General features: G+C 47.5%; 2 protein-coding genes across 2 annotated transcripts; both read right to left on the bottom strand.

Moving 5' to 3' along the window:
• Positions 1–19,222: 19,222 nt before the first annotated feature.
• Positions 19,223–23,351, bottom strand: INS (insulin). The gene is made up of 3 exons (XM_009480382.2): positions 23,273–23,351; positions 22,373–22,576; positions 19,223–19,359 (listed from the first exon to the last, which is right to left on the bottom strand). Exons 1-3 carry the CDS (start codon positions 23,349–23,351, stop codon positions 19,223–19,225), a joined length of 420 nt encoding a protein of 139 aa, XP_009478657.2.
• Positions 23,352–40,070: 16,719 nt separating this feature from the next.
• On the bottom strand, positions 40,071–57,601 carry TH (tyrosine hydroxylase). The gene is made up of 13 exons (XM_009480384.2): positions 57,512–57,601; positions 52,755–52,958; positions 49,354–49,528; positions 48,405–48,493; positions 48,115–48,182; positions 46,316–46,366; positions 45,281–45,426; positions 44,730–44,865; positions 44,529–44,598; positions 44,129–44,185; positions 43,435–43,530; positions 43,130–43,263; positions 40,071–40,230 (listed from the first exon to the last, which is right to left on the bottom strand). Exons 1-13 carry the CDS (start codon positions 57,599–57,601, stop codon positions 40,071–40,073), a joined length of 1,476 nt encoding a protein of 491 aa, XP_009478659.2.
• Positions 57,602–70,643: the final 13,042 nt, after the last annotated feature.

Below are 70,643 nucleotides of genomic sequence, written 5' to 3'. Positions count from 1 at the left end.
GCAAACAATGGGGGTGAAAAATAGCGATCATAAAAAAGTCTGCTCGGAGGAAGAGGCGACCCAGTAAGAGAGGTGTCTCTCTGGCTGGGGGAAAAACAAGGCAGCAGTTTGGTGAAGCTTCAGCAGCAGCAGCAGCAGCAAAATAAACCCCACAAGTTGCCACTGGACCTATTTGTGTTTGTGCCTTTTGATCTTTTAATTGCTTCTTAGTTATCCTTCAGTGCAAATAAATAGTGCATTGTGTCAAGAAAGAGGAGGGGGGCGGGGAAGGAAGAAAGAGACACAAAAGAGTGAGCTGTCGCCCAGAAGAGAAAAGGAACAGGTTCTTTCCCCCCACCTTTAAAGGAGTGAATATATCTGTATTTGAGGGGGAGAAGGGGGAGAAGGGGATAGGATTAGAAATCAAAGCGAAATTGGAGAGAAGCACATTAAGCCTCGGGCATCCTTACAGTAGGAAGAAAAGAAGGAGGTGATAAAACCCTCTGGGAGTTTATTCGGTGAGTTATGAGAGGATCCACGAGTGTAATATTGTTAAAGGTCAGCTTAAACCTAATTTAAACTAGGGATGTGTGACCTCCGCCCTTCATTTAATACAGTCATAAGGAACATTACACTGCAGATAGCTGGAACAATAGCTGCCTCCACCCCAAACTCCAGCCCCTGGCATTGCCTGCAAGGAGGGCCTGCGAAGGAGAGCAGGAGGAAGACCAGTAAAGCCAAGGCCGTGGCTAACCTGAGGATGGGGAGACAGAAAGAGAGGGAAAGGGGGGCCTCAGGACCACAGCACTGACCACCAAGGGGCTTGCAAAAACACAGCATTCCAGGAAGCATTTTGGTTTGAAAGTGGATGGGGCTGCAGCAAAGCATCACCTGAAACCATTGGAAATGCGATAAAAATAGCCCACCGTGTCTTGCATTTGTCTGACCTCCGTGGTCATCGGCGCAGTTTGGGAAAGAAATCGTGGTCGTGGGTTTCTGTTAAATTCGCAAGGAGCAAGGACAGCATTTGCAAAGCGAAGTCAGTCAAAGGGAGCTGAAACTAAATGTATCTAAAGCAGGAGCTGGAATAAAAGTGACATCTGAAAGGTGCTCTGAAACGACCAGGGGATGCCCGAGACTCGGAGAGAAAACCTCTACTGCTGCAGCAGCTATGGAATCGTCTGGGCAGGCTGCAAAGCCCCCTGACGGCGCTGCCCATCTGAGCTGATCAAAGCAGCTCGTGGGTGGCCACCAACATGTGGCGATGGGCCGGAAAGCTTTCCAGGGAAAGGGGGAAGAACAGGAAAGCTTGGGCCAGCCTGGACCTTGCAGGCAGGGATGTGGGCTTCAGCAAAGGCAGAGGAATGTAAATAGCTGCAGAAATGCAGTGGTCGCCAGCCAGGGTGGATGTTAGCAATGCTGCCAGAGAGCTGGGTCAAGCAGATACCTTCAGGGTAGCGGACATTTAGATGACTTTTCCCTTCCTCTCCACCTATAATCCAGAGAGGGGAGAGGTCACCTAATCCCAGTCCAACCAAGACACCTTGTGTTGCTAGTTTGGCTTATTTCACCATGATACCACAAATGACCATGTGAGCAGAATGGGGATTTGAGGTGCATGGTTCAGGTGCTCTGCCTACAGCATTACAAAGGTACCCCAGTTTGTAAAGCACCTTATATTCTCGTATGTTAAGAGTGAGGACAACCAGGAGAAATCAGACTGTTTTACTGACACGCACAACAGGTCTGGGCACCACAGGTGGAGATGTCCAAGGTGAGAAAAATGGAGGGTGAGGGTGGGCCATGGGTTTGGGTCTCCTGTCATTGAAGACTAGGAGAAAAAGTCATCCCTAGTGAGAACAGAGAGCAATTAGCCGGAGTCCTATACACAGCTGTTTAATGGCAGAGGAATAATCGTACTTGGCCCAGAGCATTTTTCAGTGGCTTTAAGAAAGCGATACCTTTTGTTTTGTACAACCCAGGAGACTGGCAATAACACTGTGTCCTTGCATGCTGCTAAAATATATTGATCCTGGGGCACACAAAACTGTTCGAGCAGGAGAGATTCATTGGTGAAAGGGGATGTGATATATGCAAGGTCCCTCTGTGAAACTGAAGTCAAAGAACTAAGACTGGGAGAAATAATTCACCTGGGGCCCCTGGCCAACAAGGACCAAACAAGAGCAGAGGCTGAGCAGGTCTGCTCAGGGCTCCTGGCACCCCTGGGTGGGGAGAGCATTTTGGGGCCATGCTCCCAGCCCAGAGGGTTTCTGCTGCAGGATTGTTATATGGGCAGGAGAAAAGTGGTATGCCCTTAGGCATCAGCAGAGGACATTTTTTTGACATGTTCAGAGTGAAAGAGGGACTCTTGTAGCAACTCCTGCCCAGGTCTACCAATGCCTTGGAGCACTCGTGGAGCACTCATTGGACTTAGGTGTTCAGGAGGGGTGTTGGCAGATGCATCCTGAGGACCTGGAGGGTGCTGAGCATAGCAAAAATGAAGTCATTCCAAAGTAAGTTATTGCACTGTGCCAGAGAAATTTGTGACAGTGGTAAAAGGCACAAGTGTTTTCACCCCTGTTTATATGGAGGACAAACTATGCATTTTTTGTGGGCTGGACAGACTTGGTATTCCTGTAGCATCTTTTAAAATTCAACATCCCCAGTGATTAGAGAAAAGCTCCAGCCTGAGCAGCCTCACTTGGCTCAAGAGGCTGCAGGAAGGAGGACATGGGGTAGGGAGGTATCATGGTGGCCAAGTGCCAGGTAGGAATTGAAAAAGCATGAATGACGTTCAGCAAGTGAAACTCAAAGGGTCTGCATGTTGGGATGCCACCTGCAGCATGGCCCAAAAGAAGGAGGCCAAAGGGTCCCAGCGTCAGATGATCCTAGAAAAGGAGAGAAGTGTCTCCTTTCTCCTCATCATCTGTGGAATGGCAAACAACTCTTGGTCATCCCTGGTTGCTGAAGTGGACTCCGGCTCAGCTAACGGCTTCCCAGAATGGATTTCCAAGAAGGGTGGAATAGGGTAGATAAGGGGAAATGCCTGCCCTCTCCCCAGCTTCTTTTCATTGCAGAGGGGGCCTGGAAGGCTCCAAGTTTTGTCTGATTATTTGTGTCAAAAATGTGCAACAAATACAATAACAGAGAAGGAAGATGAATCTGTGCCTATATTAACAGCTAAGCACATCACCATTTCCTGTTTTCCTTATTTGTTTTCTTAAAAGCATTTCCATGAAAATAATCACTGGAATGTCTTGGGGAAGAAGAGGTCCAAGCTCCTTTAAGGACCAATAGAAGCTCCAGCAGGTACAATTAGTTCTTCCAAGCACCAGGGGATGAAGTTGGCTCTTTATAGCATTGTGCAAATATGGGTCTGTCTATGGAGCAAGCTCTGAGTCAAAACAGCTTGTGAATGAAATGTGTTGTGGAAGACAGTGGGAAACCCTTTGGACTAGAAGCTTTCTGGGGCAAAGACTGCACCCCATAGCTGTGTTCCTTGCAGGGATGGCCTGACAAGGGTGCTCTGGGAAGGCAGCGCTAGTAGCGGGCATCGTGTCCCCCAGGGAGGAGCTGGGCAGCAGGGAGCTGGGCTGCAGGGATGCCACCTGCCTCCGAGCAGGAGCATGCTGTGCCCTCTAAGGGTGTTGTGTGTCTCACCCCCAGCACGGCACCCTCACACACACCGCTTCGCTCTGCCCTTACTTTGAAAACTCAGGGTTCACCCTTAAAAACGTTTCATCCTGCTCCCAGGAGCATTGTTATGAACTGATCAGTCTGGCTGTGTGTTGCTGGATTCTGAGTGAAAGCAGGCGAACTCTTAAATAAGTTCTTCCTCAAAAAAAGAGACACAGCGGTTGCTGCTGAGGTCCTCTCCGGGAGCTTCAACAGAGCAGCCATCGCTGAGTGGCCAGTGGCAATGCCTGCAATGTGCCATGCTAGAGGTGGATGCAGTCCTAGCACTCATTTTTCCTTGGTGCAGCTTCTTGGAGAGCTTTCCCTTGGCCTCGTCAAGCAGCCAGCTCCCTCAGCAAAGCTGCCCAGGTGAGCAGGGCTGTATTTCCAACCGTCTGCCACATCCTCCAGCATTTGCTACTGATGCAGCTCACGTATTTCAGATATGCCCTTTGGAAATGCATGTTTTGAGCGCCCATTCAATACTCCACAGAAAATCAGACATAAGAACCAGATGGAAATATCACCCTGCAATGGGTTATTTTTCCAAGTTCCCGAGAGAGGTGATGGCACTGAGTGCAGAGGGTGATGCATTTTAGGGAATATACATGGGGCCCTTATTTGCCACAGAGAGGTGGAGTGGTGCAGATACGTCTCTGTCGTATAATTAATGGCTTTGAAAAAAAAAAAAAACCCTGAGCCTGTTGGCTAAGCCCGAATACCTCTGAGGGGTTCAGGAATCCCAGCTATGTATCTTTCAGGCGTTTCTTCCTCTGGTTTTTTTTTGGTTTTTTTTTTTTTTTTTGCATTGCTGCTGTGCTTCAGTGTGGGTCTTTGTTTGCAGCTCTCATTGTCTTCGGGCAGAGGGTTGGGTGGCAGCATGTCCTCCAGGCCAGGGTTTCACCCCTTATCGGGGACCCCCATCTCCACCTCCGATTGCCAGCCCTGGTGGGGGCCACCCCATCACTCCTTCAAGCCCAGGGCTTTTGGGGCAGGATAAATGGGCTCCCAGGCCCAGCCACTGGTGCCCTTGGGTCTGAGCTGAGCAGTGAAGGGCCCCAAAAAGAGGATATGGGCCTGGGGTCCCATGGGCAGGCAGCTGTGGATATGGGGAGAAGGGGCAGCATGGGGGTCATACAGGGCTCTGGCGCCCTGAGTGCAGCCTTCCTTCACCACTGCATCTGCACATCACCTTGGGCAAGTCACTTAATTTCCCTCTGTTTTGTATCCCCATCCATCAGCTCGGGGCAGGAATAAATCTGTCCCCTGTTGCCTCATTCCCTTGGAGGCTGGGGCTTTTGATACCTACAGCTGGCAGTGGGCATATGGGAGTTTGCAATAAGGTCTCCACTGCTTGCACCCTCCCTTCATACCCATTCCTGAAGCAGGTGACACAGGGACACCCTGCACCCACCTGTGCTGCCAGCATCCCCTCCAGACCACGCTGCCCTTGCCACGAGTGATGGACGCCCACAGGGAGGTAGGAGGTGCAGGCAATTTGTTTTCTCGCTTAAACAAAACACTCTCACAATCATAACGAAGGAGGGGAGGCAACAGCACTTGGCAAAGCAACTTACACTAAGTGCACTTCACTAGAAATGTTTATACTCTGCTGCTGAAAAATCCACCAAGCGAGGCGATAGTGTGGCGTGGTGCTGGCAGAGCAGAGGCAGCCGAGGTGGGGATTGTGCCCCGAGCCAGGTCCCAGCCAGGGTGGGCTTGGGGGTGTCACCAGCTCATCCTGGCAGGAGGCTCACAGGGTCTTTCACATGGGGACATTTGGTGGAGGGACAGGGGAAAGTGCACAGGATGGCTTTGGGCTTCCTGTGCATGGCTCTACCTGGGACCATGCACCCTTGAAAGCCTCATCTCTACTGTCTCCTGTTGGCCATCGGGACTGTTTAACCTTCAAGGACAGGTGTATAGATGCGGTTGGCACCTCCAAGTAGTGTCGCAGGGCAAATAGGTATAATGCAATCCTGTGTGATGTGAAGCTTTTTTATGGTGCCGGTTGTGCTCCAGAAAGGCTCTGGTGGGAGAAGCAAGGGTTTTGTAGAGATCCCAGAGCTCCTGGAGCAGGAGACCTCACAGGGTAGGACCCTTGGGACTGCTAAGCTAATTACTAATTACTAGGAAGGTAACCCCCACCAAAAAAAAATTATGTAGCTTTTCAAAACAGCAGGTGGTATGCTTGCATAGCACGTGCAGGCGTGCGTGTGTGTGCACACATGTATTTTTGTGCTGAGGGGGAAGCTAGTGCTTGGCTAAGTAGGTAGAGCCAAATGGCAGGTGATTCAGATGCTACCCCTTATTTCTGGCACCACTTTGGCAGTGCCATTTGAGTCCCTGTCTCTTCGTCAGCTGAAGATAAAAGTCTCCAACAAGGCCCTCCATGAAGCCCCAGTGCAAGCCCCAAAGTCAACAGGCAAAGGGTTAACCAAATTCCCAAGGCAGGTGGGAGCGCGAGTCAGACTGGGTGATATCGCAGACATGTTATTTGAAAAGCTAAGAAATTGTGGAATTCCTCACCTAATCCAACTTCCCCACAGTTTAAAGAAAACTGCAATGCAAGATATCACTACGGCCAAGGGAGACCCCCCACGAACCTTTCCCTGCATAATCCATATGTGGATATACGCACCGTCAGCCACCTCCCGTGGCGCTGGGCTTCTAACCCTCGGTGAGTTTGCTCCTGGTGAAGCTTGTGGGATGCAGCCTCCATGATCAGCCTCGTAATGCCTTGACCCATACAAGCTGAAGGTGGCTCCTCCATCCCTGTGACATTGCTTGTGTGCAATGCATGGCCCTCCCTCACCCTGCAGTGGTCCCTCTGCCTTTATCTGAGCTGAGTGCAAGGACATGCTGCTCACGCCACAGTAGCCAGGGAGTAGTTAAAATATCTGCATGAACAATTGTTCGATGAGAGAACACAAAAATTAGTGGAAATAATGCTCTTGACTTCAGCAGTCCCCAGTTTAGGGCATCCCTAGTTATGAGAGGTGGCTGCGGTGAGCCTTTGTAGCTATGCAAATACCTGGACGTGATTAATGATTAGCAAGTGTAATTACAGAAATGGAAATTGCATCCCTGGTTCAAATCTGCCTGCCACTCCTCCCTTTATTTTTGCAGGTGGGTTTCTTGCTGAGCCACCTCAGTCCACCAGCTAGACCTTCATGCTGAAGATTTTTTTTTTTTTTTTTTTTTTTTGCCTGGAAGTAAGTTGCATAGATTTTTGTTTAGATTTTTTTTGCATTAAAGACAACCATTTCAAATATGTACAGATCACAAGGGTGTTTTTTAGTCAAAACAAGCACAGTAACCACAAGAGGTGCCAGACTGGAACAACCTCTTCTCCACTAACCTAATCCAAAGGGAAAAAAAAAGAAAAAGATGTTTTCCGGAGATAGAATGAATTCCTTTGTCTCTGCATGTGATATAAGGAGAAAGAAAAATCTAGCAATGGCTAACAGGCATCCCCTAAAAGGGACTTTTAGAGGAAAGTTGCTTTCTCTCCAAGAAACCTTAGTGTCAGAGCTGGGGAATGATTTCAGGCCAGACCTGCTGGGTCCCACTCCAGGGCTCCTGTCATCCGAGACGATGAGTGCCTGCAACTGCTGTTTCTTACAGGCTGCTTCGGTATCTCTTTCTGGGTGAACCTCGCTATTTCCAGTGGGTCAGCCCAGGGGCTTCAGGCTCATTTGGGCAGGCTGAGTGCTACCCTCACTCCCTAATTAACCTACATGAGCATCATCTCATATTTGCCCGAGTCACTGGAATATTTCAAGAGCTCCCATCCCAGTCCCTTGTCAAGAGCCAACTCGTACAGGGCGGCAGGTCCTGCCTCAAGCCAGAACCGTCTTGGGGAGGGCAATATTTCTGGGGATGCTTCACTGGTCCCCCGGCATGCAGCAATGCAATCGGGGCACAAAACCCCTCCAGTGGCTGATGCCTGTTTCACGGCCGTTTTCTCCCACCCACCACCGCCCTCGCCGTTCCCGGAGACCCACATGAAAGCAGTAATAGCACTGTCGGGGTATACAAAGTAAAAGATGACTCACTGCAAAGCCTTTGCTCCCACCTTCGGGAGGCAACCAGATAGGGAGCAATCTCCTGGGGAAGGGGGTGGAATTCAAGTCAGACTGATTTTTTTCTGAAAACCTTTCATTTAGTCTAAACAACCGGCTTGGGATGTGGGCACTTGGCTTTTAATTTAAGCGTGCTTTTCTGGGCACGATTCTGCCAGGATAGCAATGGCTGGAGTCAGGTTCTGGTCTTGGGAGAGAAACCAGGCCCAGGTCCCCACAATAAAATGGGAAAACAGCCCTTGAGCTTCAGTAATTGCTTTGGAGGGTCTGCTCTGGCCGAGGGGTAATTCACAGGGAGGCAAGAGCCAGGGAACGGAGCTAGTTTGCAAGCAGGCTGCATGATTTGCGCAAGGCCACCACAGAAGGCTGGAGCAGAGGAAGTAGTTTCTACCATGCGTGGAGGGTTTTGGCCGCGATTCCCACCTTCTGGGCTGCTCTTCTCCCTGCCAGTGGCACGTGGCCTCTGGTTACCAAACGTGCCAGCCCCTGCAACCTACCTCTCTCTGCCCACTGGTTTCCAGCACCAGGACTGATCCTGTGATGCCTTTAAGAGACCATCTGCTGCTAGGGGAGAGAGCACTGCGAGCTCTTAAGCACAGAGGGAGGATGGAGCTCCCTTGCAGGCAGTAGCATCCCTGCATCCCAAACCTGGCTGCCCTGGGCACAGGGAGTCTCACAGCTGTGGGGTGGGAGGTGGAAGATACCCATGCAAGGCTGCAAGAACCACTCGGACCAGACACAACAGGCTGTGGGGTGTGAGCACTTCGCTTGGTTTAACGTGGCCGCGTTCCAGCTGGCTTCGGCGTTCGGCACCTGGCTGGGAAGGCATTGCTGCCACACGTTTACCCAAACAGTGGCTGCTTCCTCACTTGCGTCTCCTCTGGCTTTGCCACAGTGCAGGCTGTGGGGAGCCAGCCTCCTAACCACAGCCTTTTTTTTAATCATACGAGCTGCTCTAGGGCTCTCCGACAGACAACCACTTTCCCCCAAGGCTTCTTCCCAGGGCTCTGCAGCCACCCTGCTGCAGTGTGTGACTTTGTCGGGGAGCGAGAGCAGAGCGTGCAAGCTGGGATCCCAGGCAGAGCAGGGAAGAACAGCTCCGTGATGAAGTCAGGGAACCTGTAGCCCTGGCGCTGCTGCTGCTGCAAGAGGTTTCGTGCAGAACCTTCACCAGAGCATTGAACCTTGCTGTGCCCCAGCGAGTGCCCAAGCAGGGCACATGTGCTAGTGCCCACATCTCTGCAGTGCTGTCCAGATGATATGCACTTTGGCAATCAGAAAAAGTCAGATAAAATGGTTTGCAGTGTGTGTTTTGTTACAGAGGCACAGTGTGGCGGCCAAGGGGGAAGGCATCACCCCAGAGCTTCCACCACCCTGGAAGTCTTCTCTCGCTTCTGCACCGGGCATCAGGTGTTGTCAAAAAGGGAATTTGTATTAGCATGTGTGGAGAATATTGTAGACTAAGACTGATGGAAATTTTAGAGGGCTGCTGATATTTAAAATGGATTTGCTGACAGCTTGGTTGTTCTTGCTGATTTGGATCTAACCATAACAAAAGTCCAAACAAATCACTGCTTGAGCCATTTTGCACTGAACTGAGCCATTTTCCCTATTCCTTCACTGAACCCATCGCAGCTTTTGCCACCCCACCTTTCTGAAGGCCTGCCAGTCCAGGTTTGCTGTGAGCAAGACAGGCTCAGGATTTGAAGGAGTCACCCACATCACAAGAAAGTGCTGGCTCTCCTCTCAGATTTTATTTTGAGTAGCTATAAACTGGAAATACCAGGCTGCCTTGGGTCAAGGCATTGCCACCTAAAATCTGGGACCAGCTAACAGCATACAACATAGTTGATGAGGCAGAGAGTGTTTTCTGCTGCAGAGCTGCATGAGAGTTCTCCTGACCTGGGAGGAAGATTAATTGGAGAGCAAGTGCAGGGAGGAGGGAACAAGGACATTTCTTTTCCTTCTCGGGGATTTATTCTCCTCATTTGATCCTGGCTTTGGGAAGGGAACAGTAACATCAGCAGACTGCCTGGGCTGGTGGCAGGGTTCACTGACATGTCTCGGCTGTGATGGGGTACGGGCTGCAAAAGGGGGTTGTTTTCCAGTGGAGATCTTCACTGCCCATGGCTCTGCCCCCATCCATGTGTTGCTTTGCTCTGCAGAGGAGCCCCTCGCAGCAACAGCATGACTCCCTGGTGGCTCCCACACCCCCTTTTTGTAGGTTGTAAATACTCACTGCTACCCCCACCTTCTCAGGGGATGAAGCAGAAGGAGGTGAACTGGGTCTGAGGCAGCAGTGAGAGCATTAGGTATATGGGAAGCTTCAAACACAAGTTTTGAGTGGAGAAAGGGGGGGTTTCTACATGCCATGGCCAGAGAATTATACCCAGCTGCTCCCAGAGCAAGCACCTGACATTGGGGTGAGCAACAAGGTCCCACTGAATGCACTTCACCTTCCATTGATTCAAGCAAGGAAAATCTTTTGTGTCAACAGCTGAACTGTCCCACTGAGTAGTTGCCTCTTGCCCACCAAACACCGCTCCAGTCCAGACAGGCTTAACTTCACCTTCCAGACATTAAATCTTGTAAGGCATTTGGCCGCTGTTCACCATGAGGACTCTTCTCACACCCACTGTCTCGGCTGTGACCAAGTTTCTCTCAGCCTTTTTTTCGGGTAAGTACAGTGAGCTTCCTTGCTCTCCAGTAGAAAGGCAGGTTTTAGGCAGGTCAGGTCATTCCTGCTGCTCTTTTCTGCTTCTTCCCCCAGCTCCCTTTCATCCCTGATGTATTTAGCAGTGAAAATGTGGCCCATTGTCTTTTATCAGGCTCACAAGGGGTGTTAATCAGCCTGTGGTTGCACTCACCATACACAACATCTTCCTAACACTCAGCACTCCGCTTTCCCTACATAACCTCACTCTGCAAGTGATTTAATGACATATTTATCTCATCCACATCAGAATCCCCTTGCGGGCTTGTCCTAACTCAATCCCAGAGACACCTGACTTAGTTACATTACTCTGTCTAGTTACTGATCTGCGTAGACACAAGTTGCAAAATTGCCCATTGGTGCTTGAAGAGCCTTCTTTTAAAAACCTGGGGGATCTGCACAGTTAGGAGGGGACTGGGCACGAGTCTTTGCTGATGTGCATTAGGGTAGCTAATTATATTTCTATTATTGTATATGAGTGGAGAGGTCCCCCCACCACTGAGGTATTTCATGGAGAATAATTTAGACCCTTTTCCTGAGATAGGAGGCTGTTATAGATACTGCCAGATGTTAAGTCTTTAATTCACTAAAGTAACACAAATTAGCTGTGTGTTGCTCTGTTTGGCCTAAATTCAAATGAAGCTCTGCCTCAAACACCCGAGCTTCCCGCAGGTCCCAGCCCGCCAAGTCCCTCCCGGCTCCGATGCCAACAAGAGGCACAAAGAACTAAGCTGGTGCTGGGATGGAGGTGGAAATTGTTTTGGAAATAAAATGCTATAGGAATGATTCCTTAATAATTGAGTGGCAGCAATGACTTGAGTTGGAATGCAAGAACTGAATTAATGGGGGAATTTCACTTGATGGCTTGGAGCAGGTGCTGCAAAATGACCCAAGTCTAAGAGGCTTGAGCGCGTCCCTCCTTGGGGATCTGACTCACCTGGTACCCGAGGTCTCCAGGGGGGTTCATGGCAGATCCATTCCCCCATCCTGTCACAGTTCAGCATCACCAGGCTGGTGGCTGAGCCCGGGCGAGCCTTTGTTTCAGCGTCCTGTTGCTCCGGCGGGGGTTTAAACCATTTTCCCGGTGCTTCCCAAGCTGTCCTGGTGCGCAGTCGGAGCTCTGTGCGCTCCCTCTGCCGGCTACACTACCATTTTGTAACCCCTCGCTGGGGCCTCATCCCCGCCGGGAAGAGGTGCCGGCCGGGGTAATGGCTATCCCCAACAGCAGGATAGCTGATCGAAGCTGTGTCACGGCCGAGGAGGAAGACCATGATGTCATGAAAGGCCTTGTGAGCCGGCAGAAGTGAGGATTTGAGCACCAGCCCAGTGGTAATGCTGTCTGGGGAGAAGCCACAGCTTTGTTGGAAAAGTTAATATTTATACTCAGGATATATATCTATGCTCTGGTGGTCCCTCAGTGCTAGGGCGAGCCAGAAAAGCCCAGGCTTTTCTTGCACAGCACAGACTCTTTGGGGCAGGAGGTTGTTGCAGACCTAAACCTAGGTCTGCTCAAAAGAGGATTTCTGGCTCAAAAACGCATGCCCATCTGACCCAAAACACTCCATAGGTATGTGATGCATCCAAGGAAATACTGGGCAGGTAAAGTTTCCCCAGAGCTTATGGCAGAGGGGTGTGCTGCAGGGTGACAAGTGAACCAGCAGTGAGGGTGTTCCAGGGTGTGAGAGCTGGGCCCGCGGTCCCAGCTTCAAGAACCTGGAGGTTCAGAAACACAACCAAAACCCTCCTTGGAGAAATACCACCTTTAAACAAAGACAAGAGCAAGAGCAGCAGCAACGCAACTCTTCGTCACTCCAGGTCACTGGCCATGCCAGAGAAGGGTAGCATCACCATCGGGAGCAGTCCGTGGGTCGACTGACAGTTTGCTCACAGTGCTCCAACTATCTCCTTGCTGCCTCAGCTCCGTTGGTCCCATGGTCTTGGTGCAAAGTCTTACTCCAGCATCGCATCTCCAGCGAGTTTTCCTCACACACCTTGCATGGTCTGTATTTATTAATCTTTCTACTCTATTTTGGGGGGTCCCTGGTGCCCATGCCACCTTGCCCTGCCCTAGACGGTGCTGCCAGGCAGTTGCAGGCAGAGCTGCCTGATCCAGCTGTGGGCTGCCCTGCGCTCCATCCCCTGGCAGCAGCTGGGACTGCAGGAGAAGGGAAAGCCGTCGCAGGAATCTGGCTTTGACAGATTCCCAGCATTTTTGTGGTGCCCTATTTTGGTGACAGAGCCACGGATAATTGCTTTGCTCTGAACAGATATGTGAAACCTCAGAATCTTTTCCAGGTTGTGAGGACAGTGAAGCCCAACAGGAGAGGATGAATTCCTCAGGAACAGTTCCAGAAACTAAAGCTGCACACAGGCTAAAGGAAGAAATTGGGATGTAAAAAGCCTTTTTGGAGATGAAGAAGGCACAGTGATGCGAGGTTAGCAAGGCCAAGGCAAATGGCTTGAAAGTTGCTCCCAGTCCATGTTCTTAAATGCGATGCACAGCAAAATGGGGCAGTCAAAGCAATGGCTCCACGGGGTGAAGATTAAGGGAAAGCATCTCGAGAATGACATCGAGGCTCTGTAGTCAAAACCATAAAGGAAAAATGGGCATGACGTCAGTGCAGAGTGCTGCTCAGTGTCCCCACAGTGAAGTCAGCGATCTTGCAGGAGCAAAGGAGCTGCTGGAGGAGCGCTTTCTGAGCAGGGCTTTAGCCTTTGGTGGTCCTTCTACCTTCTTGGCATAAGCCAGGCTGAGCCAGATGTCACCTCCCCACCCCAGCTCCATGAGGCGGAGGGCAACCTCGACCCCTCCCTGCCACCACATCCTCACCGCCGAGAAGCACCTGCGCTTCGGTCAGCCAAAATGCTCATGGGTGCACAGGGAGGCACTTTGGACACCTGCCTTGTAACACCTGCACTGGGACTACGTAACTGAAAAATTACCTGTCTACATTTCATCAGAATTTTGTGGGGTCAGTTTTTTTCCTCGTTTGGGGTTGGAATTCACTATTTCAGGACAAGGTTTCAGCATTTGGAAAAATATGGCCAGGTTTAGCTTGCAGACATTTAAAAAGTGACTGAAAAAGTAATTTCAGAGGCAGGAGAGGAGCACGTTGCGGTTTGCACCCTGGGTGTGCTTTTACTAGTCATGGGTCAGGTTTCGAGCTGTTTTACCATGATTTCCTTCTCACCACTGAAATCAGCAGAAGCCCAGGGACCAAGACAGAATTTATTAGGGATAAGTTTTAAAAATCACCCCAAATGTTCCCATACCAGGTAGAAAAACCTGGAAACTTGGCTGTGCAAGATCTGCCCACAGGCATGTCTGCAGAGCCAAGACCCTGCTGGGTCTCAGTCTCTAAAGTGGAGGAGGTTTCTGATAAATAGAAAAAAGGGTAGAAATTTTTTCCATTGAAACTTCCACAGAATGGTTTATCGTCAGTGTAGGGTGGGTGGTGTCCTTTATAACTGGTTTTCCATTTTCTGATTAGAAAAGAGGAAGCTGAGTTATTTTCCTACAAAAACTTACATTTCAGAAGTTGGCAGTTCTGTAAAACATCCCCACCCCCAAAATCCAGCATTACAAAGCCCAAAGGACAACAGGCTGGAAATCAAAAGCCAAATTTATTTCCGTTACCCATTTTCTTCCAAAATCTGAAAACATTTAGTGGGAAATTTCAGTGTGAGCAACAACGCGCATCCTGGAAATCCTGGCATTTACCAGGCAGAAAAAAAAAATTGCCGTATTTTGGCTGGCTCTTTCAGTAACAGAAAGGAGCTCAGAGGAGCCCAAATGCTTCATCCACCTCCCGCCACCAGTTCTGAAGCTGGCTGGGGATGGAGGGAAAGGATTAAGGCTCAGATCATTTCCTTGTGCACTTCTACGGGCTTGCTTCGCTTCCTGTTATTGTCCCGGATCTGCTCCCGCCTGCTCTGCCCAACAGGACTGGGGGGATGCAAGAGCCAGCCTGGCATTAGGCTTGGAAAAAATCGGCCTCCTTCCTCCCCACTGCACACAGGAATAATTCACCCAGAGACAATGTGCTGGCAATGACTTTCCAGATCAATTTATAGCCTGACCTAAAGCTTTCTTCCTGTCCAGGGTGAAAGGAGAAGGAAGAAGGGCTATTTTTTGTTCAAAATAGGTGTCTTTGGTGAGGTCAGTCTAAATCAGAGGTAATTTGGGGTGTTAACACTGAATCTGCTCAGTGCAGGCTTTCTAACTCAAGTCATCGCTGCAAGTCAGTTATTAAGGAATCATGCTGCAGATAAGGAGAGAAGCTGTAAGCACGTTTAAAATTTCCTAAAAAGCTGATAAGATGGTTAAAAAAAAATAAATCCCAGGGTATACACTGCCTATTTCTTATATAAAGTGAATCTGTGAGTTCCCAGGGTAATAGACAGCATTCTTCTATCTGTGGCTTCCCGGAAAAGGAAATAATACAGTCAGATTAGCTCCGGGAAAGTGGCAACCTTCCCTTCCTCTCCAGATAAGCCAGAGCGGCACAGCCCATCCAGCAACCCAGAGGACAAGGTCTGTCACCCGGCCACTGAGGACCCCACTGCTCGGTGCCCTGCAGCAGCTCCCCTCCATTCCCCTTTCTGTGCACATCGCTTCCCTTTCCTCAAAACGGGAGTGGAGCCCTTTTGGGTAAGGGTTCCTGCACACAGGAAACAGGGGCAACTTTGGTCCTTTCTTTTCTAGGCAGTGTTAACAACTCGTCTGCCCAAAGAATTTGTCTTGCAATCCCCTCTGTGGCTCAGCTTTCAATTCTCTATTCAAGCAGCATGAATGAACCGAAGCCTTTATTTGCATTCTCTTCAAATTGCCCTCCACCGCTAGCATGAGACCTTTGGAAGTTTGTTGCGAGAGTAGCAGAGCCAAGATATTTTAGCCGGGCATGATGCCCCACCGCTACCACAAAAATCACTTCAAAGCAACTGCTGAGTCAGAATAAAGGGGGCTGGATGCATTTGCTTCCCAAAGATCACAATGCAAAACCCGGCAGGAGGAGTAGCGGGGAGGGAGGTCAATGGATGCAGCATTCCCTGTCCCTGAGTCACTTCTCCTGCAGGAATTCATAAGATCTGGCATCTCCCAAGCACATCTAAGAGCAGGGAATGGCCTGGGCAAGGGCACAGGGGATTGAGGGGGGCTTTATAAAGAAATCCCATCCTGGACCACAGTTAAGGACACCTTCGGCTGTTGTCCATCCTCAGGTTTGGGTGGGGTAGGGGTCTAAAGCTGCCGGCCGTGCCGCAGCACAGGGACAGCAAGCCAGCAGCATTACGTTTGCAAGCTGAGGAGCTGTGTGCTGCAGTATGGAAAGTACGTAGAGTTGCCTTCAGGCTTCCTTCCCTGGAGTCCCAGAGAAAAGGGGAAAAAGTACGTTTGTTCTCCTTTGGCCTTCACCTTGCTGCAGCTTTTAAAAAGTGAAGAGCTGGCCCTTTATGTTATTTTAAGTTCTGGAAAGCAAAGTGTATTCATAAGGACTTTTTTTTTTTAGGTTTTCTACAGCTTTTAAATTGATGCAGTATTTTCTCCTGCACCTCCTGGAGAGTGGTGTATCTCACTGTATGCCATACGCCTCCAGGACTGCTCTTGGTTTGGGGAGGAAAGGAGCAACAGCCGCTGCATGTGCTCTGCAGAGAGCTCAGACTGCCTGTGTCCCCAAAGCAGACGTGGGGCCATTCCTCCCTTCCCGACCCTAGGTGGTCACCACTTCCTCTTCTTTCCTTCTCCACCAAGGGACCTGCTGACTCCTTTTCCCAGGAGGCACAAAGGCAGAGGAATGGTGGGGAATGTCCATCACAGCCCCTTTCTGCTCCTCATCCTTCTCTCTTCTGCTCCAGCCCTGGGTAATCATGAGCTGGGCCCCCAGTGTTTCCAGACACCCATCTCACCCAACAACCAAACTTGCCAAGAAAATATTGGACTTCATCTTGACCTGGGTAGGAGAGGACAGTCCTGCCCCATCTTAAGATTTCAAAACAATTCCCACTCTGTGTTTGCTGAAACCTCCTGGAATTTTTCAGCAGAAGGAAATGAGTCTACCCCGGGGTAGCCCAGAGCCTGGCGGTTAGCATGTGGTCTTGGGCAATCAGGCGCAGCGGATGAAATCCCTGCTCTGATGCCTGAAGAGCGGGCACCTGAACCTCCTGCATCCCTTCATCCCTTCAAATCCTGCCTTGCTAAAACCAGTCTGGTCCTGTGGGAAGTGCTGATTTTGATGAACAAACATTTTCCAGCAAAAAATGTGGCATTTGCAATTTCTCAACCAGTCCTAATTGAGAGCATTCAGAAAAAGCAAACAAACAAACAAGGAAACCAAACAATGGCAGAGGGCAGGAAACGAGCCGGGCATCTCTGAAGAGCTGTCCTCGCCCAAGCATTGCTGCCAGGGTAGGAGTGCCAGCAGATAAACAGCTCTGGGGTGGACGCAGGAACTGCCATGCTCTGTTGCAGGCGCTTGACCTTGCTGCAAATGACTGCTCGTCCCTTTAGTGCTGAACACTTGTAGGCTATCTCTGTAATGCAAGATGCAGCTCTGATATTATGAATGAGGGCTCTAAACTGCTCTGATCTGTGCCTGTCCTTGGCATGACCCATGTGCTCCATTGCTAGAGAAGCCAGAGGTAACTCCACAGACTTGGCTATATTCCTCTTCTCCCAGCTGTTTCCATCACCACTATGCAACCCTCGGAGAAGTGCTAGTACTAGTCTGGCAGTCAGGCACTCAAGGCTCCTCCTACACCACCTCTTTCTCTTCTAGTATCCATACTTCTACCCTTTCATGTCAGCAGACCTGTACAATTTTGTCAGGTAGGTACAGACAGAAATCTCAGATTTCCACTAGAAAGTCAGTCTTGTCTCAGAAGAGCCTCTCTGCTCACTTGCTTTCCATGGACTCCTGATACTGAGTGCAGGATGTCAGTCCTAGGTGATTCAGGACAAGTCCAGGTGACTCCAACAAGTCTTGGGGTTTCAGCTGTGGAGAGGAGCACTTCTCTTGGATGTGCTTGCCCTCCAGACCATGCAAGTGGACCCAACCCTCTGCCTTTGGGACCAGGGTGGCACCTCCTTGGGGCAGATGGATGTATGGGATTGCTGGAACTCCGTTGTGTGCCTCAATATGACAGTGGCTTTTACCGTGAGCAATAGCTCTGCTATTTTTACTGCAGTAACACCAATGCTGATCTCATGGGACACCAGGAAAGGTAGGAGAATTGTTTCTAGACAGTACCCTTTAGAAATCACTGGAGCTATGTGCTGTGAGGTTTGGTGGGAGCCAAGTAGCTCAGAAACAGCAAACGTCTTGCCATGCTTTCATAACCACAAGATTTTGGCCCAAGGTTGCCTGTCACAGTTGCAAGCTCTGCTGCTAGGAATATTCAGCAGGGCCCAGAGGAAGGGGTGATGGAGAGGGATGGAAGGGTGGTCAGGGGGAACATCAATGGCAGAGCAGCACTAGTGTAGGGGCTTCAGGAGGGGGCCCCTGTCACAGGCTCTTGGATGCATCAAAGGAGCCTGTATGTGGGGTCACCATGGGGAATTGCTGGTGCTTTCTGATTTCCTGTTTTATGGCTGTGTCTTCTTCTCAGCAGCTCTTCTGGCTGCTCTTCCAGCCCTTCAGTTTGCAGTGGTTTTGCCAGTTTTATGCTCATGATAGGAACAGGAGCAACGCATCCTGGCAGGGATGAGATGGCAGCTTCCATCTGCGCAGCTCTGATGGAGGCAGTTGGATCTGGTTTGGGAAAAGAGGCTGTTAAAACCACAGCCTCATCTCAGACCAGTTTCAAAATCTGCCACCAGCAAAATGCAGCCCCTGCCACTGCTGCCGCCTCTGCCAGGCTGCCCACATCCCACGGGGACCTCCTGCATGGCTTCCACTACACTGGCACGGGAGTCCCTCAGCAGAGACGTGACCCTTCCCCACACCCTCTCCCACCCCAGCCAGCTGGCATTGCTGTGGCAGCTTTTCTTCCCAGAAAGTGGCAATTTTGGGGCCAGATACTTGAAAGAGGTTTGCAGCAACCCTGAAATGCCCAGCTCTTGGCCAATACACTCAAAACTCCTTTTGGATTAAATCCGCTTTCTGCACATGATTTGTCAAATACTTGTGAACGACAAGCACGTCCCACAGCAGGGACTCTGCCTGGGCCTCCCACAAGCAGAAGGGGGAACTGGACACACTTTCTAAATTGGTCATGGCGGTCGTCCACGATTTTTCTGGGTACAATTAATAGGTGACTTAATTTTTTGCTTAATCTGAACTGTTTCCATTACACAGCTGAGGAAGTTTGGTCTCCCAGCTGCCTCGCTATATTTGGGCTGTGAACTGCAGGAAGTTGATCAGCATGACATTGCCACAGATATTCCCCTGTAACATTTCCCTAGAAAGAGAAATCTCGTTCAAACCTCTCTGCCCTCTCTTCCTCACCACCTGGGCACTGGAGGTACCGGCTGCTCTTCATACCCACTCCAGTGCTGTGTAACCCTCCTCTCTCCCTCCCAGGGAGTTCATTTGGACAGAAGAAGGATAATGTGACATGACAGGTGGCTCCAGGACCTTTTAAAACTGCCTTACCTGAGCACAAATGATGACACCCTGAAGTAGACATCAGTGCCCCCTCCCCAAGACATGGACGCATGAACCAGCACAGTCCTTTGAATAGATCCACAACTTTTATTCAATTGCTTTGAAGGTGCAGTAGCATAAGTGCATGTTTCTGCCTGTGGCCCATGAGCTCCCCACCACTGGCCTCGCTGCTAGTTGCAGTAGTTTTCCAGCTGGTAGAGGGAGCACGTGTTGTGGCAGCATTGCTCAACGATCCCTCGCTTCACTTTCTCAAACTCCTCCTGCTGGAAGGGCAGATCTCCTACCTCACCATGCAAGGGACTGCTCACTGTCAGGAAAGAAAAAGATAAACCACGGGATGTCACACAGTATCAGCCCTGGCTGTTGGGCCCCGTGGGGACCCCCTTTGCAGACACCAGATTTTAAAGCCAGAGCCGTCTGGAAAAGAGTAGGAAGTTGCAAAGGTTTCCCCAGGTTGATGCTGCTTGTAGCACCTTCAGGCTCTGTTTCCTCTCCAAGAATAATCCTATGGTGCTTACAAGGAGCCAAGCTGAGTGGATATCAGCAGTGTGAGGGACAAGGTAAAACAGGGGCTTCATTGAGGCAGGCATGTGGAGAAGAAGAGAAAACCTGCACCCTCCCTGGGGTGAGCAGCTAGTAAATAAGATGATAAAATGGGCTGGCCTGCTCCAGAGAGATGAGTTGCTTGGGACTGCAGCCCCCCTCAGGCAGTTACCCACTCTTCTGGGAGCCTGGGCAAACAACTAGGATGTCCACGGAATTGCAACGATGGTCCACTCCTGGGGCAGGATGCATTTCCCGGCTGGTCCTGAACAGCCTGCTCCTGTTGGCTGCCTGGATGTAGCCTTGAGCTGATGGCAAAAGTGTTCGTGTGTGTCTGTGTTCACAGCTGGGGACAAGTTTTTAGAAGGAATGGTGGATTGGTGTATGTGGATGCACACAAAACTCAACAGAATGTCTCGTTTGTTAGTAGGAACTTGAAAACTTGGGGACAGAACTGTTCAGGTTTTAGATGCCCAATGAGAATACAGAAAATGGCAAATAAATCAGTGATTTTTCCTGTAGGAAGAAAAGAGGCCCTAGCAACAAAAAGAAAATGCCTGGAAAGCGAGAATGAGATGAGGTTTCTAGGGCAATATGAAAGTACAGCACAAGATGCAAAATCCCCAAGCCCCCAAAGCGTGATGCAATGAACGAGGCACAAGACTAACAAGAAATCATTATGCTAGTGCTAGGAGGAAAATTTAGGAAAAGTTTAGTCCAACATTAAGTAGAAGAGGAAATAGCTAGTCAATGTTTTGTTATTTATTTGTCTTCATCCTTCAAGCCAGCTGTGAGCAGACTGTAAACACAACCAGCTTGTGTGACAGAGGTGGTGGCTCAGGCAAAAATCCTGGATCAAGAGGTAGAAAGTCCTCAGATACTTTCAAACTGGTTGGCCCTGATTATATTCTCAATACGGTATTTAGGAAATTGGCTAACAAAACTTCCAACCCATTTGTGGTGGTCTTCAGAAACAAATCATCAAAGAAGGGAGCAACTAACAGCCCAGCTAGCCATTCAAAACAAATCATGGCAAACCCTCTGCTATGACATTACCTTGCTTCACCTTCCAAAGACCTCTAAGATTATTTTACAGGATGGTGGCATATGCAGGAGAAGGAATAGGATACAAATGAAACCCGTGTGTGATGGGAAGAGAAATGGTGGGCAAGGCATATCATAGTCAGGGGAGGTTAAGTAATGGTCCATCTTGAAACAAGAGGGTTGAAATGACTGGGATTTGGAAGGGGTCTCTTCTGTATCTATCTATTCAAAGTCTCCATTAGTAGCTTGGAAGACAGAAGAGAGAGTGTACTTGCTGGATTCATAGAGGAGCTACAGCTGAGAGGAACTGCAGGTACCCATCTCCAGGAGAGACATCATCCTTGCATTACAGCTGGACCATTACAGGCCCTGGATCCATTTAGATACAAACACCATGCTGAAGAGCAGTTCTCTGGACTGCCTCATCCCACCTGCACTGCCATGCAGACACAAAGTGCTGTACCAGGGACAGTGACCCAGCACCAAGGGTGTGCGGGCAGGGCTGTCATCTCCTCCTGCCTCCCAACCAACCCTTGCACTCGTCAGTAGTCCAGAAGTCCTAAGGAGGTGAACCAAAGCAGCACCACCAACATTTCACCACCATGAAATAAGAGATGACATAAAGCTGTGGGGGCTGCAAGCCTCTTGAAAGGCAAGATTAGTACTAAAAATTACCTTTGAAACTATAGAAATACTGAAAAGACGGATGTTGTTCAGTAAGAAATGGGAAAGATGCTAAAGGCAGGAAGACTGTGTTGCACATCCAGGATGAGGGTTTGACTGTGGTAGCAGTCCCTCAAGGACTGATGATCCACCCGCAGGGGAGCCAAGGCATTGAAGAGAGACAGTGATCATTACCAATTGACAGTGCAGTGCTGCTTTGAAAAAGGCAAGCCACCTGCTTAGGCAGGAACATGGTGTGAAAAATATGCAATATCATTCTTCCAGTTTGTTGACTCTACTTGGCACTGACAAGGCCTCAGCTGAGGTCCTGTGCACCTCTCCAGGCATCACCAGTCAGGAAGTACGTGGACCAAATGCAGAGCAATTTGCATGGACAGACATCTAGAAAATATGGCCTAAGAAGGTAGTGGGGACTGTAGAGGGGACTTAGCTGAGAGCAGGTTAAAACTAGACATGGGAACAGTCTTCAAATATTTTGAAAAGCAGACATAAAGAAGAAAGGAATGTACTCTTCTCCATGTCCACTATGGAGAAGACAAGAAATCATTTACAGCAAGGGACATTCAGGTTAGATATTGGGAAGAAACACTCAAGAAGAAGGTCAGTTAAGCATGGGAATGGGCAGTTTCAGAAGGCAGAAGAAGCTTCCTCATTGGAGGTTTTTCTGAACATACTAGACAAGCATGGGTCAGGAATATGATGGGGAAAACTGATCCTGTCTTGGGGCAGAAGGATGCTTCCGGAGTTCCTTCCACCTTTATTTTCCACAAACTCTCCCAGGCTGGTGTAATGGCCACACAAAGAAATAGACAAGTTTGAGCTTTCAGCCACAATTCCTTTTGCTTCATAAATCCTCTTTCCCTGCCTGCCCTCCCATCTGCCTTTTTAACCTGAAAAACTTTTCATTGGCAATGTGATGCTGTTGGTATGTTAAAGGTATTCCTGGCATTCCCCATCAAGGACATTCCTGGTATCACCGTCAAAGATAGGCATTTGTTGCCTTTTGCATCACATAGCGTACGACTGCATTCAAGGTCAGCCTGACTTACCTAGAGGCTGCTCAATGTCTCGTCGGGCTTTGGGGGAGTAGAAGAAACCCCGCTCTCCACACACCAGGTAGAGAGCTTCCACCAAGTGGGAGCCGCAGAGGTGCTGGGTGGCAGCCGCATGGCTGGTCCCAGGGCCAGAAAGAGCGAGAAGGGCCAGGAGAGGCAGCGATTGGATCCAGAGAGCCATGGTGAGCAGGGTGAGACCTAGGGTTAAGAGGCAGAGGAGACACAGGGAGGTCTAGGAGGGAGAAATAGGTTGTCATCAAATATCATAGAATCATAGAATCTTTTAGGTTGGAAAAGACCTTTAAGATCATCCAGTCCAACCATTAACCTACACTACCAAATCCACACTAAACCAATCAAGGGTAGACTAGACTAAACCATGTCCCGAAGTGCCACATCTACCCGTTTTTCGAACACTCTTATGTCCTTCAGCAGCTTTGGTATGAAAATGAGACTAAAGTAGCAGATGGACCTTCTAAAGAGGCCCTAGCTTGAGAGGAAAGGAGAGCTTTCTGCATCAGTCACGGTAAATGACTAACGATTATAATCAGAAGTCCATCTCCATCCACATGCTCACATTAGTCCTGGCCTCCCTGCTGTCTTCCCCCAAAAGGCCAAACCAGACTGGAGGAGCCAGCCCACTGAGCTCTGTAGCATACGTGCCCAGGAGAGCTGAGATCAGCAGACACCGTCAGAGGAAAAACCCTCTCTTCCAAGTCAGAAGGGTCTGTTCTTTATGGTGATGGCCCAAAAACAACACAATGTGCTCAAAGACCCAAGGAGACCTCATTTTCTTGGACTAGCAAGCCAGCACTTGTCACCACCAGCTACATCAACCTAAGAAAACAGCTCTGCAAAACAGGTAGAAGCTAAAAGGCCAGCAATCACACTTACCCAAAGAAGTGGTAGCAAAGGATGGAAAGCAGTTTGCTCCGAGAGATGAAGACTGTTTGGTTGGTAGTAATATCCCCATTCTCTCTTTCCCATATTTATATGCTTTACATTAGCCCAAGTGACACAAGAGCTGGCACAAGCCCCACCTCCTCGATGACACTCTAGCCAAAATTTTTGCTGCTTGTGCACATTAATTTCCCTCTACGTAGCATCAACAGGTCTTTATGCAAGTTAAGATAGAAGCAACAGTTTGCAGTTTCCATCTCATTTCATCCGACCTGTTTTTGCTTTCCTGAAGTTCTGTCCTGAGCCATCAGCGACCCTTTTAGCAGGAGATAATGGTGCTATTACAGCTGCAATGATTACTAATGACACTAATGCTGGCAATAGGCATTGCTGGCATTGAGGTGGCTCAACAGCTGTTTCTAAAATGTAAAATTAAAGGCAAACATGTTAATCTGTTTGATTAATATCACCTTGGAAAGTATGCAGTGATGGGACCAAGTTGTCGGTGAGACCATGCTACTGTCAGGTGTTAGAGGAAGGAAAACACATTATTACGCTGAGGCTATCTGCCGCCCTGCTCACTGTCCATGCGGTGCACAGCAAGAGACACGCGTCCATGGCTTGGGCGGGGGGAGGAATAACATCTGCATTTTGCAGGAGACGTTGAGTGGTCATTTTAGCTCAGCACAGGGCCAGAGTTAGAGCACTTGAAATTTTGTATGTGAAAAAATAAGTCTTTCTCCTTTCTCCCAGGCAGATCCCCTCCTTCATCTGCCAGGTGTCCCTTCAAATTCCTGTTTGGAATTAAACAGAGCAGAAACTCAGTCTCTGCCATTTGCATGTGAGAGCTCTGAGCACCTCAGCTCTTCTCTCTGGGGTTCTGCCCAAAATTGTGTCTTTGACACCAAGAAATATTTCTGGTAAATCACAGTGAAAATGAGGACATAGCTGATTATCTCCATTCTAGCTGGTAGGTTCGCTTTTAATAGGACATGATGGGCCAAGGGTGGTCCACTGGCTTTCATGGGTCTGATTTTGGCAACAGATCTAGCTCTCTCTCTCTTTCACAACATTACCCCATTTTTTTGATATCTGTGCTCAACTTTTCTGCCACCAATAGCATGCTTTAAGTATACTTTAAATAGACTTTTTTTTTTTTTCTCCCTGCCTGAAAAGGCCCATTTTAAATGCCGGGGATGAGATGATCTTCAAAATTCCCATTGCTCTAAATTTTGAGACTCCAAGTGCTCAGCACCACTGAAAAGGAGACATTTTCATCTGTTTGAACTCTGCTGCTTGTTTAACTTAGAATAAGCCTGATTCTCCATACACAGTATAAATCAGAATGAAGTTCACCAAAATCAGCAGAATGCCTTGAGACTCAAACAGACCCTTGATTTCTTGAGTAGCCAAAGCAATTCCACCCATCAGCATCTAGGAGGTAGGAATTCTCATATGCCCCTGTCATGGCTTTAAGTGTGAAGTATCATATGTTTGCTAAATCACTGTGATTGCAAAAAGGCTAGTGAGAAGTGCTAAATCTCTGATCAGCGTACAGGGAGAGGACTTATTTGCTCAAATGGATGCGAGACATGGTTATCAGTTACATCCCCTGCCATGTAGGTCTTTTGTCCTCCTGCTAATAAATCCAAGTTGTGATGCTCAGCTACAGTTAGGGGCATCTCTGCACAATGTGTAACACTCTCTCTGTCTCCCTTCCCCTCAAAAAAGATATCGGATGTACTTGAATGACCTAGTGGTAAACCCATGAAAAGGGTCTCAGGTTTCAGCAAGATATGAGTACAGAGAATTCACTTACTCAGACCTTTCTACTGTGAGAAGATGGGAAACCAGCAGCTACACAGGATAAAACCTGGCATTTTACCCCATTTGAAGTAGGTTGTCAAAGCCAGGAGCAGAAGCCTTGTGCGACTCATGCTTCCCCCAGAGCAGGGAGCCCCCACCTGGCATCTCACACAAAGGGGACAACTTGCAGAGCAGAATTACCCCACAGATCCCCTTAGCAGTCATTTTCCTGCTGTCACCACACTGCATGAGGTCCAATGGACCTCAGTCCAGTAGTCACCTTAGAAAGGCTCCGGAGCAGGGTGTTGCCAAGGTTAACCACATGCTGAGATTTGCCATCTAGTGTTTTCCTTCTTGCACTTTTGAACATTGTCTGAGCTCACCTGAACACATGTTTTATTGGCAGTGGGACTTATTAAGGAGTCTTCTCCCTTCTGGGGAGCTTCCCTGCTGGGCTTCCTCCTTCCCTGGGGCTTACCCCACTGATGTAGCAAAAAAGGCTATTTATTTTGTGTTGGAAGTGCCATGTGATTAGTCTGTTACTTCTCTTACTCTTGGCTAACGAAATCCTGGAGGTAGCTTTGAAAAGCTCATGGCATTTCTGCAGCATGCCCCAGCAGGGGAAGGGCTGACTGTACCCAAGCATTCAGGAATCCCTCTTGGCTCGCTGTAGTTTGGGTGCAGAAATAAGCCAGAAGATTTATTGGAAGGAAAAAAGATATCATGCTGGCTCAAAGTTCAGCACAGGCCAATATTTTTGCAAAAGTTTCCTACTATGATTTTTTTTTCCCCTTCCAAAATATGATCACTTTGATTATTTATTGGAAACCATATTTTCTTACCATAAATGGTCCTTTGGAATATGAAAAATGCTAGCAGTGATATAAACGGATAAAAAATGGATATAAACTGCAGAAAGTTTTGTCTTAGAGGGAAAACTCCCATGTCAGCAGTGACTGAGAGAGAGGGCCAACAGGGGAGCTCATTTCTCAATGGAAAAGCTTTTTCTACAGAAAAATCTCAGCTCACTCCTTCCAGGCTGGGCTTCCCCATGATTTTCATGTGATTAGGCAGCGATGGGCCAAATGCTCATCCATTGTTTCAGCTACGCATGCCTCCTGTAACCCCCCCAGATCCTCAGCTCCACATTGGGCTCACTTGGCCAAAGGGTGGGAACAACTGGGTGGGAATGGGCTGCTCCTGACTCCTGCCCTTTGTGCTAAACCACCCCTGGATATGACTTGAAGCCACCTCCCTCACTCACATCTCCCCCCAACCCCAAGCAGTTGCATCAGTGGGAACGAGGTTTAGGCAATCCCTGGTGTCATGTAATCAAGTTTTACAGTCCGTTGCCAGCACAATAAAATCTTTACTACTGTAGATGTCTAGCATTTTCGAACCCTGTCCTGAAAAAATAACAAGCCCACTACGGGGGAACTAGTTAACAATTACAAGTTTGTGCAAGTTTTACTGACAGCAAAGGTCAGGTCTGGAGGTGAGCGAGTTCTCGGGGAGCACCCGGGGACCCCACAACACCACCTGCATCCTTGCCGCTGCTCTCACACTCGGCAGCCACTGCTGAGACTGCGCTGCCCATCCCTGGGTGTGTGCTGCCCCAAAAGCGGAGCAGAGAGCAATGCAGTGGCAACTGCGTGCCTCCTTTTCCCTGGAGGGAGAATTCAGTGGCTTGTGAAACAAATAGCCCCGGAGGAGGCGCTGCCTGCCAATGCACCCCTGTGCTGTGCCAGCAGCCTGCTGAGACACGGCCCCGAGGCACCTGGAGGGGTCTGCACCCGCAAGAGCAGCTTTTAGGGGTGGCCAGCCCCGGGAAGGTGCCCCAGTATGGCCACTGGTAGCTGAGGATGTGTAGTTGGGGCAATGCATTCAAGCACATGGGTGTTTGAGCTACAGAGGTGTAGCTTTTCACTCGGTGCAGGGAAGTGGGGACCTGCTGGGACCCAGCAGTTGCCCCCTCCAGGCTTTGCTCTGTTCCCCCTGTGGGGTGCAGCATCAGCTGGTGATGTGGCATGGAGCGGGGAAGCCGGCATCCTCGATGCTCCTTGTCTCCGCGTGGTTTCCAGCAGCTGTGCTCCCATTGGCATGTCCAAGCATGCATGGCGTGGCAGTGTGTGACCGCCTTACCAGCAGCAGTGGCATGAGACAAAGGGTGGGAAGGCGAATCTGGCACCAAGGAGGGTGCTTAATCATGGGAATGCTTGCAACCAAATCCTGCAATGCCTGCAGAGATACGTGGCCGGTGGGGCAGCCGCCATGTGCTCAGTGGGGAGAGGAGGCTGCTATAGAAAAGGGTGAGGCTCTGCAGCTTATCTGGAGCCACACAATGAGAGATGCCCTTGCTTCAAAAGGGGCATTGTGCAAGTGGAGGAGGGGGCCACTCACTGGGATACAAGTAATCTCAGCTGCTTCTACAAACTAATCCAGGCAGCCGCCAAGGTGCAGGGCATGTGAGCCATCCCCATCACCCCACCAGCCGCCGGGCCCAAGGGAGACGCTCCTGCCAGACTGCAGATTTCACAATTTTCCAGGCTTTTCCAGGCCAGGGACATTATCTTGCTGCTTAGAGCACAAAGGGTTGATTCATAAAACAGAAGGAGTAACCCAAAGCCCAGTGTAACCAACCAGGTCTTCCCATCGGTTTCTGTCACCTTTGGGTTAGCTGCTAACAGTGGAGAGGGTCATGAGTACATCTGCACCTCTGGAGATGCAGCTCACTGGTAGAAGATGGGCTCAAGCTGCACCAGGGGAGGTTTAGACTGGAAATTAGGAAAAATTTCTTTACGGAAAGGGTGGTCAAGCATTGGAACAGGCTGCCCAGAGAGGTGGTGGAGTCACCATCCCTGGAAGTGTTCAAAAAACGGGTAGATGTGGCACTTCGGGATATGGTTTAGTCTAGTCTGCCCTTGATTGGTTTAGGTGGGCTTGGTAGTGTAGGTTAATGGTTGGACTGGATGATCTTAAAGGTCTTTTCCAACCTAGACGATTCTATGATTCTATGAAGATGCTCCAGGGAGCAACCCCAAAGAGCCAGTAGCTTTCACTAGAGCATGAGGGAGTTACCAGGTGTGCTGTGGCTCTAAGAAGGGCCTCCTGCAACCCTCTGGCCACCCCTCCTGAGCATATCGCACTTCTCAGCAGGGAAATGCTGACCTTTAGCCAGCCCAGCTTACCTGGGACCATGGCACCTGCAAATTAGTTTGGCTGCACCTCACTCAAGCACCCCTTGCCTCTGCAGGCTCAAGCTTCTATATAAGTACAGCTACCCAAACAAAATAGACAAAATTTAATGATCTCAAGAGTAAAGGTCCCAAAATCCTTCCCATCCACCTTGGGAAGAGCATAGGCAAGGTTATAAATATAGATGGAAAAACCAGGTATGCTCCTTTAACCCCATTAAAATATTACTGGCCACATTTTTTTTGAGAAGGTAGAGGAGAAAAATAGCACCTAAGAGCTACTAATAGTTCCTAGACACAGCTATTAGCAGACACAGCAGAACAAATTAGTTTGTTTATCAATGAGGAGAAGATGAAATCTGTGGCTATTAATGGCCCAAAAGTAATCCTTGGCATAGATAGAGAAACATTAGAAGATAGGATGACACCCTGCTAGAGGACAAGTAACGAACAGCAAAAGTAACAAATAACTTTCATAGAGTGGAGAAGCACTGGAAAAGTAGCCTGATCAGCACCAATCCAAAAGTACACATTTTCAGCACTGGTATCACATCTGTCCTTCTTCATGTCACGCAAGTCCACGAGAACAACCGAAGAGGATCTTGACCTGGTCCTCAGGAAACAACCATGAGAGGGGCCATTGAGTCCATCAGGGAGTCTTCTCCAATGTCCACAATTGTAGGCAGTAAAGTCTCATGGTGCCATCGCCATGGCTTCCACAGCAGGTGGCATCACAGGCACCACTTGGAAAGCAAAGGTGCGGATGACCTGGAGAAGCCTTTCATAAAATAGAGAAGAAAACCTGGTCCTTGGCCATGATGCTGGAAAGCACGGGCAGGCCACCAGAGAGCAGCAGACATAGCAGAAAGTGATGGGTGCTATAACCAGCCAAGGCAGCAAGGGCATAAGGACAGAAATGCAAAAAAATGAAGGAATGGTTTCTGCTGGCTCAGGCTGGATTTGCCTCCTGCTCTAAAGTGGTCTCATGGATTGAAAATAAATAAACATGTCATATACTTCTGTATTTTCTGCCACTTCTCATCTTTGCAGCTGTGGGTGTACCATGGATATCTGCCATGATTTCCCCAATGACAAAATTGGGGGCTGCAAGTGATACTGTAAGAGGACATTGAGGAACAACATACTCATTCTTGCACTGCACTCTTTGCTGAGTTTAAATATGAAGATTTGAGACTCTGTTTTCTAGAATAAACTTTACTTTAAAAGCCCTTGTTTTGCTGTTATGGTGCTCTTGGAGATTTTGGTTAACGCTGTCCTGATGCCACTGCCCTGAGGCCACACTTTTCTTCACAAGATGTGACTTGCCATCTGAAGGTGCCGCTCACTTTTTTGCCTTCACGGGGTGCTCCAAGCTTTAGCACTTCAGATGCCTCCAACTGGGTTAGGACCTGAGACAGGAGCTGTGATTTCTTCCTCCTTCCCCCCCAACTCCGCAGCATCACCCACATGGGAATTGGTGTTTTGCTGACCAGCACAGCTCTGCGCCAAAGGAACTTTCCTAACACGGCATCTGCCAGTGAAGAAACACAACCCACCATTGCTCTTCCGAGCAGCAGATGCTCCCAGGCTTCCATCTCCCTGGCTTTATCACCAGCTACACTGGTTATTCCTCACTCCTGGGATGCTTCATCAGGGCCAGGAGGTGCCAAGGACTTGCAGAAGGGTTGACCCCCTCCCCACTCGTGGTTGACCAGACCCTGCTGTAGAGTGCTCTGATCTCCCCTGGCAGGGCATGGGGACACCCAGGTCTGATATCATTAATTATCGCTGGATAAGTGGATAATTTTGAGCACTTAAAGCTACTTTAAGGATTTGGATGCACACCAGTAACCGGTCCATAGGCTTGCCTACAGGTTCCTAGACAAGGAGGTGTAAATCCTACTGATAAGGCTTGTTAGTGTTAGGGGGCTGGGGAGGGGAAGGCGGGGGGGCTTTTGGAGCCAGGCACAGGGATCTCCGGGGACTAGGAGGGGTGAGCCCACTGCTGCAGCCCCTTCCTCCTGCCAGGGAGCCCCTGGCCGGGGGGAAGCACTGGGGTGCTGCGGGCAGTCGGGGTCAGGCTGATTTACAGCAGCGGAGGAACCGGGGCTGTTAATTCAAAGTTGCCGCTTATCGGTGTTTAGAAAGCAAGCTCTGATCTGCTGGTTAGCGATTTGGCCTTTGCTGTAAATAGAGGGGCCCCATGCTTTGCTCGGACATTTTTGTCCTTATTATCTTGTCTCGGCCTCCGAGGGAGGTGGGAGAGTTATTTAAGGCTGACCTTAGTGGAAGGAAAATGAACAACTCCCTTACCCCACCCTGTTTTTCTCTCCACCGTCCTGGGTAACAACTGTTGCATTGAACTATCTGTGTGAGATACTTAATCCTCTACCATCCCTGCAAATATTTTGTAGATCAATTTACCCTGCTGTGTCCAGAGAAAATAATCGCAAAGAGAGTGAGTGGAACTAATGTCAGGAGTAAATAAATGGATTTTGCATCATTACCCCTCCAGGAAAATCAATGAGGATGGGCCATGACCCCATCAGGTGCTAGAGCTCACCACCGAGCCTGTCTGATCTTGCATCACTGTGCTTCAGGTCTAATTCAAACCTGTGTTTCAGATGAGTTTCAAAACCAGTTCCTTCATCCCAAGCTAAACCTCTGAACATCACATACAGAAACACATGATAGTGGCTGGTTGGAGCTGGAAGGAGTATTTCGGAGTTGGGGTCTGCGTACTGGGCATTTAGATCAGGAACCAAACCATCTACAGTTCTGGGGGAGAGGATTCGGGGGATGCACAAGGAGTCTCAGTGCGTCCCATCCTTGCTGGGATGTATGCGGCTTTGGGAGGCTTGCAGTACAGAAGTCAACATGTGCACATGCTCCAGCTGCTCCTGGGTGATACACACCACATACAAGACGGTCAAAGTGAATTCATTAACAAAGACTTGAAGAAACCCTTGTTCATTTGAATCACAGCACTAGCAAGTCTGAAAAACATCTAATCTCCAGATACTCATTTTATTGACCTGCCACCACCAACAGTACCAGCTGCACAATAAGAATGGTGCAAAGCTATGTTAGGACCTCTGAGGCACAGTCACATGGGGTTTTAAGTCCCTTACCTAATCTTTGCAAACCTCTCTCTTCTGTTAAAAAAAAAAAAAAAATTTTTTTAAAAATCCCCTGATCAGTTTTCAAGGCATTTCAGATACTTTCTGCTTTCAGCTGTGCCAGAAAAACGTCAAAAGATCATCTTTCCCCTAGAAAACCTAGTGTTTTCCCAAACAATGTAATGAACAAGTGTAACAAAACTGAAAATAAATTCTTTGCAGTGGAAAGTGCAGTACCTTTTCTGGTCCCCAGGGAAAGAAATAGGTCTGATTCGAGCTAGATTAGCAGTACGAATGACAGCTCAGGTCAGCCACAGCCTTATCCGAATCAATTCCTGTCTTGGGGTGGGGGGCAGTGCGTGTGTGTGCACATACCTGCGGCTATAGGATTCGTAAATAATTGAGTTCTTCTGATCCATACCACCACAGCACAAGAAGAAAGATTTGGTCCTGAGGGGGCTGACAGAGGTTCAAGCCCCAGATCTGCCACTTAGACGCTTCTTCCCAAAGCTGTTTAGGCATGTAATTACTTTTCAGGCTCTGCGCCTGGTCTGAGTCACTCTGATTCTCTGTCTCCTTTTATCTGTCAGCCTTTTACAGGGACAAGAGTACCCCTCTACCTCCCAAGCGTGTAATGAAGATGAATTCATTACAGCTGTAACACTTTAACGAGCACTATGAAGATACAGGGTATCCTTACAAGTCCTAAATTAGGAAACTCCCTTTCAGACGGTGCTGGGGTGCCTGGATGCATGGTCCAGACCTGTGCTGGCAATACATTAATCCACCTCTGTCTGTGATTCTGGAAGGGATTTAACCAAAGAAAGAGTCTGGCTTTCATGTAAAAGCCAAGCTTGCAGCAGTGACTGGAGTTAGTTTCCTTAAACGTAAGGATAACTCTAGAGTAGGAAACACTTATGTGGCCTTGGGCATCTCTTCTGGTCTCTGGGGGTGCATTCCAGTTCCTGGGCATCCTGTATCCCATCCACCAATCCCACATGGATGCAGCAGATGTCTTAGGTCATCTAAAATAGCCTCTATGCTTAAGCAAGCAGGATCCACCCCTAATTACTCTTAGAATGGAGTTCAACACATTTAGGATTAGGGTTGCATAGCCTGGTTACATGCAAGCCAGACTACTTTACCAGGCACAGTGCATACGCCAGCGTTCCTACATGGCCAGCATTACTGGAACTGAACAGAAATAGTGACAAATGCTGGGAGAGAAAGCACGTAGCGAAGGCAAGCCCCCTGGTGTGTTACTATTTAAGAGAGACCTCCCAGTTGCTGTTCCATGCATAATTGTGCAATTGGTAATATCCTGGCAAAGAAAGGCTTAGATCAGCTCATCTGCAAACAAGGGACCATTTTCCACCTCCAAGTTAACATTTTGCATGAGCGCCAGTTGCTGATCTCCTGCCGCAACGCGCCCCAGGTTGGATTTTGTGTACTGCCTTCAGGCAAGACGGCCAACTTGAATCTGGATAGCAGAAGGATGCAAGAGCCAAACTCAGGATGCTAGACCAGAAATATATTTTTTTTATTCTTAATATCATGTCAGCAGCAGCACGATTCCAAAATGAAAAATAATTCTGTTTTGTATTTCTTTACACAGAGAGACAGACAGATCCACCCACAGCAGCAGCAGCGACAACAGCAAGAGACTGCTCAGCGAGGTACTGGGACACGCAGATACCAGAGGGTACGGTGGGGCCTGGCTCAGAGGAATGCTTTTCTCCTTTCTTCCTCCCTTGCCAGCCCATACTCCGTCTACCGGAGGGTTTAACCTGGGCTGACCCATCACCTTGGCTTTCTCCAGGTCACTTTTATAGAGCTTGCAGCCATGTTTGGTGAGGTCTGGAGAAATGGCATGAGGGCTCCCATGACCCACCCAAAGGACATGAGCTCGTGATTAGCTCTAAGCAGCCACATAATCCTACAAATCTGCTCCACTGTCAGGAAAAGGGAATTTATAACATCCTTTGGTGGAGGGTGTGACTGAGTAGATCCTCAAAGTCTTTTCCTCTGAGCGATCTTGTTCAAGGCAACTCTACAAATCTGACCAGCCTTGTGCACAATACTTAAGGAATACCATAAGATGAAATTGAAAGCATAGGAAAAATCTAAAAAGACTCAGGAAAAAGCCTGAAAACAGAAATACTGGAGGGCTACAGGAAATCCCAACAATATCAGAGATTGCAGCAGGGGCTGTGGGCGCCTCTCCAGCCCACAGGAAGCCGATGGGTGATAGAGACCAAATGTTCCACGATATGGAGAGCAGATGAAGGGAGACTCGAGGATATGCTGCCTCTATTAGTGGGACTGGTATGGGAAGCAGCAATAATCCATGATGACTGAGCCAAGGCAACACCAGAATATCAGCTGCTTCAATGGGAAAATTGTGTTTTAAAAGAATCTATCAAGTGACTTGAAATAAGTTTGTCTTTAGAAAAGGAATACCATCTAGTGGCCCAAAAAGGCAATAAGGAGGTGCAATGGCAATTAGAGAATCAGATGAATTTAGAAAAAGAGAAGGAAAAACTGCAGAAGTAAGGAGAGGGATTAACATATATAGTGCAGTGATTCACCCTGGAGCAAGGGAGAGCTCAAAAGGGACCTGATCATAATAAATGCAAAGCTAAAATTAGACACTTAAAAAGCAGATTGGGATGCAAAAATTAAAAATAACTGCTGTAGCTGCAGGAAGTGGTGGAGAGAACTGGATTGGGAGCCATCAGAGGAAGACGATTTCAAGGATGATATGGGCAAATGGGAAAAGAAAGAGAAGTTGAGAATAGCAGCATATCCCACAAAGACTTCAAGTGCCATCCTGGGGCAGACAGGTACAGCAGATCAAACTGTTGTAGCTGTTACGATGAAAAAAAAGTGACCCCAGGGCACGTAGCTGCAGATTTGAAGCCACTGAAAGAAAGCACGACAGTAGAGTGGAGTGTAGGACTTAGAGAAACTGCTTCAAATTTTGAATTAAATGGGAGTTAAGCTGTAAGTTGATTAGAGCGTGTGTTCCACCAGCTTTTATTCATTGCATGTTGGGCACCTCCTTAATGAGCATTTAATCATGCCATCATGGGCATTTAATCAAATTGCCCAGCAGAATGGTAAGACAAGGATGGAATTGGCAGCACTAACATCAGTCTATAAGCTTGGGGAAGATGGAGAGTCTTTAATGAACTGATGGGGAGCTGCTGAAATGTCAGCAGGACATGACACCATGTACCAACCACCCACTCCCAACAGAGCACAGGTATTTCCATTGCCCCTGGCAGCCCCAAAGCTGAGACAGGCTCCTTGGACAGCGGATGAATTAGGAGAGCTAGTGGCACAAACACACCCCCACAATTCACAGCAAACTCCCATATGGCAAAACACAGGGGAAGAAGCAATTTACAGAGTTGCTTTCACATTAAGAGACAAACAATATACTTTTACTTGCATCCCACAGAGCCGAGCACCTGCCCTGCTGCACACGCTTGCATTAGGAAAGCATTTGAATGACGGTATCTGGGGAACAAAGAAAAGAAATTGTCTTATGTGGATGGTATTCGGGGGACCACAGCTACAGGAGAAGAGGTACAAGAAAGAAGTAGCTGAGTTTTAAAATTAATAGACCAAATGGGATTTAAAGTCAATTTGAGTACGGCACAATTAATGCAACCCAGGTTAACCGCTTGGGAATTGGAACTGGTGAAACAAGAAGATGGATAGATGCTAGAAAGGTTAAGCTTTCTATGAAATAAAGACTCCCACTAATCAGTCCCAACCCTGAAGAGTTGCTGGGAGGATTTAATTTGTATGGCAGCATATCTATAACTGCGCTAGTATCTTATGGCAGCATATCCATCTTTGCTAGTACCAGCAGAGCATTATGGAAACAACAGAAAAAGAATCAGGAAGGGAGCTGGAGCAAAGAGCAAGACGATGCTTTATCTAACATGAAAGAAGCTGCTTGAGAAGCTCCTGCACTAAAATTCCCAGTCAAAGGGAAGTTATTTGTAATAAGGATTTCATCATGAGCTGATTCTGTGGGAGCAGTACTGTTACAGAAAAATAGTGAAGGAAAATGGATACCAGTAGCATACGAGTCCTCCCCTCCACAGAGGCTGGACCAAAATTTCCCTGGCTATTAGAAAGCCTGGTTCAAGGCAGTCTGGGCTGTAATGGTCTTCGAGGCTTTCACCCTCGATAGTCCAGACATACCCCAGTCTTCTCATGCTCTGCTCTTAAGCACAAAGAGAAAAAATGGATATTAATGTGGATATCCTTTTAAAGGAAACCGGTAATAAACCAAAGGTATTGTGCACCCATGGGAGCGCTAAATTTGAACAAGGAGGAAAAATAATCCAAGATACTGCAATTAGTGGAATGAGGGGAAAAAATAGTGGGGAAACTAGAGAAAGGATCATGCCAAGGAGCTTACAGGCTGCCAGTAAAAGACATAAACCCCTCTGCACAATATCTCTCTACAGATAGCCACTAATAGAATAAAATACTGGATGCATGATAGGGAGAAAGGCGATGGCAAGCATATAACAGGACACCATGAGGAAAACAGAAGGTTTATTTTGGAAGCTTAGAAGCAGAGTGGGAATAAAATATATGTAAAGGATTTTAAAGTACATGGGAAGACTGAAAGCAATACTGAGAAACAATTTAGTGAGCAAGTAGACAAATTGACTCAGAGTTTGTTTATTGCAGCCCCAACCAGGAATCAGCTAAAAGAGAAGATGGGATGGATACTGTGGCCAGCTGAATGAGAGCAAGTCATCTTAGACTGTCATAATAAGTTACATAAAGGAGTACAAGGTACTCTTTTTAGAGTGCAAAGAATTTCTGTTGGCCCCAAATGAAGCAAGATAGAGAGAACATAAATAAAAATTGCATAAGGTGTGCAGTGATGCAGAAGTGAACTAGTAAAAGAAAGCTGCCAACTCTACTATACTGGCTAAACCAAGGACCTTGGCAAATACTGTGAAGGAATCATCCAGATAAACTGTCACACATTAAAGAAGGGTATCGGTATCTCTTTGTCACCATGAATATCTTTCCAGGATAGGTTGAGGCTCTTCCACCTAAAAGGAATAACCCCTGGAACTGTAAAAATGCTGTTAAAGGAAACTATCCATAGATATGGAACATCAGCTGATGTAGGATGAGATGGAGGAGGGGGCTTTGTAAGTGAAGTAACTTGAGTCTTAATGAGTAACCTGGGGATTAAGCAAGGACTGCATATACCCTACCACCTGCAATCCTCCAGACTGGTAGAAAGAAATTAGTCAGACTATTAAAAATAGACTAAAGAAAATTGTAGGACAATATCCAAAATGATGGGCTGAAAAGTTAACCTCAATATTAGTAGCTTTAAGAAGCAGTGACAAATTAGGGACTGGTTTACAGCCCTAAAATATTTTGTTTGTGTAGCCCATTCCTTGGTGGTCTCATGTCCAAGACCCTAAAATATTATTGAAGGATGAAGAAGAAAACAAGGCTCAGGTAGAAGCAGCAACATGAGAAAAATAGTTAAAATGAGAAAGGAAGAATCCAATTCATATATGGCTCAAGAAATATGGGGCCAAGTTATCTGAAAACAGATTAAAAAGAACAAGCCTTAGAGACAAAATGGAAGGGGACCTATTATGTTACTAATAGGATAAATCCTCTAAGATATTAAATAGATGAGGGCAATGATAAATACAAATGGGTTCATGTTTCTCAGATGTCCCCCTACGGGGCAAAAAAATTCTGGAATCTGTCATTAATTTGTCAAGAACACAGACACAGAAAACGCTCCAAAGAGGAACCTTGGGCGCCTGTTCAGCCTGAGCCCCCACACTCACAGCACAACCTCGTCTCTCAGAAGCAAAGGGCTGCAGCCCGCATAGTATTTACTTCCTGCATGGCTGCAGTAGGTCTGTTTTTATGCTTGCATACTAACAGGGCTAGTTTATGCTTCGAGTTTTGCTTATTTTCTATTTTTGTAGGGCAACAGATTTTACTACAGCTCCTTGAACAAGCAACAGCTGACAGAGTCACAGAGCAGCAATGCAAACTCCGAGGCAAGGCAGAGGAGTTGAGGGCTCCTGCAGTTGCAAGGATTTTTAACTTGGCTTTTCACTCCATATTAATAGCTTTGGTCTTTTTATAAATTGCATTAATTTGAGAGATTTAACAAGGCAGATAATGACTGTAAGGTGCTTTGGAGAACTAGAGGTGACCACCTTCAGACCTTTATGAGTTTCAAGGCCAGACCAGAAAACAAACACCTCCACAGAGACTCCCTGCTCGGTCCTGATCAGGAGACTGGTGTCGCTGCAGCATTTGCAGCATCCTTGCTGCACTCGCAGGCAGTAATCCAGGAGCTGGAGACTACCAAAGGAGAGGAGGAACAGTGATCTGCAGGCCAGCAACATGGCATTGCTATTGCTAGCAAGGCCATAAGCTGTGCCTTAACTATACAGGTTTCATTGTTACATCTTGCCTGTTTGGAGTGTTATTTTATTTTAGTCTGTTTTACTGGAGTCATCAATGAGATTTTCATGGCTAGACAGCTAACTTATGACCTAACCTGCCTTACTCTTGCATAGCTTGCTCCAGCTACTTAATATAATAGTAATAACTTAAGACCCCAAATTAAAAACTGTTACAGCTCTTAAGAGAGCCTTGAGACTTACAGCTCAAGATCTGGATCCACCCAGATTGGGAAATCATAGATGAAGCTTTGGAAAAAGTGCTCTAAAATTACAATAACTGAATGAACTCAGTAGTTTTATTCATTTACAGGACAATCCCCCAAGGAGGAACAACTTGAGGAGAAGCGGCTAGCCCTAGCGTTGATCAATAATGGCCTTTTAAGCAATTTAGGAGGAATTTAGGGGGCGGGGTCAAATAAGAAAGGAAACAGAAAGGAGAGATTGAAGCAGGTGGGAGACTAAGTGTTGTCAGTAGCTAAGTAGTTAAAATTTGAGAGAACTGGGGGTTAAGCATATGTGTATGAAGGTCTGAAATGGGATAAAGTGTCATGGATTGTAAACTCTGATGACTGAGGCCCAGTAGAAGTAACACTGGAGAGCAATGGCACATATAAGTATTGTAGGATACTTACACCAAATAGCCAAAACTTGACTGCTAAGCCTTGCATTTCTTTAAAGAGGAAATTATAAAAATCATATATAGTGGATAAGGATGGTAAAAATCTATACAGAAATGTTATAACTGACCATGCAAACAACTATGTGTAATTCTCCCCTTCATTGCCCCCCACAGCTGTTTAGCTACCTCCACACATACCAAGCCCAGCTCTGATACTGCACAGCTGCATAACCTTGGGCCAAACTTCTGAGCAAACCGCTAAGTTATGAGACAGTCTGCAAGACGATAAGAAAGGCAAAAGCAGGGGGAGGAAAACTGAGAGCTTTGGGTCAGATCAAGCCATTAATATCTACAGTGAAAGCTGGATGAAACTGGGTTTGAGCATCATAACCATACGTTACCTTCCTCAGAAATGGCCAGCAATAACATTAGTCACACACCTGAGCTACATCAGGTGACAGTGATATTGGGATATCTAAGAACAAGATGATGCTGTACCTGTATAATAGACTGGGAAAGTGAATATGTGTGAAATCCTCCCAAGGACTGACAAACTCAGGACATCAGTGATCCCACTCATTCTGTAACCAATAAACTCAGAACACCAAGAGGCTGCCAAGGCTGCCCAGGTCCACCAGCACACAGGAACATCAATAGCTGTGACTGCTATCCGCTGTGAAGGATGGCAGCTGGGCTCTTGAGCACTCCCTGCTGTGGAAGCTTTTAAAAGAGGGCTTGAAGGGGGTGTCTATGCTCTGGTCTGAGGTGGCCAGGGCTTGCTTTGTGGTGCTTGTGCTGGGGAGGATGCAGGTAGATCAGGGCTGATCTATGTGAGACAGGCAACTCCTGGCTTAGGTCAATTTTGAGTTTCATGGGAGCTATGATGCTTTTTGCAGCCTGGTGGGGTGCTGCAGCTCAGGGGTTCATGCCTAGGCATCCCCCTGTGTGAGAACTTGAGGGGAGGCTGGGAGCTGAAATTTCAAGCCTCACAGGGTTTGTTCAGGCAGAAAAGCTTCTAGAGCAGCTCTGCATTTCCCAAATGTACACGGCTATAAGAGGCAGGAGATGGTGGGGACTGAGGGTCCCTCATGAAGTTGCTATGGGAGTTGCTCTGGGGCTAGAAAACCAGATTAATTTATTGTCTCAAACTGCAAAAAATAGATTTTTCTCTTCTTTTTTTGGTTTTTTTTTTTGGGGGGGGGGTTGTTTGTGGTTTGTTTTTTTTTTAAATAAAGAAGCTTTTCTCCTCCTCCTTGCACTCAGGAGCCTAGCACACAGCTCTTGACTTCAACTTCGTAGCTTGGCCATGCTTTTGGTGTGTGTTAAGCCTCTTCCAGCACTCAACAGAAAAGCTACCCAAAACATCAGCAGGTCTTGGGTCCGTCCCTCTGCCCTCCTCCGAGCTGGCCCTACATACAAAAGTGGAAAGCTGTTGGGGTTGCGTGGTGACAGGCAGCGGTGCAAATGTTTGGAGAAGACAGGTAGGAGTTATCAGCTAGGTGAGGGCAGAGTGGGCGGCTTTGGGGCTGCAAGGGAAGAGGGGAAGGAAAGAGCCTGGTTCTCTTATTAACTGATAACATTGAGCGCATTAATCAGCGAGTGAAGCTCATCCCTTACACTCTCCAGGGAGTGACAGATCGTCTGAGGGGTGTCCAGGAGCTCGATGCTGTGGGTGTAGGGCTCGTATTTCACCGAGAAGGGCCGCTTGATGTGTGCCGCGTAGTTCCTGCAGGGAAAGGGTACAGAGGGCTTGGTACCAGAGAAGGGTCCCGAATCTGCCTCCTACCCATCACCATTCACCCAGATCACAACAGGTTGATGCTTCTTTTAGGCAGAGTTTCTAGGTTAGCACAAAAGCTCTGGTTTCCCACCCTTCCAGTTCCACAGGGTTATAGCAGTAGTTGAGATCGCTCCTATTCAGCAAGGAAGATTGTGAGTTTGACTGCAGGTTTCCATGGGCTTGCATCAAACAAGAGGGTGCACTGAACTGGGCACCTGTATGGCCATCTCCAGGCATCCTCTACTCCAATTTCTTTTTGAAAAACACCGAGGAGATTTAGAAGCTAATCGCAGGGAAAGCCTGTGGTATTATAGTATTATATTCCCAAATCCTTTCTGACTTGCATTTATTGATTAATCTCTGCTTGGGGAGGGGGGAACGAGCTGCAAGCCATATTAAGGATAAATTTGACAGGCAGTGGCTCAGGCCTGGGTGAGGGGATGGGAATAACTTCACCGAAGCCATGCGGCTGAGCAACATTGTACTGTTGTACCCAAAGCCAACTGGAGACTGGATCTCAGCGATAAGCCTGACTTTGATCCCTCTCAAGAGCAAGACCATGTTGCTACCTTTCTAATGGGGAAGTATACAGTCAAGTGAAAACAAACCAAGGGTAAGGTTTTCCTAAAGTTGCTCATGTTCACCTCCAGCACTATGATTTGTACACTTGACAAGGTAGGGTATTTTTTTTCTTTAATGGCTGTGTAAATATGGAGCTGGGAATCTATATTTAGGTACTCATGGCTACAATCTCATGCTGGAAAGGACTAGGAAGATGAAGGGGCAAACAGCATTAGCAACAGGCATGCTCCTCACCTCTGCTGAAGCATCACCCTTTAACTCATGAATTGCTTAGCTTAGGGTACCCTCTTGTGGCTACCGTAGGTCTGCTCTGGCACAGGGCTCGGGGAAGCGCATCCCTTTTGTCAGATGCTCCTCCAGCTGGTACTGCATGCCGTGGGGAAGCCTAGTCCTGAATTGCTAGGGTCTGGGGAAAAGACCACCAGCTCCAGAAAGGGCCAAGCAGCAACATGGCCAAATCCACAGGCTGGCACTTGCAGGGAGCTGCCACACTTGCAGAGAAACAAAACCAAGTACAAACAGAGGGTTTTCTGCATACTTACTTTGCCCACCTCCTAAAAGATGCAGCTTATCTCAGTGCCCCCAGCTCTCCCAGGCAAGGGCCAGCTCACCTTGCTTATTAATGCTGTCAGCCACAGTGATGACTCGTAGCACAGCTGCTAATGGTTAGAAACTTGCCCTCCATACAGGGGTGTTCACTTGACACCTTTTGAAGCATGCAAGTACAACATGGATGCCTGGAAGGGTACTGGGGGCATGTGTCCACCCTAGAAAACTGGTGGAAAGTTTTCTTTCTGGGAAAAGAGGCTTTTCTTGAGAGATAACACTGATAATCAGGTTCATGGTGGCAGCTGCCAGTAATGCAAAAAATATAGATGTTTTAATGTTTTTCACCTCATAGACTAACATCTGTGTGGTCTTTCAGCTCTTTAAAGAGGATAATTTACAGCACTTGTCACTGTCAAAACCCTCTAGCCTAATCTTGGCTGTGTATGTGGTGTATTTTTCCTTTTTAAATGCAAGGAAATGACTCATTAGGCAATAGTTCACTTTTTTTTTAAAGCAGCCTAGTGCGTGTGAGAGGATGGGCTCCCCATGTGTTTGCTTTTGAGCAACTAAACTCCAGTTCTATGAACGGTGCAAGTGAGGGTAATAAAAGCAGAAGCTGAAATATAGCAGTCCTTGCCATGTTATTTATACGAAATACCCCACTTGCAGGAACTGCAGAGTCATGTACATTGTGTAATACTTCGTCTCATCCTATCACCTTCCTAAGCTAAGGTAAAATGGTATAGGCAAAGTTTTCTTTTTTGTTTTTTTTTTCCTCCTGTGGGCAATTCTGGGTATGGCCAAGAAAATGCTCTTCTGAACAGATGTCCATGGGTAAAGCTCCCCCTCCCCATTCTGTTTGCAGTCCTATGGGATGAGGAAACCCAGTTATACCAGTGGGATGCTGTCTGGGGTCTGCTAACCCAAGTTAACCTGCCTAGGAAGCAAAAGTTCCCTTTTTTCTATGGATAAATCTATCCCCATCAAGCAAATCTTTTTTGTTTGTGTATGAGCTACTAAGGGTGCCTGGGGGTTTTTTTGCTGGTTGAATGATAAATGAGTAAGTTGCCCAGCAGCTGCTCAGAAAGACAAACATCTTTCTGCATCCTAAATTCAGAGAATGCCACTGTTTTGAGCAGCTCTTCACCCCTCTCCTAAAACTTTCACCCACAAAGCAAACTTCTACATGATGCAGAAGCCCATGTTTCAGAAGGACACACGCTGGAAAGATGCTCCCATGAGGGACAGCTGGTAACTGACCTCTATCACTTGGACATTCTGCAGCAAGGAAGTGGAGGGGGTCCTGGCGGGCGCTTTGGGTTCCCAGTTTCTGGACCACCAGCCCTCTCTTATGTTGCTTGGCCTCTCCTGGGAACTGGAGACAGTCTGTAATTCCTTCTAAGAACTAGGCAGATGAGGTAGATTTGTCCCTTCTCTCGCTCCCTCAGTCTTGTCTCCAAGACTGCCTCCCACTCCATCCCACTCCTCCATACCCATGCCCTGGAGTCCAGCATATTTCTGGGGGGCTTTTGGGCAAATTCAAGGGACTGCAGTTGGACCCTGTAGGAACTGGAGAATCACTTTACTTTGAAAGACCTGACAACAGTTTCCAGGGTACTTCTGAGACCTTGAACTGAAAGCAGCCATGGTGTCAAGCTCTGTTTCAATATATTAATTTCTTTCTGTTTGGGTCTCCCTCACTGCCCAGTCCCACCTCAGTTTACTTTTGGCATCGCTGAAGCTCTCAGACACAAAATATACAGGCTGATAGTTCTGGTCCTGGTAGGGCTGAACTGCAGCAGCATCGGGGTCAAAGTCCCGCACTTCTGGTTCATCTGACAAGGAGTGCTATGGACACAGTAGAAAAATGCCAGCATGAAATTCAGGGGATCAGAGAACATGTATATGATAGACAGAGGTGGAGAACAAATCAGGTAAAGTCATTGGGGCTGTGCAGAGGAAAAAGGTTTTGTGCTGTACAGGGTCTAGAGCAGAGAGGCAAGTTATGCTGGGACTTACTATGAGCTCCCCGTAGGAAGACAGGAGCCCGGCTCCGTAGGCTTTAACTATCCCATTCTGTCTGCAGAGCCCAAACTCCACCGTAAACCAGTAAAGCTGTGAAAGGAGAAAGAAACATGCATAGGGGACACAGCTCTTCATCTCTTTGTCAGTTCTGAGCCCTTGCATGATGGCTGGGGACTGGGGTTGTTTAAACGAACAGGTGCCTGGCACTTTGTCCCATCTCCTTACCCTGCACCCATTGCTGCCAAAGGAAAGTGCTAAACTAAGCTGCTGCCAGGCCAGGACAGATGGAAACTGTGTTCCTGGGCTGGTCCCCTGCGTGCCCGGCTGCTGCGTGGTGCTGCTGTTCAGTGCCCTTGGAGCAGGACAGGTCTCCTTGCCAAGGGAGAGGCAACGGAAGTGGATGTCATTTAATCCCATTCCAAAGAGTCCCAGCAGTGCTGTCATTAGAAATACGATGCTTGATGATACTCTGGTGCCCGAGAAAATTGGGTTAATGTGCAAGTGAGCTCTGCTGTTTAACTGACCTCCACTCTGCACAGTCATGAAAGAGCAGGGCTGTGGCAACTTGGGTCTGAGCTGGGGGCTGTGAGCCTGCAAATCTGGAGAGAGCAGGCTGGACCAGTCCCCCAGTAATGCAGAACTGCTGCTGGAGGGGTCGGGGCCCCCTCCAGCAAAGAGGAAAACTTACCGTTGCGAGCTTCTCAATTTCTTCATCAGTTGCTCCCAGAGACGCCAGCCCAATGTCCTGGGAAGAGAAGGGAAGGGATGAACATCAAGACAGATTTGGCCTGAGGGCCTTATGCATGGATTGCTCTGTTTTATTGCCTTGAGACAACAGATATAGTTGCCCCGTGCTGCCATGCATCTGCTGGGGCTTCATCGTGCTCTGACTAAAAATGCTTTGCTGCACAGTCTGACATTTTTACTGTGTATTAGGGTTCTTGGTCCATCACTAGGGCTCCTGAACATCATGTTTAATATAAATAAATCCTGGAACAAGAAGGGCTTAGGTGGTGAGACTGGGGTTGGTTTGGGTTCCCACCTTGTGCCCTGCCCTCTGGGGGCGAGGAAGCAGACGACCGCCTTACCTGAGAGAACTGGGCAAACGTCTTGTCAGCCAGCATCGGGACGTGCCCCAGCAGCTCATGACAGCAATCTCTGCCGATGCCCGGGGGAAAGGAGGAAAATGCGGTCAGCAACGGACAGTTTGTCCATTAGGGAGAAAGATTAATTGCTGGCCAGGCGGGATGTCTGGGCAGGGGAGGCCATCGGGGTTGGGCGATACTCACGGCTCGGGGGAGTGCATGGGCGAGGACGCGTGGCGGATATACTGCGTGCACTGGAAGACGCGGAAGGCCAGGCTGGCAAGGAAGTCCCGTGCTGACAGCAAGCCAGCCACCGGCCGGAGCTGGAAGCCGGTCCTCTCTGAAACAGCGCATACTGTCTCTGCGGGAGTGCATGGCCCACGGGCTGTGCTGGCGTCCCATGTTCCCAGCACAGACAGCAAAAGCATCAGTGCTGGAAACTAAAGGACTTCTGCTGTGCCAAGCCTAATCTTTTTCCTTCTATTAGGGAGCAACATCTACTCTTTAGGTGTTCAGTGGGATCATTTGACTATGGACTTGACCTTCAGTTGCAGCCCACTGTGTTTAGCTGCAGGCCCCACCGCCTGAGGTCTACCTCTGTCCTCTGTAGGCAATGCACAAGCCTCCACCAGCTCTCCTCCCAGATCTCAGCTCACACACTCCTCCATTTGGTTAGGGTTTCCCAGCTGTAGCTGCCACCACCGTACTGGAGCACTGGCAGACCTTGGGCCTGGATCCCCCAGGCTCAGACCCACCTTTCAGGAAGCGCGAGACCTCCTCCAGCTGAGGGATGTTGTTCTCATTGTAGCCACAGAATTTCTCCAGTAGATTGAAAGCTTCGAGGTACTCCTTGCAGGCATGAGTGGGGTACAGGCTCTTCAGGGTGCTGTACACCTCCTTCCTTCAGGACAAGAGGTGGCAGACATTCAGTGGCTTGATGCATGTAGTCCTCTCACGTCCGCTGGTTATACACTATCAAGGACCCACACCTGTAGGTTTCTTGTCCTTTTGCCTTTCTCCACCACTAAGTCTATGTCTGTGCACATTGATAGGGGTATGTAAACATACAGACACACATTCAAATGAGCCTGCGAAGTCAGCAGTTGTATCTGCACAGACCTATTCCTGACCTTGAAGGTCAGAAGACTGTATAAAAGGTATTAACTGGAATTAAAATATTCCCTGTAGGTTAGCTCCTGAAGTTGCACTATGAAGGCAGTCAATATAATCAGGAGATAACCTTGTTTAGGAGCCTGTGTACTCAGCTCGTATGAGCTGGCCTTGTTTTCAGGGACACTCCTGCAGTGACACTCCTGGAAATAATCATGTTCAAAGGAAGCGTTTTCCTACGTGAGGCCAGCGAGGTACAGTGCAGATAATCACCATCGGCCTCATACTTCTTTCTGCAGCTATGATAACTGCCCTTTGTTTGGAGGCTGCTACTAAGCCAGGTCCCCTTAGAGAAGTGGGACTCCAAATTATCTACCTTGCTCTCTGGGGAGGCTCCTTTGGAGGAAACCCCTGGGGGCTGCAGTGTGCAAGTGGTCTTGGTGCAGCCCCAAGAGAGGACAGATAGAGCATCACTGTTTTGGAGGTAGCTTGCTCTCCCAAATGCAGTCCCTACCATAAAATGCCGTGCAATGAGTTACTGTTTTTTATAACAAGCCATTAAGTAGGATGCTTGCACTCCTGATACATTCTTCAAGAGGTCATGCCCTAACCATTTAGGGTTTGATTCCCGGCTTCTAGTGGTGAAGCCAATAAAGGTCACAGATTAAATCAGCGCTCACCAGGTAGCGATCTCCTCCGCTGTGTACTCCACATGAGGGATTGGGTCCCCACTGCAAGGCAAATGCACTGTTACTGACAGCAGCAGAGCACAAGCCAGGCTTCTCTTCCCTTTCAGAAGGAAGCACTTTGGAGAAGCTCTGCATAATGTTGATCAATCTACTCTAAAGCAAACAAGGGGGTGACAGGAAAGACAAAGCCTTAGTACTGGGTCATTTGTGCAGGCGCAACAAATACATAGACACAGAGAAAAACATTAGTCTAGCCAGAGGTTATAAATGCACAAGGGATGAGCAAAAGCTTAGCAGGAATACTATTTCCCAGGGGAAAAAAAAAAATGGTTTTCACTGGAAAAAAATTGAAACTTTGCATGAAAATAAATTAATTTTATGTTCCTGAACTTCAGGGGACTGATGGCTCCAAGAATGAATCAGTGGCTGGGAAATAAAAGCAGCTAATAAGGAAAACTAAATGCATTTGAACTGCAGAAAAATGTGTTGTCAGTAAGGACAGCAAGAAAGGAATAGCTCAACATTGACATAACTGGGAACTAAAGAAGACTGACACTTTTGCCTTTTCTGCATCATAATTAGCAATTGTATTTCCTAAATCCTTCTGTTCTGTATTTGAACAAATGAGATATTCACATATTACAGCAATAAAGCATAGTTCCTTTTCCATTAACAGCCTGAAGGGATGCTACACAGTGGCTCATAAATGCTAACGTGCAGATGAGATGTGAGAGAAGACATCTTAAATGGGTGCATCATCTTAGGACAGTATTTCTTCCTGTATCCCTCACTGCTCGCACAGTGACTTTCTGTGCATTTAGTATTAGTACAGGATAAAAACATCAATGTCTATATTCTGGGCTTCAAATCTGCAAAGAACATGAAACCTAACAGAGCAGAAAGCCATGCTGGGATCACATTGGTTGCAGGGATAGCTCAAGAAGTTGACCCATATAATTTCCATAGCCTGCTTTCTGCACAGCTCGCTACGGAAATCTACATTTAAAGGCCTGCTCGGAGAGGGAGCTGCTGCAGTTGAAGGCAGTGTTACTGAATAGGATCTAGGGAATATTTTACAAACCCAAGTGAATATTAGAGCTCTGTTTGAAGTTGTAGTGAACAGGATGAGTGCTATCACTGTATATATCACAACAGGAGTATTAAGTAGGAGTACAAGAGATAGTCTTAAATCTATAAAAGTCAATGATGAGACCATTACTGGAATCTATTTAATTTATTGGAGACAGTTAGGATATGAACCTTTTAGTCTATAAATACCCTCATAGCAAAAAAAAAAATCTGACAGCAGAATTCAATCTAGCAGATGAAAGGCGTGTATTATCCATTGGGTGAAAGCTAAAGCTACCAAAGTTCAGTTTAGAAATAAAACCCACATTTTTTCACGGCCAGGATAATGAACCATTGGAACAAGCTTTCTGGGCATGTGGTAGCTTTTTCAGTACTTGAAACACCGAAGTTGAAACTAGATGTCATTCTAAAAGAGATGCTACATTTCAAAATGAAATTTGAGGTCTGATGGAATTATATGTGTCTTTTGTTATGCAGGAGGTTTATTCTGGCTTTATCAATGTATGAATTAATGATGACAGACATTTTTTAATTAAGAAGAGACTGGAATACATAAAGAGAAGAAAGACACAAAAAGAGCTGGCCAGGCTGAATGGGGAGAGAAAACATAAAAGAAGTCTCATGCAGGTAGCACAATAACTTCCCAACAGGCTGCATTGACATGGCATTATCCCTGCATGGATGCTAGGAAAGAGACTTACTGCTTATAGTGAAAAGCAATTTCTGCTATTGATTTCCTTCTCTGGCGATATACTTGGTCAGAGTAGCCCTGTGATGACAAATAGGAACAGAGACAGGATTTTTAATCAGTTACTAAAATTTCTCACCCAACAAAGTTCATCACTGGCCGGAAAAACTTCTCTCGTGGTGGTGATTGTACTACAGTTCCCTGATCAGCTGCACCCTGATCAGCAGGTGTTCTCCAACTCCCTGCTTCTGAGGGAAGGCTCAGGACTCTAACGTGAGCATGTGCCCACACAGATTAACTCACCGGGTGATCCAGATCCAAGTCGGGGTCAAACTTGGTGACTAAATGGTGGCACTTGTCCAATTCACAGATTTTTCTGGGAAACCAGTGAACTGTGGGGAGAGAGAAAGAGAAAAACTGGCTGTGGAAGTGAAGATGGAGCATCCCCGGCTGAGAAGAGGTTGTGAGGTTGAGTAAGACACATCTGGCCTGGTGTACCAGAAGAGGTTGTGAGGTTGAATAAGATACATCTGGCCTGGTGTACCAAATGCACACACACAACAAACAGCACATGACACAGCTGTGCCTTCCGGGCAGTGGTCCTACACAGTCAGTGCTCTTGTCCTAGAGTCAGATCTAATGCCATGATCTGCATCTCATTACTTCCCTGCCCATCTCTCAGCAGAGTATTTTATGACAAAAGTAAACAAGAAAAAGTAAAACAAGTAAAAACTGGATTTTACCTAAAGATTCCAGACTTCACATTAAAACCAAATCCAGAGGTCCAACTGGTTATAGAGCAATCACTGCAGATCTCTAGGGATGTATTACAATAAGAATCACCCTGTCTTCAGAACAGGATGGCGTGGGGAGTGTCTTGTAGTTTAGTGCTGGATCTGTACAGAGTTCCTGACACATAGGTAGGAAACTGCTTTATCTTTATAATATAAAACACTGGAGTAGGGATGGAGAACTCTGTAGGAGAGGTGTGAACAAAGCATGAACTTTCATCCCCTATTTTTATTTTTTCAATTTGGCACCAGAATAATGGGCTATGGACTCTGGAGTCTGTTGAGAAATGGACAAGAGGGAAGTAGCTTTCAGGATTCAGGTGTCCCAGAGGCAGTCTTTTCTGTTTTGCTCAAATTCAGCATACAGTAGCCCTTCCCCTTTTCTGGGAATAACAAAGTCTCCACCCTGTTTCTACAGCTCAGCCTCTCTGCAAAAGTGAAACAGTTTGTAAGTTCCTTACATTTGTCTTCCTTAGTGGTCCTCACGTCTTCTGCTACCCTCTTGATGGAGCTAAGGAAAGTATTCAGGTCAGAGCTGTGGACTTCACAGCGCACAAAGTACTCCAGTTCAGCATTCCCTTCACGGGGCTTTCGGCTAAGCCTGGTCTCCAGGTGGTGAATTTTAGCTTCAAATGTCTTTTGGAATATGGAAAAGGAGAACAAAAACATTAAACAACACATGAAACACCTGCTGGTACTTTCCAAAGATGGCCATATGGCTACATCTGGGAGGGACTGTCCCTTGGCTTTTTCTTCTTTTTTCCACCCCTGGGGATAAACACACTTACCCACTAATTCCACAGTTTTTCCTTCTGGACAGGCAACCAGTGGGGCTGGTCAATAACTATCAACAGAAGACTTCCACAGTGGCAAAGATGATCGTATCAAGAGGGGAAATTGATGTGACAAAACGCCACCTCCTATGACCCCCTTTCCTTTAACCTCCCAGTTCAGGCAGAGGTGGTTTTTTGTTGGTTGCGGGGGGAAGGGGTTGGCGATGACGTTGAAGGGGCGGGCGCGGGCAGGCGGCGCGGCGCTGGCCATGGTGCTGAACCGGGGGAGCCGAGCCGCACCCAGTCTGCAGTAGCGTTAATTTGGGGCTCCCTATCAGAACTGATATCATTTGGGCCCATTATCAGAACCGACCTCCCCCAAAGAATGAGAAGGCAACAAAATAGAATCTATAGTCTTCCAAAGGTCCCTGGTAGATTTGTGGATATTTTCTTTGGCTCAGTGGAAACTGGCAGCACAAGCCCAAGTCCCTGGGCAATGACCCAACCTTTCCAAAGTCTCTGCAAGATCTTTGGTAGAGGAAGGGACATGATTTCTTTTGTTAATCAGAGGCAGAAAGATGAGAAGGAACAGATGCGATGCCACAGGTAAATTAAATTTAGGACCATGTTTTTTAACGTACCTACCAACTTCACTATTACATTGTCCCTTCAACAATCAATACCTTTGCATTAATCTGACAGCTGTGATTGCATTACCTATGCTTTGGCTGCATGTAACACATACAGAAGAGTGAAACCAGCTTCCCTGCAGCCTGGTTCATGATGAGGCAAATGTCATTATGCCTGTCTGCTTTCATATCTTGTACCTGCATTGCCAGAGGGATCTGGGAAATGAATCTTCCTCTGTTGTGGCTTGATGTGCTTGTCTTTTTATTATATTTAAAGCTCTCTCTGCGACAAGCTCAAAGAGCTTTTTTACTAGGAAAGCTTTTGATTCAGCAAGTAAATTGCTCCAGGAAGAAACAAATAATATTTGAACATAAGCTGCCCCTGCTTCTTGCTTGATGTTTTAAAAATTGTTTAAATTATAGACTTTAAATGCAGTGTAACATAAAATCCACCAAGTACAAGAGCCTACACTTCTATGTTTCATACCCGCTAAGCAGTCTGTTGCATTTGAAATGTTACACTGATGGATTGTTCATGCCTTATCTGGCAGTTGTGCACTTCTAGGAAGGACACCCCAACCATGGCAACACCAAGGTCTTAATCTGACAAGCTTGTCTTAGAGATTCTTTCAGTCTTGAGACAAGAACCATATGTTGCCCAGAAAACATCTTTTCTCACAACAGTCCTCTTAGTGGAGATGCAAGATGTTTTGTAATTGCTGAAGATCCTGAACACTTTTCATAAGATTATGAGATAGAACTGCATGGGCAATGAATAGCTAGAATGCCCTACAATTTCAGGGAAATACCTATCTCCTAAACACACTTTTTGTATGTTTACAGCTGTGAGGTAGTGGGTTTGCTGTATAGTGTTGCTGGTGATCTGAGTGGTTGCATTTCATGGGAAAGAAGGTGTTATATAATTATCACGTGTATTAATATATGAGCTAGCAACATGCCCTTGTGACAAGAAAGGCCAACCACATACTGAATTGTAGTAGCAAGACTGTAGACAACAGGTCAAAGGAAGTGATTCCTCCTCTCTGTCTGGAATGAGAGAGACCACATCTGGAGTACCGTGTCCCAAAGAAGAAAGACATTGATGTGCTGTAGCAGGTATAATGGAGGGCTGCCAACATGCTCGTGGGCTGGAGCACAATGTTATGTGAAGAAAGACTGAGGGAATCGGAGTTGTTCAGCTTCAAGAAGTGAAGGGGCAGGGGAGATTGGTTCACTGTCTGCTAGTACCTGGTGGGAGGGTGTAAAGAAGACAGAGCCAGACTTGTCTGAAAAGTACACAGTGGAAGGACAAGAAGCAATGGGAACAAGTTCGAAGCCGGAAGGGCATTAAAAAAAAAAAGAAAAGAGAAAAAGCTTTTTACCATGAAGGCAGTCAAACTCTGCTCAAGGGGTCCAAGGAGACTGTGGGAACTCTACCTTGGTGATACTCAAAATGCAACAAGCACAGCCTGAGCAACCTGCTGTGACTGGACCTGCACTGAACAGGAGGTTGGACTAGAGACCTCCCAAGGCCCCTTACAACCCACGTGGCTGATTAATAGGAAAAAATTGTCCTTTCCTCTCACTGCTGAAGTCAATTAAATTAAACTAGGTAGATAAAACATATCTCAGAACCTCAGTTTGCAAAACACTTTTGAATCCTTCTGGATGAAAATGTACTACATAAATGCAAGTTGTCATGTTTTGATTACTGTTTAAATAGGCAGCATTTATCTCAGTCTTTCCATTCATGGTACTGAGATCTTAGATAATGCAACATTATATTGCTGGCTAGGGGGTAAAAGCTCAATCAGTTACCAGTTTTCCCTGGTATTAAAGCTATATACAGGGAGCATCTCTGGGGCGAACCAACAGAGCCTTTAACATGTGAATCAAAATCATCCCTGAAGTAGGGAGGTAATTTTGAAATCAATGTAACAGTTTTACACCCAGGGTGAAGCTGTTCCTGTAACTCTTTGACCAAGGACCAATGTGGCAATGCCATTCAGAGACTGCCAAAACCTGAACCCACAAGTAAGGCAGGTTCCATCTGTAGCCATGCAGAGCACACGGCTTGCTTTGAATGTTGGATCAGAGCTCTGTGCATGAAGTTGAAGTGCTGAGTAGTGGAGGGGGCTGTCAGAGTATGCTACAAGCCACAAGGGTGTGGATTGTAGGTTTGAAACTGTGTGGTTGGATCGAGTAATTAAGCAAAGTTAAGCCCAGAGCTTAACAGCACTACCAGACAGAAGTATGGCTCATTCTTAGTGATGGAAAATGAGGGCACGCTGGGGCATGAGCAAAGCATGACTGTGGGGACATCAGCCAATTAACTGATACTTTGCAGTAGGCAGACCTAGTCTGAGTCTTCTTTAGTAGACTCAGGTGATATTCCTCACAGAAGAGCCATGAAACCTGTAGTGTGTTCCTTGAGTCCCATACAACAGGTTAGGTACTCACCTCAAATACTTTAAGTGCACGGGACAGTGGTGAAGTCTTAGCTCCCTTGAGCATGAAGAAGAGGTTCAGCATGGCTCTCCCATCCTTCTCCTCAAAGACAATGGTCTCTGTAGACTCTGCAGCATCAGTGGCTGCAGCTGCAGCCTCTCTTTCCTTCCTGGCATCTTCAATGAGGCTTTGACGTCTACCAATGAACCGTGGAGACTGAAGGCAGAACAGAAATAAATAACACTTCTGATAGAGTTGTAGGGCAGATCAGAGGCATCCCTGGTAGCTGGATGATGGGTGACTGATGTGTCTCAGCACAGGAAGAAGGGGAAGGTTGAACTGACTTGCCTGGCTTTGTAGAGGAAGCTCTGGTGATGAGGACTGAGGCTTTAGAATTGAACTTTCATAAAAGTTTTAGGAACAATCTGTGTAAAATATCCTTTTAGCATAACTAGAGACTGGGTTTCTCCCCTCACCTTCCTTAGCAACAGTTTTCAATATCCTTCAAAAAATAAAAATCAGAAACAATCTCACACAGTTTTCAGGTTTCTGATGAGCTCAAGTGGAGAGGTGTTAGATAAACATGAAGTCATCTGAGAAAAGTTATGCTATGAGGGACAGCTGAAGCCCACAGCTGTGGCCTGGCTGGGAAACATGAACTGTTTGCAAGTGTATTAGCAGGGCACCTTAGCTAAACTGATCCCAGGATCCAGCACCACATTTTCTCCTGACATTAAGTGGATATTTGCCCATTGAACTGTAATGGGAACCACATCCATATATCCCAGAAAATAAATTCCTCCCACTGGTGTATAATTTGTTTTGTCCCAACAAACTCCTGCAGATTTCTGTTACTTGGAATTGCACCTAAAATGCTGCAACTTGGTGCCTGGGGTCATGTTAGGTCACTCATTTATATTTATAGTGAGCTATAAACTACTTCCATCACTACTGTTTCTTTTGTTATACAAATAGCTCATATACTAACTTATTTGTTCTTGGTCTTTTTACAACCAGTTTTCAATTTAGAGGCAGCTCAGCTGGTTCCAATTTTCTGTGTTTGATACCCAAACCAGATGACAAACCCTCAGAACTTGCTAATAGAAACCTGGGGAAGCACTGAAGAAGGAGTAGCACATAAAACCATCCAGCACCTGCATATAGCTAGTAGGACTGGCTGCAGTTTTCCCTCTGATTACATTGAAAATATCTGGAAAGGGGATAGATGCTAACCAAGTAGTGCCTTCCCTACCTTGTGAAAATTTGGAGAATGTTTTCCTTTTAAAAAGACAGTCTGCTCAACTACTAAGCCCATTTTCTCTCTGATTTTCAAAGCCCACCATCAGTAACTGTTTCCTGTGAAAATCCTCTTGGATGCTTTAGTGGTATAAAGCTGACATTTTAAAGGCAGACTGAAAAATGTAGCACATCTAGGCGCCAGTGCATGTACTTCTATCCAGTCCTTTTCTAATAAAGATACCCTGAAATGATATTTGCAGATCCTCAACCCCTTTATTCCTTGTGGCACAGAAAAACATCTTCTAACAAATAAGCACATATTGCTACTTGTCTAAATCAACATTATTCATGCCCAAAGAGAGAAGACATCTAATAAGTATCCTGAGGCATAACTTTTAAAAGCTTGTGAGCATGTGCTCAGCTTTAAGTGTGTATTTTATATCACCACTGTTTTTAAAGCTAAGGCAGTGTTTACTTTAAAGTGCCTGCAATAAGCAGGGCAAACAGCCTTGTGCTAGTCACAGTAACTGGTGTCTGCAGCGGTTCCAAGCCTGGCAGTGCTTTAGCTAAGGATATTTTATCACACTGTGCCCTGAGGCGCAGAAGTGCAGCAGGTTTTTACTTCTGGGGTGGAGTGGGGGAGAGAAGGGAAATTAGACCCCCACGTTTAGGCTGTAAATCAAGTTAAAATCCAACTGGAAGGAGTTTAAATAGTGAGCAGACCTGTGTGACTGGAAAGCCTCACTGGGAGAGGCAGCCACGACCCACTAGACCCATGTGCTGGGACTGGGTGGCCCCTAGCAGGCAGGAGCAGGGGCTTTTGGTCCCAGTCGAGGGGTCCTAGAAGCTGCTTAGCTCCATGCTGGCATGTTTTGGGTGGGTGAATTAAAAAAAAAAAAAAAAAAAAAAAAAAAAGAAAGAAAAAGGCTGAATTTTGCTTGGGAGAGGAGTGGTGGGAGGGGTCTGCCTGTCTGCTGCCTCTTCTGCCAGGTAGAGGCTGCCTAGCTGTGCGCTGCCCATCTGATCGTCCTCTCTTCTGCTCATCTCATTTACACTCATCGGGGTATTACCTCCTTTTGCTGGAAATTAGGAGTCTGGCATATAAACTAAGCAAACTGATCTCTCATGATAAATGCCTTCCTTTCTTCAGAAGGCACTTTTACATGGTATTTCCAAATTGCCTTGCAGACTAGCTCCCTGAGTGCATATCTAGCTACAGTGAGAAGTTTAATTTGATTTTGCAAAACATTTATTTGCCTAACTGGGGCCTGCGTCTGATATGGTCATTCACCTCTTATGAAGGTTTAGTTTGTTTTTCCTTCTTTGAATTTGCTGCAGCTCAGAGTGCCCTGCCTAAGCAGTGTCATTAAAAAAATTGTGCTCTGAGCTAAAGTACTTCGGCTTTTTTTTCCTGGCTCATTATTTGCAGCAAGCAGGAAGGATTCTAAAGACTATTTCCCTTCCTGCAGCATGGGGACAGTAATGTCCCACCCCTGCTTCCCTGGGCACTCCTTCCTGCTGGTTTGCCTCCTGCCTGGCTCTGCTTGTGTGCTCTGTAACCAAACCCTGCTCCAGCTACAGTCCCATGGTGTCTTGTAAAAACTATTAGCAGCAGAAAAACTAAATACATAACAAGAGATTTTTCCATGGTGTGAGTTTGATGTTTGGCTGGCCCACTGACATATAAAATACCTGCTGGTGCAGATGAGTTCTGGGATTGCAAAGGTCCTTTTTTCCCCACAGTTTGCACAGTTTCCCTTGCAGCAGGGTGCTGGTCCCTGGGGGTTAATGGCAAGGGAACACCTCAGATCTGCCAGTGGTGTGGAGGGGCTGGGTGGCTGATCGCCCATGTGCCGACACCACAAGGGCTGGGGACACACGATGTCACATACAAATGCAGAGTCATGCCTCTTGCCTGGTACAAGCCAGCAAAGTAAGTGACAGGATTGTGGAGAGCTCCTATGCTAGGCGAAAGCAAACGGCAAAGCCTTTCATGCAGCCTGGTCTCAGAGTGATCCTAACAGGGCTAAGGGGTTTTTTTATTTTATTTTTCTGAGAATTTCCATTCAAAGAAGAGACACAAAGACAGGCTGAGTTTTTATGTCTGCCCCAGGCTGGAGGAACCACTCACCCCAAGCAGGCTGCCACACTCCTGCCAGCACACATGGTGAACCCGAATTTCCTCTGGCCCCTTTGTTCAGTGGCCCATTTCCCATCAAACACAAAGCAGCACCCCAGAGTGTGTAATAACCAAGCACTCACCCCTTCTTCAGACAGCAACAAGCGTCTCAAGTACTGATTTGATAAACAGCGTGGAAAATACCGGGTTTTCAAGAACCACTTAGGTGTTCGTTATTTTGCCAAAATGAAAACGGTTGTGTGAGAGGGAAGCCTTCCCTGATTTCCATTTATTAGAGAAAGTAAGCTTACCTCCTTGTTTCCTAAATGTTTCCTTTCCTTTCCAGCACACTCCACTCTCCAAAACACCTCTCACTGCCTACGTAGTGGCTGATTTTACCGAGTCAGTGCATCACACAGGGTTAAGAGGAGAGGGGTGAAAAAGGCAGCGGGCGTAAGGGAGGGAAACAGGGAGCTCTATAGCCGACCTGCTGGAGTCACCCTGCAGACGTCTGCCAAATATATCTGCTCCCTAACCCAGCTTGATTCCCGAGCTTCCTCCTGCCTAGCACCCTGAGGGGGTCCCCTCCCAGTGCACCTGCTGCCACCGGCTGCTCCAGCTCCTCCGGAGTGACCCACAGCCTGGCCACATCTCTGACCCACAGGACTGTCCTGTGCCAGGAGTCTCTGGGCTCCTCCTGCCTGCCCTGGCATTTGAGTTAGGAGGTGAAATGTCCCTGTGCCTACAGCCAGTCCAATGGGTTGGCCAGACTTGACTTTCTAAAGGCACCTGACAGCTCAGCAGGAAGTTTTCCGCTCTTTCCCCTGACACATCAGATCTGGTGTGTGCAGAAGTATTCCCTGGGCTAAACCCAGGGCTGAGACCACATCAAGGGAGCTCTGGGAACAGAAACGGGGGAAGGATGTGCTGGGAGAAAGCAAAACTGTGGACACAGCAGCAGTGAACAAACTGATTAAATTGTCTGTGCCTCGTAAGTTGTCTGAAATAACAGTCACACTTTTTCATTATGCTGGAAAAGTGAAATCTCTGCAGTTTATTGCCTTGAAATCAGAAGAGCATTAAGATTTTCTAGTTGCCTTTCATGCTGGCGATTCCTTGTTATCCCTGCCTTAGGTCTATGGGTTATTTACCTTGGTTTTGGTTGGTGGGGGTGTCGCATTAGTTCGAGCTTTCATCCCCCTAAATGTTTGCATTTCACATGTACCAGTATGTAGAGAGAACTGTTCGGGTAATTTCCCTTTGCCAGCCTGGAGCCCAGAGGTGCCCACGTGCGGGAACTCCCACAAAGGCAGTGTTGGTCCATCTATCCCTACCTGCCTCTGCCTATAGCTGTGGGAGAGGCTGTGGTTTTTGGAGGGGGAGGGAAAGAAGTGGGGTAGGGTTGTCTTACCATGATGGCCTCAGCTTGCTTGGAGTCCAGCTCCGACACCGCCCTGCGGAAGCCTTTGGCTGCAGAGGTGGAGATGTTCGGGGTTGGCATCTTTGCTCTTCTACGAGCTCTGATCTCCGCTTTCCAGCTCCTTGCCAGCTTTTTATAGGGCAGGGCTGACGTCAAAGATGCTTTCAAATCTTCTCTCCCCCCGCCACCTCCCCATCACCACCTCCCTCCTTTCTCCCCCTCAGGCTGAGAGGAGGAGGGGACGTGAAGGAGAGAAACGTTTCTGTCCCATTAAATCTAATCGCTACAAAGATTGCAGACACCCTGCTTTCGCAGACCAGACGCTCCCCCCACCTGTTTGCCTGCACCCAAAAGATTTCTACTCTGTTTTCCGCCCCCCCCTTCCTCTTGATGGAGTTCACTCTCACACCGTGTTTCAGTCCAACACATTTGCTTTCCCAGCTTGGGAGTTGCATGAAAGGATTTTGATCTGTGAAAGGACAAAATCAAAGGAAGAGATTCAGCCCTCTCTGGCTCTTTTTTCCCCATGTTTGCCTTGTCATTGAGGCAGTAAATGAATAGGAAAATAACACTGATTCCCCCAAGGCAGCTGTGGGACTGGATGCTGTTCTCCTGTACGCACCTCCTGATGCCTGGCCCCTGCAAACACTGTGTGTTTCAGTGCTCTCCCACCACCTCATGTCTCAGTTTGGCCATGTAATGCTGACAACAGGACTACAGAATTGGGCCCCTTGAGTCCTCAGAGATGAAAAAGGCTTTAAAGAAAATAACCTGGAAAAAAACCCTCTGAATCCTGCCTTCCCAAGGACTTTGCTCCTCTTGCAGTAGTAATTCCTAAGAGACCAAATGCCCAAGGACCTCTGGTGCTGTGACAGTGGGTGGCAGCTCAGGACCTGTCCCAGGATTCTGTTTTGCTGTGAGCAAAATGGCCTTTTCCTCGCCAGCGGATTTGCAGCAACTCTCCCATGCCAAAGAAGTGCTGAGGGAACACACAGTCCTGCTTCCTGTGAGCCACCACTGCACTGGGGACAGGCCACTGGCTGGAACAAATCTCTGTGGAGGGGAAGCCAGTGGCGTTTCTCTGGCTGACTGATGGAGAGCTCACCCACAACCTTGGGCAACTGGGGTGTTGCTTTGGAAGACGTCTTGCTGAAGACGTGGTGCGTGTGAGTGGCTTGTCCTTCACCTGGCAGGACAGCTGAGTTCATGCTAGCATGCTGAAAATTTTTGCAGTGCCAAAAGCCCTGGAGGATCAGCATCCCATTGACCTCCTCAAGGCTGCAAAGCTCCTGATGTTTGCCGTCTTCTGCAAACACCAGAGAGCAGACAGCATGATTAACACCACTAGCCCCACCAAGGCAGCTTGGGAAGCTCCAGCTGGCTAGAGGTTGGTAGAAGTTGAAGGTGAAGTGAGCAGTTGGAAGCAGCTGAAGATTTGGTCCAGTAGTGAGCCAAAAACAATTTTAATTCAGGTGGAGCGGCTTCTCTTATTGCAAGTGCTGAGGACATCCTGCTGTTCAGTGCAGTGGAAACCAGAGGAAGGTGTTAAGCAGCCATCAGGGCTTCTCTCTCCCCAGCCTCTGCATCCTCCTGTGTGGTACCACCTTGCACACTAAAAGCAGCCCTTGCTTTTGCTTTAATTTCATCCCTAATCCCCTCTGAGTCTCCTAACCTTCTGTTTGCCCTCTGCTAAACCCTGGATGCTCTATACACAAGATAAAAACCCACCAAACTGATGGAGGAGAATGCTACCTGGTGTTGCAGGATCTTCTCAGAAAACATTTTAGGGGCAGGTCCTGAGTCATCCCCGCTGCCCAGCAGCTGGGCAAGGAGCCGCATTACAGGCTCAGTCACCTCCTGGCTTCTGGGATGGGCTTGGGGACCCCCTTGCTGGGGAATATGAATTAGCACAATCCTATCGTTGACTTTTTTTCTGCCACTGGCTGAGGTGGACCTTGGTAGCCAGACAAGCTGGGGTGTGGGGAACACCGCTCCAAGATGCCAGTGCTCACTCCCACGCTGCTGCCTTAGCCAGCTGTCCCAGCTGTGCTCGCTGCAGGCTGCACCTTTTCACAACCCTTTTGAGCCTGTTTTTTCCAGCAGGTGCACAGAACAGATTATTGGTATTGCTTCATGCTGCCACCGAGAAACCGCTGTCATCTAAGGAGTGACGGCTGTCTTCAACAGCCAGGCTCACCGACCTGCTCAGGAACTGATTGCCTCCTGGCTAAGGGAACAAAGAGGTTTGGGGATGACTGTGGGACAGCATTCATTTAAAACACAGCCCAGCTCCTGCTGAAGTTAATCTTTCCATGAAACTTAAGAAGATTAGGATCTCATGCAGATTGCCACCCATGCTGTATCATGTTTCCACGTTCTGTCCTGACTTTTCTGAAGCAACGCTTTTCTTAGGGATCTCATAGACAGGACTTTCAAGCAGCATGATGTTCATTCCCATGCTGGAACATTTATCTCTTACCCCAATCACAGCCACTGAGTGTGAAGATGGATGCCCACCCCACACTATCCTGCAGAAGTCAATCACAGCGATTCATCCTGATTTTTACCCTGCAAGAGTTCTGGTCCTCTCCAGAGATGAAGGGGCAAAAATCTTGGATTTTTGTGGGGTTTTAAGTTTATCTTCAGTACCCCTTCTGATACAGGGGGGATTAAAGACAAGCAGTAAGTCAGTAGACTGTCAAAAATAGCTCCTTCAAACAAGCAAGTGTCTGTCCTAGGTTGCACCAGTGTCTTGCCTTAGGAAGAGTCAATCCACTCTGCTGTTAGTGCTTCCTAGTATATAGAAGTAGATCTCATATGGAAATATACGAGTTCAAAGCAAACTAAGACCATATGGGTCATCTGAAGATAATCTATGAAGACTGGCAGGAAGAAGAACCAACTCCAAAAGAGGCCACAAAAATAAAACTTTCATGTCTTTCATGTCTCAGCCTTCACTGGGGATTCTGTAACTGCATTAATGCCAGTAAGGTAAACATATAAAGAAAGCAAAGATGCTTCTTGCAGCCATTGCCTGTTTGCTTTGCTGAAGAAGTTGTCCTATGCAGCTTTACAGCTCCACAAGGCCATTTCATGCAATGGTGGTAGTAGATAGTCTAGGATAAAGCTGCAAAGGTGTTAAGGGCAGAAAGCCGTAGTTAGGCTAAGTACTCAAGAAATGTTTATCTAAAACTATTCAGAGATTTTGCTAGTGTGATACACTGTTACAAGATGAGCATTGTCAATGAAAGGCCTTGCCAAGATTGGGCCAGCTTCACTGGGATTTTATCTGGGAAGGAAAAAGGGACTTGGGTAGGAGGAGAGTTACAAGAATTGCATTTGAATATTTTTATCAAATAAGCTTTTAATTCTGGATGAACTCTTCTGGATTGCACTACCTTTACAACAACATGTAGAATATGGAATTTCAGCATTTTTTTGTTTGAGGTTTTCAGTTCAATTTTAGGACAAAGACAAATTTCAAATTATTTAATGAATTTAATCTTTTTTCCTTCATACTGTTTTCTTACCTTAAAATCAGAAAGATAAACCATTTTGCTAGACCTTTTATTTTTGCTGACTGACTTAGTTTAAAGGACTCTTTAGAACAGCATTTGCCAGGCATGATAAACCTAAAATCAGCCATCAAAGCTAGTTCCAGTTATCCAAATTTGTAATCAATTTGCTGAAAGGATAGCCTTAAAATGTCAGTTCATGTAAAGAATTGAGAATTTACTTTAATAAATATGGGAACAGAACGAGTCACTCAGCCTTCCTGCAGGCTGTAACATATTCAGAGATTAATATGAAGGCTCTTCTGACAAACAGTGGCTTTTAAAAGTTCCAATAACATCAGACAAGTTTTCAAGACTATTGTATGAATAGATGGAATTTCTTTGAATAAATTTTCTGTTTTCCTTTTGTCTTATGACATATTGTTTCTCTCCTTGTGAAATCCAGTGCTTTATTTAAGCTCATCAGTTCTTCTAGTTACCTCATCCCAAAGCCCTTGATTTTTAATCCCTCTTCTTTCTATGGATGACAAATTGCCTGTACAACTCCTTCCTTCTTTAAACCCTGTTAATCTGTAACCCCCGATCCCTGTCTGGTGATGAGAGTCCTGAATTGTATGGAAACACTCTCCAGCATGGAGGCTCCACATAGCCAAAGTGAAGTCCTGCTTTCCATGCAACCAAGGGCAAAACTTCCAGATTGCCACAAGTGATGGTAAGACTTTCTTCCTCTGACAAGAGTGGAAAAATCAAGTTGGTTCTCCTGTCCTGGAGGAGCTGACAGAGGGGGTGAGCTGGGAGAAACCACATGCCACAGGTTCTCCTTTTGGGCAGGAAGGCGGGCAGCGGGTGGACATCCTTCAGAGCAGTGTTATCAGCATAGCCGCAAGAGGACAGGCATTGCTTTTTCCTAGCCTGTCCAGTGCAAAGCTCCTTAACACATTTTCCACCTGTGTCCTTCCCAGGCAAAGTCCCACCTTTCTGGAGATCACCCACAGCTTGGACATTTCCATCTTTTCATGTGTCTACATCTCTATAAACCACCTGGTTGGGCCCATGTTTAAGTTCTGCTGCTATCAGACATGGCTTCTGAGGGGTGTGAGCCTGTTTGGTTAAACCAAGCCAGGCTTGTCTCAGCTTTTGTCATGCTTGACTAACTACCAGATTTGCTAATGAGGAAGAGGAGCCTTTAGGAACCTTTATGAAGGAAATACAACAGATGGAATGGTCTTCAGCACCGCTTTGTTTCTCACACTCCGACCACATGACCGTCCTTGAATGCGTGCAGGTGCCATGTGTATCCAGCTGTGTGTTTTAAGGGATTAATCTGACATAAAGCAGAAACAGCAAACACTGTTGGACATTGCTTCACTGCACTAGTCCCCAGACAGTGGGGGCAGCTCTAACTGTGCCTCCCTCAAGGGTAAAGCAGACCCAAAAAAGATCCAGAAATGGCATTAAGATGCAGAGCGCTGCTGGTCCTCGGGAGGCTCATTTCGCCTGCCACTGGACGCAGGATTAGTGGTGCAGAGAGAAGAGCAAGATACTGTCTTCTTTGGCCGGATCCATGTGGTCGTTTTGTGCATCCTCAAGCTTTGTTTGCAATAATCACCATTCCTGAGCACCTCGGGTATGGGGACCAAGAGGAAAAACCCCATCTGCCAAATTACTGTCCCTCATCATGGGAGCTGGAGAGATCCCCATGCAACAGCCTGTGGTCTTGATACAAGTTCCAGGGTGAATCAGTGGCAAAGGCACTTACAGCCCAGCCTGGCAAGGGTGGGGGGTCTCTCCCCTGGCCCCAGGAGCTGCAGGGACAGGGTTTGTGCAGTGAGACTGCCCCACCAAGGGCCAAAGAAAAGGACGGTGTACACTGATGTGAGGGCAAGCTGCCATCTCCCATCATAACCAAGGCAACACTGATGGCCATGTGGGGTGCCCAGGTCCCCTTGTTGCTCTTTCTCCCACCCACCCGCTCTCTCTCCATCTTCCCCTCCACGGCCTGAATAATTACAGTCTGCCACATGAAGCAATTACAGGGGGGGTTAGCCAGCTTCATCAAGGGATGTTTTTGTCTCTTCTCCTTTCGCAGCTCCATTCAACATCCTCGAGTGTCACAAAGGAGTTTAATAACCCATAATGACACCTCAGGCTTCCACATCATTGCAGCCTCTCTAGGACTGGGGCAGTGGCAGGAGTTAAAAAAAAAGATAATTAAAATCCTCATCTCCCTGTTAACTTTGCAGCCTCCTGTTATCTAGAAAACACTGACTTCTGTGCTCACACTCTCTCACAACTGATGAGCCCAGGGAAGGGGGGCTGCAAGCAGCAAAGATGTGCTAGCTCTTCAGTAAGGGCAGCGAGATGTTTCCTGGGAGAAAAGCTCTGCCAGATCAGATGAGGTTTAGCAGCTTCAGACCTGGTCCAGTGGACAGGTGAGATGTGGGGTCCTGGCCTTCCATTCTCCCCACTGCAGAGGTGACCACTGGGACATGAAGAGCCCTGGGCTGGAGTTGTTCTTCCAGCCAGTAGGTAAATCCCAAGGCAAAATCAAAAAAGTCAATTATGTTAAAAACAAAAAACTGGCAGAAGATACACTTTCTTAGAGAAGATGGAGCAGAGCTGTGCAACCTCCTCTAGTGCCTTTTTGCCTCGGTATGTGTCAGTACATTTTCACAGTGTAGCATACAGTATAGATCTACCCCACAGAAGCAAACCAATGACTTAAGGATCAAGGCCAATACCCTCAGCAACTAAATGAAAACATCTGTGTCTGAGATTTCACATTTCAGAAGGCCAGGTCAGGTTTTAGCTAAATCTGAGGATATTCCTATTACCCACAAAAAAAATTACCTCCTGCCCCCCATTTTGAAGCATGGGGCCTGCTGGCCTCACAACTCTGTTTTCATCTCCACATTCAGATTCAAAACTTTCTACTCATGCTGCTAAAATTTTGCCTCAAAACTCATCAAATCTCCTCTCGTTGGTCAACAATGAAAATGCAATTCTGGGAATTTTTTACAGCAATCAACTTTTCAGAGGAAAATAACCTGATTTCCAGCAAAACAGTGAATGGTTTGGGGAAAGGGTTTTCAGAGGGAAGGGAAGTTGCTTGCATGGAGAAAAAAATCAGCCCCTCCCCAGGAACTGAGAATTTAGCCCTGAGTTTTCAGAAACAAACACAGCAGAAATCCCTCTCTCTTTCAGGAAATGGACATGGAACAGACAAGTGAAAATTCAGGAATATTGTATTGATGATTCACCTGCTGCAGCAGAATCCAAAACAACCAACTTGTCTCGGATCAATGGGGAAGCACTTAGGAACAATTTTGTCTTTGGAAATGTGGGCAGCAAGCAGACAGTCAGAAGTGGGTGGTGGAATAAAATGCACCATCTCTTGGATCATGCCATCTTGTGGGCTTGTAAAACTGATGGCTGACACCTCTAGCTCACTGTATTTCAACTCACAGACAACTTTAACAAGGTCATCAGGGAATGTCACCTTTGCGTGGAAACGTAGCCTATGTGTATTTCAAGAGGTCTCCTCCTGCACTACCAGTCCTTATGATTTTAATTTATGTCTGTGATGCCCAATATTTTACTCTCAGCTCCCGAAGTCAGCTTTCTTTAGCCCTCCCCCCGAAAAAAATTAAATGCAGCCTTTTTGAGAAAGGAGGAAAGATTGAAGAGGAGTCTAGGAGCTCCCAGAGAGGTGGAAAAACCCTCCAGAAACAGTAATTATCATATGGAGATCTGGTACAGAATTTTTGAACATTGAGTTTGACAGTGAATTTGCTTTTCTGGGAAAAAAAAAGGTTGCGCAGGTAAACAACTGCCTGAAAACATCAGAAACATTATGACAAGAAAAATCAAATGTCCAGCACTAATCCTATTGCCGACAACCAGCACAGAAAATACAGGGCTGCCTTTCTGACTGCTTACCGCATGGCTGTGAGCAAGTCGTTTAACCCACTGCCTTTGTTTCCTGCCTTCTGCCTTGATGCTGGTAATTGCTGTAACCTTCAGCTGTGAAGAACCAGTTAGTAGCGGCAATAGATGCAGAAATCAATGGAAATATTTGGCTCTTGACTCCTTTCAGTCCTCTCACCTGTAGTGTGATTGCCCATGAGGCCTTTGCATTGCTGAATACATGTGGAAAAAGGACTAATGCTTCTGCTTATTTTTTCTCCAGACCCTTGGAAGTCCCAGCACTAAGAGGTTTGCAGTGACCTGGATCCTCCAACTCTTTCTCTAGATGAAAAGAGAAAGTTTGAGGGCAAGTCCCCATTTTATTGCCAAGTTCATTAAGTCCCCATCCTACTGTATTAAGTCACTCTTGAAAGTGGACTTCAGAGCACCTAGTCTCTTCACTGCTAGTGACCATGGTGTCTGGCCAGAAGTGTTTAACCATCTTGCTCATCCACCCATGCCATGGAGTAAGACATAATTTATCTAACTCATGGTGGCATCAGAACAGAGAAAGATAAGCCATGGTGAGGGATCCAAAGCAAGTTCCCATCGCCCTTTCAGATGGACTGGAAACACATCACTGTGTGTTGGTGTGGTCTTAGCATGGCCAAAGCTGATGGCATGGGACCATGGGAAGGGACTTTGACCCACTGCCACCAGTCCCCTGTGACTTAGGACCTGCACTGCAAGGCTGCACAGTGTGGCTGGGATGGGTCTGGACCCCACATCTGTTCTTGGGCCATTCCCCTGCGTGTTGTTTTCCCTTGGTTTCCCGGTCACCCACCCCTCACTGTTCTAGCCATGGAAGCAGATGATGCTAGAAGCAGCCAAGGATTTTCCGTCAGTGCTTTGTCAGTGTTTGCCCAACACTCTCCTTTTTCATGAATATGTCACTCCTTTCACATAGATACATCTCCTTCCCCCTCCTCTTACCCCCCTTCTCATCTTCCATAACGGCAGCTCCAGGTCAGCAAGGTGGACCACTGAAATGCAGCTCAGTGCTACTTCTGCGTGAACAGAAAATCACCGACTTCTTACCCACTTGGTTCCCTCTCCCCTCAGGCACTGGAGGATAAAAACCATCCACCTGTCAAACAAAAGGTCTGATGTGATTTTAGCATCAGGAGTCACACAAAGGGTCTCAGACCTATGAAAATGTCACAATATTGACTTCATACAAATGTTTATTCATCGTTCTGTTTATAGGCAGAAAGGTGTTTTGCATTCAGCAGCAAATGGATGAGATCTATTATGGAGACACAGCCAGGTCTGAATTGGAAATTGTCACCAGCATTTCACAGTGAAGTCAATGTTTTCCTATTGATTCACATCTACTCAGGATCTCATCTGTTATTCCTAACAGGCAGTCACCAAGTAAATACATGGGGAAGAGCATGAGAAAATATTTTCCTCTCCTTTTTAGAGGATGAATGTAAATGTATCATCCATGGCAAGGTTCATTCCACCCAGCAGGCTTAAGAGGATGACTCATCAAAGCCCTGTGCTTCTCCTCTGGATCTTCAAGATGTATCAACAATGTTTTATTGATCCACAGTCATGGAAAGTAAAGAAAGAAAAGACTCTGAAACCTATACTGGTACAACATGCCTGACCAGTAATTCTGCCATTAAGCTACTAGGATGACGCAATGGAAAAGCAAGGTCTACAAGATTACATTTCCTATCATCCCAATGATAGGACTGTCCTCTATGCATACAGATCCTTTAATCTAGTGGAGAAGAGAACAAAAAGATCAGTAGCTGAAAGTTAGGCAAAGACAAAAAGTTCAAGCCAGCACCAGGACATACGTTTTTAATAGTGATGGTGAGCAAGCCCAATGGGCATCGGGAAAGCCATGTTCCCCTTTGCTTGAAGTGTCCTCACCAGAATGGTTACCTCAAAGATTGTGTCCATCGGGCACAGATACAGGACACAGTAAGGCAAACGGGGATGGCACAAACCACATGCTGTGCAGGAGGAAATATGCCTGTGATGACCCATCTCACAAAGCACAAAGCCAGAGCAGGGGTAGCTACTGTCCCCAGCCAGGAAGGCAGGGTAGACCCCTACCAACTCCCACCAGTACAGCATGGCTGAGGTCCTTGTACCTTGCACCCAGCCAAGACTGGTCTTGGAAACCTCATGTTTTTAGTGAGAAAAGACAGGTAAGAAAACACCATCCATGCAGAGAAAGTCTTTAGTCCTCCCATGTGTACCAGCTGGGATAATGCGTGTCTCTGTATCACTTAATGTCGTGGAAATTACGTGTTTCGAGTTCTCATCCTTCCTCCTTCCCCTGTTGGTGCAGGCAGTGCCTGCCTCAGGAGAGTTAATAGTACTTTCACTTATTTAATTTACATCAGGGACGTGCTATATGGCAACGAGGCATGCTGGTACAGGAGGAAAAGTACCACAGAAGAAGAAGCAGCTAAACCCCACCCCCCCCAGATCTTCACTGTTCTGTCTCCCTTCTGATTCCTACCCCCAAAACATCGCCAGAAGCAAATAAATGCCTTTCTGGGGGGGGAGCCAGCATGCAGTTTTCTCCAGCAATCTCCTCTTTCTCATACAGCTTCCCTCCCTCTCCCGTGGGTTTGCCTTCCCCCAGCTCCCCATCCCCTTCCTCCCCGCCTACGTCTGACCCGCACAGTGGCAGAAGCCCGGCCATAGCCTGAAGGGATTTGCCTTGTGCCTTTAGTGGGATGGCGTTTCCCTTATCTGTCTCCGGTAGGGCCATGTGTTTTGTCTCTGCTCCCCCTCCCTGCAGATGCGTGGTTGAGGGCAACGAGAGACAAGGGGTCCTTGTAAATGACTTATGATAATTGCAGAGCAGCAACTGCTCTGAAAATCTAAATTCCTCTCTGACATTTCCAGTCTAAAGCTCCCACTGACTCAGCTGCTGCTTGTGATATTTAAACAAGGATTATCTCCTTTTTTATTCTTTTCTTTTTGATAATGAGATGGCAGAAGGTTAGTTTAACACTTTCCTATGGTTTGTTTGGCTGTTACAGATCCAGTGCTCTTCAGGACTGTAACCAAATCTCCACTTCCCAAGTCAGTCACTCAGCATGACTGGGATGAACAAAGGCTCCCATGATAAAAAAACAAGGATCTTTCCCTGGATTGTCATCTTTTCCAAATTTTTCTTCAGCATGAGCTTTAGCATATGGGGAAATTTACTACTTTGGGTGTAAAAAGACATCCCATTGGCTTCAGCACAACTGCAATTAACTTATCCCTCTGTGTCCTCACGTATTGCATCTTACAGTAGTTTTCTGTATACTAAAATATGTTTTATTTTGTAGGGATGCTGAGTAGCATCTCCGCAAAGGAACCTTAAAGAAAGGTCAGGGAACTTTTTGATCCCTGAGAGATGCAAGTGCGGTAGCACTGGGGGAGAACATGCACTAATCAAAGCCCTCCATCAGTTCAGAAACCAGCTGGCAGGAAAGGGACAGCTCTGCAAGTAAGTAATATCCCATCAGACCCCTCATTTCAGTGCTTCAAAAGGGCATCCAAAACACAGAAAGTCAGTCCCCCTCATGACAGCACTAAACAAGCCTCCAGCCCCAAGCTTGGGTCATCTTGAGCAAGTCCTCCATGACCCGGAGGATGCCCCAGGGTGGCCCCAGGGCACACAGGCTCTGGGAGGCTGCCATGGGGTTCAGTATCTGGGGGCTGTGGGATGCTGCAGTCTTGTCTCCAGCACTCAGAAATGGGAGTGGGATCAATGTGCCTGATAACCTGTCATTATGGCACGCGCTGAGCCAGATCAGCCCTTCCAGTCCCCTACCATTAGCCAGCCGTTTATTCCTGAAATTGGCCAAGAAATTTCTGAGGGTGGGGCGAGGGGAGCCGAGCCGGGGAGCTGAGGGGGCCAAGGCTGGGATGCAATCCCAGCACTGTGTGCAGGACCAGCTTCTCACACTGGCACTGGGGGTTTGCAAATGACTGAGCAAAATCTAAGCATTTCTCTCTGCTTTTCAAAGAGATGGAAGGGTTAGGAGGTGGTAAGGGGGCTTCCCCCCCTCCATGGTGGTGGAGGTTAGGGTGGGGTGGACTGGACAAATTTAAGCAGTGCAGACACATTTGAAAGCACGGAGAAGGTGAGCACAGGGCCATGGGCTGGACCCAGTGGAGGTGTGGGAGGGAAGCGAGGGTCTGCCTGTGCACACGGGCGTCCATAGCACTGACACTGGCAGCGGGGGGCGGCGGGGGCCCCCATGTCTTGCCGCAGCCCCTATCACACTGCTGCAGTCGGGCAAAGCAAACACATCCCTAAATGGAGATGCTCCCGCTGCCCTGCCGATAAGCAGTCCAGGGCGGGTGCAGGGACAGCTGCCTGTTGTTCCTTGTGCCCCGTGACGCAGGGCTGCTTTTCAGCCCCAGCAGTGCCTGGAGAAGATCTCCGTTAAGCCCCTGTTTGATCAGAGTTAGCGCTGTTTGGACTGCATCCCTGCTGGGGGAGTCCAACGCCTTCAGGCACCTTAAATAAGCAAATGGTGCAGAGCTGGTGCGGCCCCGCTGCCTGGTTTGGGTCACCATCCCACTCTTGTCATCCGCCCTCCCAGTGCCAGAACTTCCTCGCGTGGCAGCCCATGGTGTCAGGGACAGGGCAGGGGCAATACAGGTCACGCCAGACCTCGGATGGGCAGAAAACCTGGTCACCATCTCCATCTCATGGTCCCCCCCAACTTGGGGCACCTGTTTCCACTCCTGGGGTGTCCCCACGGCAATTGCAGCTGACAGGCAGCAGACACCTGGGGCTGAAATCCAACGCTGCTCACCGTTTTGCTCCTTGAGAATAAAGCTCTGGAGAAAGAGCATGCTCTTGTCTTCCAGCACAACTCGGGAAGCCAGCAGTGGGGTATGGCTGTGCACTGGCTGTGCACAAGACCTCCTCTTCTGGCACTATTCTATCCCCTAGACAGCAGCAGGCAGCCACCAAAGAAGACAAAGCAGTGCAGCTTAGACACAGAACGGTAACAGCAGCTTGGGTGCCAGGGTGAGACTGGTTATCCTTTGAGTATCTTTCCTAGCTTCTTCTTTTCCAAATTAATATCTCCCCCTGGTCCAGATCTATTTGAAGGCCTTCTGTGCAAGCAGCTCTTACAACATGTTTGGGGCTGGCCAGGTGAGCATGTGTTTTGAACTCCTCTATCAGGGAAGTCCATGCCCCGGGATGGAAAACACTTTGCATGTAGTTCCTGCTGGTCTCCTTTTGGGCTTTAGTCACCTCTGTGGCCCCAAAAAGGACCAGGGGCATTCCTCATGCCCAGGAAGAGCTAAAAGTTAGACTTGAATTGAGGTTAGCCTCCATTCCTCAGATGGCCTGTGACACACTGGGTGGCCAGATGGTCATGGTGCCCTTCAGAGGAACTTTAGCAGTCTGGAGAAGTGGTCAGATGGAAACCTCAGCAAGTAACAATGCAAAGTCCTGCCCCTGCAGGGGAATAATCCCATGCACCATCACATATAGGGGGTCAACTGGTTGGAAAGCAGCTTTGCATGGAAAGCCGTAGGGGTCCTAGTGGACCCGGCTGGAGCAGCCCCATGCAGCTTCTCTGCCTGAGCAGAGAGCTGGACCAGGCGATCTCAAGATCCCTTCTAACCTCAACCACTCTGCCATTCTGGGATCATCA

Source organism: Pelecanus crispus, chromosome 6 (genome assembly GCF_030463565.1).
Source record: "Pelecanus crispus isolate bPelCri1 chromosome 6, bPelCri1.pri, whole genome shotgun sequence".
Taxonomy (NCBI): domain Eukaryota; kingdom Metazoa; phylum Chordata; class Aves; order Pelecaniformes; family Pelecanidae; genus Pelecanus; species Pelecanus crispus.
The sequence above is the reverse complement of the archived record's forward strand: the minus strand, read 5'-3'. Positions and strand labels throughout refer to the sequence as shown.

What these genes read in the sequence shown, in the direction of transcription:
- INS (XM_009480382.2), bottom strand. Translation starts at nt 23,351, where the DNA reads ATGGGGATATTACTACCAACCAAACAGTCTTCATCTCTCGGAGCAAAC. An exon ending in CTTTGCTACCACTTCTTTGG is followed by an intron (nt 22,577 to 23,272) that starts GTAAGTGTGATT and finishes TCTTAACCCTAG; the next exon opens with GTCTCACCCTGCTCACCATG. An exon ending in AGACATTGAGCAGCCTCTAG is followed by an intron (nt 19,360 to 22,372) that starts GTAAGTCAGGCT and finishes CTTTCCTGACAG; the next exon opens with TGAGCAGTCCCTTGCATGGT.
- TH (XM_009480384.2), bottom strand. Translation starts at nt 57,601, where the DNA reads ATGCCAACCCCGAACATCTCCACCTCTGCAGCCAAAGGCTTCCGCAGG. An exon ending in GTGCACTTAAAGTATTTGAG is followed by an intron (nt 49,529 to 52,754) that starts GTGAGTACCTAA and finishes ATATTCCAAAAG; the next exon opens with ACATTTGAAGCTAAAATTCA. An exon ending in CGTTTGCCCAGTTCTCTCAG is followed by an intron (nt 44,186 to 44,528) that starts GTAAGGCGGTCG and finishes TTCTCTTCCCAG; the next exon opens with GACATTGGGCTGGCGTCTCT.